This window comes from Equus przewalskii, chromosome 1 (assembly GCF_037783145.1).
Source record: "Equus przewalskii isolate Varuska chromosome 1, EquPr2, whole genome shotgun sequence".
NCBI classification, from domain to species: Eukaryota; Metazoa; Chordata; class Mammalia; order Perissodactyla; family Equidae; genus Equus; species Equus przewalskii.
In genome coordinates, this window is record NC_091831.1 from 119,199,069 (window position 1) to 119,266,456 (window position 67,388).

General features: G+C 54.2%; 4 protein-coding genes across 12 annotated transcripts in view; all 4 read right to left on the reverse strand.

Annotated features, from left to right (window-relative positions):
- Positions 1 to 2,302: 2,302 nt before the first annotated feature.
- On the reverse strand, positions 2,303 to 9,717 carry CPLX3 (complexin 3). 4 transcript variants are annotated; one of them, XM_070621167.1, is made up of 5 exons: positions 6,415 to 6,692; positions 6,215 to 6,292; positions 5,418 to 5,522; positions 5,114 to 5,201; positions 2,303 to 3,435 (listed from the first exon to the last, which is right to left on the reverse strand). In XM_070621167.1, exons 1-5 carry the CDS (start codon positions 6,576 to 6,578, stop codon positions 3,211 to 3,213), a joined length of 660 nt encoding a protein of 219 aa, XP_070477268.1. In that variant the 5' UTR covers positions 6,579 to 6,692; the 3' UTR covers positions 2,303 to 3,210. The 4 variants fall into 4 exon arrangements, with proteins under 4 accessions (XP_070477268.1, XP_070477282.1, XP_070477273.1 ...); XM_070621181.1 differs by lacking the exons at positions 5,418 to 5,522; positions 6,215 to 6,292 and adding an exon at positions 9,597 to 9,717 and having other exon boundaries at positions 6,415 to 6,591; XM_070621172.1 differs by lacking the exon at positions 6,215 to 6,292 and having other exon boundaries at positions 6,415 to 7,516.
- Positions 7,476 to 19,191, reverse strand: LMAN1L (lectin, mannose binding 1 like). Of its 4 annotated transcripts, none has more exons than XM_008522220.2 (13): positions 18,826 to 19,191; positions 16,313 to 16,467; positions 16,092 to 16,199; positions 15,942 to 16,000; positions 14,303 to 14,402; positions 13,805 to 13,925; positions 12,918 to 12,973; positions 12,222 to 12,354; positions 11,761 to 11,912; positions 10,566 to 10,633; positions 9,597 to 9,732; positions 8,833 to 8,960; positions 7,476 to 7,778 (listed from the first exon to the last, which is right to left on the reverse strand). In XM_008522220.2, the coding sequence occupies exons 1-13, from the start codon at positions 19,001 to 19,003 to the stop codon at positions 7,646 to 7,648; spliced, it is 1,527 nt and encodes a 508-aa protein (XP_008520442.1). In that variant the 5' UTR covers positions 19,004 to 19,191; the 3' UTR covers positions 7,476 to 7,645. The 4 variants fall into 4 exon arrangements, with proteins under 4 accessions (XP_008520442.1, XP_008520446.1, XP_008520445.1 ...); XM_008522224.2 differs by having other exon boundaries at positions 7,476 to 7,775; positions 9,609 to 9,732; positions 18,826 to 19,143; XM_008522223.2 differs by having other exon boundaries at positions 9,609 to 9,732; positions 18,826 to 19,143.
- A 5,763-nt stretch (positions 19,192 to 24,954) lies between these two features.
- On the reverse strand, positions 24,955 to 43,371 carry CSK (C-terminal Src kinase). 2 transcript variants are annotated; one of them, XM_008522218.2, is made up of 13 exons: positions 42,757 to 43,371; positions 30,000 to 30,079; positions 29,546 to 29,659; positions 29,311 to 29,423; positions 28,735 to 28,954; positions 27,745 to 27,838; positions 27,481 to 27,546; positions 27,302 to 27,401; positions 27,119 to 27,209; positions 26,561 to 26,634; positions 26,279 to 26,474; positions 26,087 to 26,173; positions 24,955 to 25,823 (listed from the first exon to the last, which is right to left on the reverse strand). In XM_008522218.2, exons 2-13 carry the CDS (start codon positions 30,012 to 30,014, stop codon positions 25,641 to 25,643), a joined length of 1,353 nt encoding a protein of 450 aa, XP_008520440.1. In that variant the 5' UTR covers positions 30,015 to 30,079; positions 42,757 to 43,371; the 3' UTR covers positions 24,955 to 25,640. The 2 variants fall into 2 exon arrangements, with proteins under 2 accessions (XP_008520440.1, XP_008520441.1); XM_008522219.2 differs by having other exon boundaries at positions 30,000 to 30,099; positions 42,757 to 43,158.
- A 23,917-nt stretch (positions 43,372 to 67,288) lies between these two features.
- Positions 67,289 to 67,388, reverse strand: part of CYP1A2 (cytochrome P450 family 1 subfamily A member 2) — a 6,866-nt gene continuing 6,766 nt past the window's right edge. For both annotated transcript variants that reach the window (XM_008522215.2, XM_070621199.1), the window contains exon 7: positions 67,289 to 67,388. This exon is cut by the window's right edge and continues 565 nt beyond it. The gene's annotated coding sequence lies outside the window, so the exon portion shown is untranslated.

Consider the following 67,388-nt stretch of genomic DNA (forward strand, 5'->3'; position numbering starts at 1 on the left):
GAGGGGCGTCGGCTGCAGTATCTGAGGAGGGACCATCTGGCCATTGGGGAAAGGGGAGATCCTCTGACCTCCAAACCCCTCACTGTCCCCAGGTCCTCCCAAGGACCAACTGGCCTCCAGAAAGTCACTTGTTCTCTCTGTACCCTAGTCCCTCTGGGAACTAGGCCTCAGCTGTCTGGATGGGTGGAAGGCAGGAGAAGGGACTGGAGCCAGGCAGAGGCCAGGGCTTGCTACCAATCTCCCTGAATTCCCCTGTATTGCAGGGGTGAGGAGGAGCAGGCCAGCTGTCTTTGCCATATCTCTCTTCCTGAAAGGGGGGGTGGTGGTGGAGGGGCTATCCCCTCACCTTTCAATATTTCCTGTATCCTTAGACAGCCGCCAAGGGTCAGAAAGAAGAAAGAAGGGGGAAGGAAGAACAGGAGGGAGGGAGAAGGCCTGGAGAGGTAAATTCCTCACTCTAAACTGTGGTGCCCTGTGGTGGGACTTTAATCACCATGAAAATGGAAGTTTTGGTGGCAAGTGGCTTTCCCTATGGCCCTCACATCACATCAGGTGGGTGGACCGACAGGGAGCAAGTGATTGTCTAAATAAGCGGGAGTAGAAAGAGGATGGGAAGAGAGCAGTGAGCTATGGTGGACATGCACAGGTCCTGAGGGCTCGGGGCTGGGGGCAGGCACAGAGGAGGCTCCAGCTTGGCCAGGTTGGCCCCTAGCTGAGGGCCTGGTGGAGGACAGGTATGAACTAGGAATGAGGCTGAGGGCTGGGGGACACAGATGAGAAGGATGTGGACTGACAGAGAAGCCCGGAGAGCAGGGAAAGGAAGGGGGGAGGCAGGGCGAGGCCAGCAGAGCCTGGGGACCCCTCAGCCTACCCTCTTGGCCGTCTCTGCCTGAGCCTAGGTGCTGTTCCTTCTGTCTACACCTCCCCTCCTCGATTCCAGGGATGTGCAGACAAGTCAGGGCTTCTTGGTGTTCCCAGGCTGTGAGGAGGGAACCAGTGTGGGGGTTCAGTCCCCTCCCACTCCCTGACCCCAGGCCCCAACCAGCCCGTTTTGTGAGGGGTCAGTGAATGCTAACCCCTAGCTTCCCCACAGCCCGCCTCCCTGCCTCTTTCACTCTGGGTCCTGCAAACCACTGAGGGGAAAGGGGCCTGTCCAATCCCATTAGGCAGAAGGCCCCTGGAGGGTGGAGTGCTGACGTGGGCCTTGCTGCTGATGCTGCTGAGGAAGCCCATGGCCCCCCCTACCCAGCCTGGGGCCCCCATATGGGTCTTCTCCAGCTCCAGGAAGGTCAGGAGGGGTTTTTGTCCAGCGATCACCCAGGGGGGCAGCCTAGGAGCAGCTCAGAGGCCTGGGCACCTTCCCCGGGGATGCTCAGGAGACAAGGCCCAGCTCGACAGCCTGAGCAGCACTGCCCCCATCCTGGGTCTGCGTCCCTCCCTGCCCTCACCCTCCTAATTCCTTGTCCTCACTTTTTCCTCTCTCCTCCTCCTGTCCCTTCCCATATTATCTACTGCACACGTTGTATGTTCCTTGTCCTTATTTTACAAAGGAGGCCTAGTGGAAACTCTGCCCCTTGAAACCAGACCCTCACATGGCAGTTTTGCCTGTACATCTTGGCTAGCTTCCCCGAGGCTAGTGCCAAGGGGGTTCAGGCTCTGCCTGTAGCACCTTGTTCCTGCTCAGGCCCCTGGGGTGGCCTGCTTGTGGAGCCTCCTGGTTGGTTTCCTGGACCCTTTACAGGTGAGCAGGGTGAGATTTGGGCTCTCCATTTTTTTAAGAATGAGTTACCATTTATTGATATGGTCTATTATGTGCCAAGGGATTTACAAATGGTCACCCTTTGAAACATGTAGTATTATTATTTTGGGTAAAGGGGATCTTCATTTTATAGGGGGGTAACAGGCTGAGAGAGGGAAAAGAACCTGCTCAAAGTCACATAGCAGTGCCAGGGCTGGAACGCAGTTGTCTTGTCTCCTGTAACACCTTTCATCTCACAGGTGCCAGAGACAGTTGTGGTTGAGCCGTGACCCTTCCTGTGGTCTCAGGTAATGGCCCAGAGGCCCACCTTCCCCAGGTGCATCCCTATCCAGCTGGCTGCCACATTTTCCTCAAAGCCCAGATCTATTTTGTCTGGCCCCAGGCTGGACCTTGCCTCACTTAGGGCCCTGAGAGGGTAGAGTTTGACATCTTACAAGGGCTGGCGCTCCTATGAAGCTGTGGGTGAGGAGGTAAGGGACACCCCTCCAAAGGTAAGGGAACCCCAAGACTCCTGGAGGTCAGTAAGAAGTAGGAGGATAGGCATGCCATTTGGAATTTTTATTTTTCACTGAGCCAAGAGAGGAGATCCAGCTATGGAATCCAGAGAGTTCTACAGGGACAGAACACAAATTGCCTGGGCCTGGGCCCAGAGGAGGCCTGGAGCTTCCCGGGCTAATGTTCAGTGCCAGCTTCATCCTTGGTACTCAGGCCCTCCCACAGCATCGCTCAGCTCCAGGAGCCAGAGCCCACAGTACAATGGCAGCTGCTTGAGGCTATGGCTGCAGCTGCTGCCCTGCTGAAGGAAGGGTGTAGGATTGGCTCTGAGGGCCAGGGAGGCCAAGCTAGAAAGTGTTAGAAATCACCCAGTCCACCCCTATTTTACAGATGATGAAATGAGGCCCAGAAAGAGCAGTGGCGTTCAAAGAGAACACATGTGGAGACTCGAACTCAGGCCTCCTGCTTGCTGAGGGCGTCTGTCCAAAGCCTCCTCCCAGCATCTCTGAGGGCTGGTGTCTGGAGGCGTGAGGCACACAGGGCAGCTGGCCTGGGTGTGTGTGTCTTTGTGTGCCAGGATGCATCTGTGGTGTATGCCTCTGCACATCCCAGGGTTCCCATGTGCCTCTGTGTGTCTCTCTGTGGGTGCTCCTATGTGCAAGAACTTGGGGCTATGGCCAGAGAGCACGGGCCTATTCCTACAATCTTGGGAGGCCTCCCCAGGCTGAGTCGGGGTCCTGAGGGTAGGGTGAGAAATGAGGACTTCGCTCCCAGTGGAGAGGGAGAGACTAGGAAAGTAGGCTTGGGCCATGGATGAGAAGGATCCTAAGGCTAGTGTGGAGCAGGGAAAACAAAGCCAAGATGGGGTATAGGTCCCTGGAAGTTGAGACATGCTCTTAGCCCTCATGTGGGCCCAGCCCTCTGATCACCCCAGTGGGCAACTCCAGGGAAAGTCGTCACATGATGTGGCACTTCTCAGCTGATTGCTTTAGGTCCCCCAATGTGGCCTGGGCCTTGTCCTTGAGTGAGCCAAGGTCCAAGCCAGGGAGGCTGGCCAGCTGCCCGAGGACCGAGGCCTTCTCCTCCTCCTCCTCTGTGTCCTCCTCAATCATCTTGGCCAGCTCCCGGGGCAGTTCCACGTCTCCACCTGCCATCTGGATCTGGCTCTCATCTGTCTCATTCTGGAGGGAAGAGAGGAGGGGGTTGGAGGTCTGTGAGGACCCAGAGTTGAGGGGGCAGGGAGGAGGCCTAGACGGGGTTCCCATATTCCAGGATCAAGCTTCTGACACTTGGGCATGGAGACCTTGCCCTATTATACCTCCTTACTTCACTCTGAGATACTGAAGGTAAGATACTAGCATAGAGAGCACAGAGGAAATGAAAATACCTAGGAGTCAAACTGCTCCAGTGAGCTAAGCCATATGGTGACTACCATTAACTATACGAAAGGACTCACCGATAGTAGTGATGGGTACCATTTATCAAATACCTACTATATGGCTGACATTGAGCTAAGTGCTTTTAATTCTCACAATAACTCTTGAGGCAGGTATTGTTATTTCCATTTTACAAATAAGGAAATTGAGGCTCAGCCAATTTAAGTGAGTAACTTGCTCGAGGTCACACAACTAGGCAGTGAAGGAGCTAGATTTAAACCTGCCTCACGGATTCCAATCTCTGCTCTCGTTGCATGGCACCTGCTGATTGTCACTGCACTTCTCTGTCCCTTTGGGGACGCTGGGGCTTTCCACTTTATGTCCTACTCACTTACAGCCATGTCTTCCCTCATCTACTGGACTCAGAGTTGCCTGATGGCAGGAGTTATGCCTCTCGTACCCTTTGTGCAAGCTTTGGAGCAACGACTCCATCCCTAGCTGGGTTTAACTCAGCAACTTTCCAGAAAGGTAGGCTTTCTGGACTGGTTTTCCTTTTGAGAGATTTCCAGAAGACTGGTGCCCTGTGGGGAGTCAGAAGCAGCCAGGGGCTCAGTAAACATTTGTTGAATGAATGAATGTGATGTCCATGTATCTGATCTTCCAATTCAAGTGGAAGATCAAGGTCAGGAGTGCTATAGCCCTGTACTTCCATTTCCCCTCAGTCTCACACAGTTCTGGACACTGGGAGTGGCTTATGCCTCAGTTCCCTCCTTAGCCAACACTTACATGCCCCTCTGGTGCTGCAGTGCCTAGGGGAGACAACCTCCTGGCTGCTTGGCCAACCAAGGGGTTCTTTGCTCTCTGCAGACAGACTCCATACCTTGGAAGGCAGCCAGGGGGCCTGGAGCAAGCGCAGGCTCAGCATTCACAGGCTTGAGCTCTGACCCCAGCTCCATCATTCTCTGGCTGTATGACCTTAGTCAAGTCTCTTAATCTCTCTGAGCTTCGGTTTCCTTATTTGTAGATGTGGGTGATAGCTACCTGGCAGTTACTGAGAGGTTAGGTAGGGGCATGAAGATCAACAGAGGTTCCACCTTCTCTCCTCCACCCTGCTCTCCCCGAGGGTTCAGAAGCCCCAGGAGCACTCAACCCTGCGGTAAAATCTACTGCCTTCCATCTCTTCATCTGCCCCGGGCTGCCTCGGGGGTTGGGGGAGTGGGGTGTGGAGGAGAGAAGGGCCCTGGACTGGCTCCAGAAACACAAACCTATCAGTCTCTGGCGGACTGGGCTTCCCCTCAGCGCCAAGCCCTGGCCCTTGGCTGGAGCCAATTAACCATGAATGAGTGAATGAATGAACGAGTGAGAGAACGAAGGATGTAACCAAGCACTCCATGAGTCTTACAGGCTGAGAGTTGCGGTGCCCAGAGTCAGGCAAAGGAGTCCGGAGCCCGAATGTGCCTCGCAGCCCCGCTTGTAAGCTTACCTTGGGGAGCCGGTATTTGTCTCGGAAGTGGCTCCGCAGCGTGGCCCGCTCGGCCTTCCTCTGTGTGAACTGCGCGTCCCTCTCCATCCTGCGGGGGCACCGGGGGCGGAGTCATAGCGAAGGCTGAGAGAACGGGCGGGCAGGGTCTGCGAGGAAGGGGCGGGAGGGGTCTCCGCGTCCTGGAGGGCAACCGCATCTCTCCCGCCCGCGGGCCTGTGTGTTGGGAGGGTGCTCGGACCAGACCGGCCACGATCAGTCTTTGCTGTCTGGCCCCGCATCACAGCGCCCTTTGTCGTCTGCGCACCCGCCGCTGGACGGAGCTCTCCGGGCGGGGACGTCAGTATGTCTTTCTCTGCAGGCCCTGATATATGTCCCTCGCGGCCTCCGACTCGGTCTGTCTTTTCCCTCCCTGACAGATTGTGTCATGTGGAGCAAAGTATTAAGGACAGACTTAGGTTCGCATCCTGGCTCCACTACCACTTTTGGTTGTCTTTGGGTAAGTCGCTTACCTTCCTCTTTTGTAAAATGCTGATAAGATTTTGCAACTCAAAAAACTGTTGGCAGGATTAAGTGAAATAATAATAGCTAACATTTAATGATTTATCACGTGCCAGGCGCTATGCTAAGCAGTTTATATGCACTAAGTAATTTAATCCTCATAAATTTATGAGGCATGTTTTATGATCACCATCCCCATTTTACAAAAGAGGAAACTGAGGCACAGAAAGGTTAAGTAACTTGCCTAAAGTCACCCAGTTAAAAAGAAGAAAAGCCTGGCTCTGGATCCCAAGCAGCCTAGCTGTGGAGTCCAGCCCTGAACTCCCCTCTGGCTGGCTCTCTGCCCCAGCACTCCTGGCATATGACAAGCCTCAGTATCTATGACTCCTCCCCTCTCAGGGACAGTCTCTGTGACTCTGAGCCCCTCTTAGCTACAGCACTTTTCTCAGAAACTCAAGCTCGGAGGAGCTCCAGTTGGAAGACACAGACGGCTGGGACCAGATCGGATTAAGGGATTACTTGTTTCGTCAGAAATGCACGTGCCCGCACCGTCCTAGGACCCTTTCGCCCCTGTCCCCATTCCCTCTGGGCTCGAATGCGAACCTGGGGCAGGGTCTTGTTTTTGAGATGGGGTGGCTCTGGGGGCAGCCTAGGAGGCACATTTCACATCTCTTACCGCGTCTGGAAAAGTAGGGGAGGAGGGCTCGGGGTCTGAGACTGCCCTAGGGGTGGGCCAGGTGACTGTTGGGTGGGGGCGGGGTGTAGGGGGAGGGTCATTGGAGCCGGGAAGGGATCCCACTCACTTTTCTTCCACCAGTTGCTTCTGATACTCCTCATACTCCTCTCGGCTCATGCCCTGCGCTTCGGCCGCCGACTTGTCCCCGTCCCCCTTGTCTTCGCCGCCCCCCAGGCTCCCGGTGAGGTTCTTCAGCTGGCCGCCCACCATGGTCTTCACCATGAATGCCATGGTCTTCTCTGGCCTGGGCACCACGCACCGGGTTCTACGCACCAGGCGCCAGGCTCGTCCGAGCCTACTTCAGCACTAGGGCTCGCGGACAGCTCCCGCCGCCGGCCCCCGCCCGGCCCGCCCCTACTTCCCCAAACCCCTCCTCTCGGGGGGCGGGGGGCCTGCACGCGGCCGAGGAGGCTGGACCACGTGCCGGCCCCACACTCCCGCCTACCCCACGTGCCTCCTTCAACCCCAAGCTCAGCCGGGCACTGCTGACAATGGATTAGGGCCTTTGGGGGTGGGGTCGCTCCCCTGGGAAAGGGGTTTCGCTGATTCGTGCCCTGAACCTTTCTTCCTACTCTCCGCCCACTTCCTCCTTTCCCAGGTCGCTGATAGGATTTCAGCTGGGAGATCGGAGTAAAAGCAAGGGACAAAGATCCAGCCCTGGGCCCCACCCCATCCTTCTCCCCAACCTGCTTCCCCAGCAGCTGCCCAAAGAGCTTGAGGCTGGGGAAGGGAGGGGGGACCAGAGAGCGGGAATCCCAATCATGGCTCCATGGGTTGCCTCTTAGAGTTCTTGGTCACGTGCCTGCCCTGCTGACCCCTGGAACTGAGCGGGGAGGAGGGGAGGGCGGGACAGAGTTGCTCAAGGTGATGCTGGCTGAGCTAGGAAGGGCACCTGGAGACACCACTTCTTGTTCTGGGTGAATTGGAGGGACAGAATTATACTGTTGTGACTCTCTCCCTCCATAGTCCAGGACTCAAGGCCTGTGGGGTGTCTGGTCTTTTGGCATTAAAGCCAGCTCTTGGCCTCCTTGTGTACTTGGAGCCCACTCTCAGCTACCTGTCCAGAAAAGGGGGAAGTCTTCAGAGAGATTAAGGTGCAGCTGGAAGGTAAATGAGCATAGCACAGCATGGGGAGAGGGAAGTCATCTTTAATAAGGTGGAAGCTCTGCAGAAGCTAAGGTATGGGTAGTTGCTGGGCACCTAGAGGGAGAGGATACTGGCCAAGCCCTCCGCCCAGCTAGACACTGTTTACTTCCCAGTGATGAGAAGTGGACATTCCTTCAGGGCTTTGAGGTGGGTCATGCATGCATGCCGGGAGAGAGGGGCTGCCTCCTTAGAACCCCCAGGGCCCTAGGGATGGGTGGTGCCAGACTCAGAGGAAGGCTGCCTGTGGACAAATAGTCTGGACGGTTCTGGTCCTGCTCCTGCCTGCTGCCAGGGAGAGGAGAAGAAGGTTACTTGGACTTCTCCCTACTGGGCTCTTGAAACCAGGCTCCCACGCTCATCTCCCTATGCTCACGGACCACAGCCTCCCTGCTATGGGACCTTTATGGCTTCCTTGGCCTCCCCATCAGGACCACACTTTCCCCCTGGCATTCAAGGTCTGTCCAGGTGGCTCTAGCCACCATTACACTCCTATGTAATACATAGCCCTGTCATCATTTCCACCTTGTACCTTGCTGCTCTCTTCACCTGGAGGCTGTCCTCTCCTACTCTGCTTTTTAAAGCTCAGCACATTTCACTCCTCCTCTGGGACCACCCCACCCACAATGATTCTTCTTGTCTTGGAATTTCACCAACAAGGACTGTCAGTCCCATTTCTGAGCCCCTTAGCACACCCTATATCTCTAAATGTTTCATTCATTCAACAAATACCCACCAAGCAGAAATAGTGACCTCTCCCCAACCTTTTTAATTCTCTTTGCCCAGATTCACAAACTGGTCCCATCCTTTGCTCTGACAGTACTGAACTTAGCACTTTTTTCTCCAAAATATTATGCTTTTTTTCATGCTTCCATGCCTTTTCTCATGCTGTTCCCTCTGCATCAATGCCTTTTACTTATCTTGCAAGGCTGGAAAAACCCCTGGTCGGACTTGATGACCCACATCAAATGGCCCTTCCAGGTTTATTCCGTCATCTCCCCAAGCTGGGTTAAGTGCTTTTTACTGTACTCTTATTGCCCCTGAGCTTCCTGCCATCATGGCACTGACCGCATAGCATGTGACTATCAATTACGTGTCAGTTTCTCACACTACAGAATGAGCTCTGTGAGCACAGGACCCAGATGGGACCAGCGGCTGAGCAGGTGGTCAGTAGAGGCTATTGGAAAAATGGATCCTGGCCTGGGCACTGCTCCTTGCCAGTTGGTGGGCCAGGCAGGTTCCCCCTGGGCCTTAGTGGCGCCTCTTTCCAATAAGATGGCTATGGCGTAGAACCAAGAGATGCCGGGTAGGTGTGGGAAGTCCTGCCCATGAGAAGGCCCACCTGAAGTGCACATAGTAGAAGAATCCTACAGTCTGGATGAGGAGGAAGAACAGGAAGATGCCTGGCCGCAGGCATGAGGAGGCCCCTGGGAGCCAGCCAGGTGGGTGAGGGTCCTTGGCTCCTGCTTTCTGAAAGAGGACATTGTAAGGCCCTGGACCAGTCTCTTACACAGGAGGGAGGGGACCTGGAATCCAGGCCATGTGTGGGCTCTGTTTCCCTCTCCCAGGCTTGGGGTACCCTGGCTCTCATCTGGGGCACTTGGAGATGGGCAGAGGACAAAGCTGCCCTCCCCCCACCCCAGCTCCTACAGCTCCATCTGTGGGAACAGCTGGGAAGGCCTGGGGCCTGGGATAGTCAGAAGGCCAAAGGGTCTAGAGATGAGAGAGAGAAGTAGAGAGCAAAAGACAGGGTGATGGTGAGGGCAAGGGAAAGAGCAAGATGAGGCAGGGGCACAGGAAGCATGGGCTTCACCCTGGAGCTCTAAAGGATCTTGGGCATGGCCCACTCCCATTTCCCTTCTGGTCATTGAGGATATCGGACCAGGTGGTCTCCAGGGCCCTGCTGGCACTGACAGTCTGTGGGACTCTCTAGAGAGCAGGGAGGGCAGAGAGAAGGTGACATCTGTCTCTGTGTGCGCGTGTGCATACACACAGAGACACAGACATAGGTGTGCCAACTAGGGGTCCCGGGAGCAGAGGGTAAAGGCAGAAGTGCTGGAAGAAGGAGGCTAAACCCAGACTTCAGGGATGGAGCCCCCACGGTACCTTCCCCCTCACCACTGGGCCCCGAAGGTCCTTCTGCAGGAGGCTCAGGATCTGGGCCAACTCTAAGAAATGATGCTTGGTGCCTACAGGCAGGTAGAAGACCTGGGCTCTTGAGACCACGTGGGCAGCTGCATCCCTGGTGGGGGATAGAAACCAAGGGAGTTGACTCTATCCCTTCTGGTTGCACCCAGACCTCCTAACCATTTCTCATAATCCTCAGAGGCAGCACCTTCTTGGGGGCTAGTCTTCTTACCCCAAACCTTTTTCCTGGATCCTCAGTCTCCTTTAGCTCAGAGAAGGGTCTCCCTAAAGCTGTCCCAACCCCAGGTTCCCTGCTCTGCCTTCCATTCCCAGCTCCCAGGGGATTTTACTCCTCTCCCTCTTCCCATCTCCCCACCCCAAGCATCTAGTGAGCAGGGGATCCAGCATCGAGCATCCAGCCTGAAGCCTCCCTCTTTCATGGCATCAAAGTGACCCCCCTGCTGCCAGGGCTCTACAGGTAGCTCCCAAGACCTGGCCTAGAATGGGATGCTGGGAGGTTGGAGCGGGGCAAAATGTAGTCAGGGACTGCCTCCTCCAACTTGGCCTGATCTTGATTATGCTTCCTCCAGGAATCCCATCAGAACATCTCCTCCTTCCAGGAGCTGTCACTGAAGGAAAGCTCAGATTTACTGACCCTCCCTGGGGCGGAAATGCCTGAAGGGGGCCTCAGGCGGGGCCTCTCCCAGGGACAGTTGCTTTTAAACTAGGACTTTCAAAACTTTAAACTGGATTTCAATTAAATTCAGTCAACTCGACAAACCTAATTCTGCCCCCAGCCCCTCTGTGTGCGCCAGGCTTTGTGCTGGGTGTTCAGGAAATGATGAAAGGAATACAGGGCTGATGGAGGAGCTTCAGGCAGAGAAGCAAGTTGGTGGATGGGAACTTCTCGTCCCTGTCTCGCAGGACCCCTCCTCTCCCTGGGCTTACCTCATCTCTTGCAGGTCCTGGAGCAGAGTCTGCTGTCCATGGAGCAGGGTGCTGATTTTGGCAGAGTCCTGCAGAAGTGCCAGCCTCTTCCCCAGGGCCCAGGGCACAGCCCCTCTCTCCTCAGAGTTCACCTTCCCCGGGGACACTGCAGCCCTTTTACTTCCAGAGGCCTTACCAGATTACCTGGGCCCTCCTCATTTTGGACACATTGAGGACACATTGTCCATGTGGGCATCTGGATTCTCCCTCCTCTCAAACCCCTCTCCCTGAGGGTGTTGGTCTCCCCCCACCCCCACAACAGTGGCTACTCCTGGGCTTTCTCAAAGTCCCTCCCCTTCCCAGAAGTGGTTCTGCCCCTGAAGGAGGAAGAGGCCCAGTCCAGTCCCCTCTTCCCACTTCCCCCAAGGCACAGTCCAAGCTGGGGCCAATGCTGGTCAACTCCCAGTGCTTGGGCCCTTGTCTGGCTGAGTGACCTGAAAGAGGTGGCCACCCCTCTGTGGGGTGGGTGGAATCTGACAGGAGGGGTCCTGGGCCTGGAAGCAGCATCAGAGAGCTTGGAGTGCGGTGCCCCTCCCCTCTGCTCCACCCCAGCAGTCCAGCTCTAACTGCTCTGGCCTAAGGATGCAAGACTCAGTCCCAAGCTGCCAGAACCCAGCAAAGCCCACAGGAGCTGCTGGCCTCCTCTGCCTAGCATCTAACATCTTGACTGAGTTCAGCTCTCAGGCCCTAGGCTGGGGATGACATGGGGCATGATTCCTGGGGGAGGAGCCAGGATGGCAGGAGATTCTGGTGCATCTGAGCATTAAGCAAGCCGTATGTGAATCAAATCACATGTGGAGCTACATGCAAATTAGCATCCAGTCTATTTCTGTCACTTGTCTGCAGACCCACATACAAATACCTGGCATCTCCTCTCCCCAGCCCCAGCCATGTGGCTCCTTGGGCATTTCCTTGTGCAGAGCTGCCCTCCTGCATGCTCCCCCACCTGGCAGGTTCTACCCCATCCTGTCACGTGCAGCATTTTACCCCTATCCACCTTTCCCTCCAGACCTTGGGGGACACTAGTTCTCACAAATAGTGCTTGCTCCTCTTTCTGGACAAAGGGAGCCCACTGGTGCCATGGGACCCAGTGCCTAGGGAGGACAGCTTCTCCAGGCCTGCAGGTGGACCATTGGGTGCCTGAGGGGTCACTCACCCAGGCTCCCTCAGGTCTGGCCTGGCCTGGGGGCCCCAGCTGCTTCTTCCATTGCCTCTCAGCCTGGGCCAACTGCTCAGAGAGACCCTGGAGAGCCTGCAGGATCTGGCTGTGTCTGCCCAGCGTCTCCTCCAGGGCAAAGATCCTTTCCCCTGGGAATTGGAGCAGAGCTGGGACAGGCAGCCAGCTGGGGTGGGGCAATAGATTCTATCATTTGGGAGCTTCTTTGAGAGGGGGGGTTCAGAAAGGCGTGGCTTTTGCTTCCAATACTCTCTCCGGGAAGGTGCGTCTGGGTGGTGGGGCAGGGACAGGACAGAGCACCCAGGCCCCAGGGCCTGTTTAGATATGCCTCCTCAGGCTTCCATCTTCCCACTGGTTAAAGGACTCCTGGTTCAAAGGGAAGAGTATCCTGTGACACCTAAATGGGTCCCTGCCCCACCTGGTGTTCCCTGGGTCCCTACCCTCTTCCTGGGCTTCAGACTTCAGCTTTGGAACCATGTCCTCCTTGGTGCCCAGGGCCAACCTTGCCTGCAGACCTTCCAGCTGCCTTGCCAGGCGGAGCTGCTCCATCTCCGGGAAGGCCTCGGGGGGAGGCTAGAGGAGAAGGACAAAAACTCAGTCTGAAACCCGTAGGAGACCCGGGGGCGAGGGGAGCCTCCCCACAGGGCGCCCGGGAGCTCAGTTCCCTGCCCTGAACAAACATTCATGCCAGCAAGGGAAGAGTCCGCCAGCTGGCTGTCCCTCGGTTCAGCTGCCAGGCCCTGCAGTCTCAGCTCCCTAGCCCTGCTCCACTGCCCATCCCCACACACTTCCCTCCCGCTGCGGCCCAGACCCCGCAGCTCTCACAGGCCTCAGGTCTCCACTCCTCCACACAGCTCCTTCAAGCTCATCTCCTCCAGGCTGGTTAGGACCCCTCCTCTGTGCTCCCACAGCTCCCGCCAGCCTGGGAGGTCCTTGAGGACAGGGCCTGACTCTGGGTCACCTCTGGCCCCCAGCACTGCCCAGTACAAGGTTGGCCTGAGCAGAGCTCAGAGATCAGGTAGAGACAAGGCTGGAATGACAGCTCTAACAGCACCATGACGTGAGCAGAAGCATCTGGGGAGGGAAGGGTCCCAGGGCCGCCCCTCCCCACAGGGCAGGCCCTGCACTGGCATCACCTCTGGACCTGGCTCACTCAGACTGAAGGTCAGGAAGGACAGGACATCATGGTCATCTGGAAAGGGGGGTAGAGAAAGGAAGGTAAGACCCCCCCACCCAGCAGCCCACTTAACTCAGCCCTCACCCCTCAGGCTCTTGTATTCCAGGCAGGCAAGAGATCTGGGGGACTTTGGGCAGCTCTGACCCTTGTCTTGCTCACTTCACAGGAAAGAGGTGAGGGTCAGACAAGCAGATGGGTGGGCTGTGAGGGCTGAACTCCACACACAGCCAGAGGTGGGACCCCAGTGAGTGGGAAAACTGGACAGCCTTGGGCTAGAGCCCTGGCAGCAGACTGAGCGTGACACCCTCAGGCCCCAAGAGCACAGCTGCTGCTGGCAGAGGCAACCATGCAGTGGCCACCTCCTCAGCATGGCTTTGACCATGCCACTCTTCTCCTCAGAAACCTTCTATGGCTCCCCAGTGCCCAGGGTCTAAAGACCAAAGTCCTGGTATTCAAGGACTCCCACCCTCTGGTTGCACCCTGCTTCCCAGCCGTGGGTCCTTCCATGGACTCTCCGTTACATCACATCCCTTCGCTCCGCTTCCCTAAATGTCCCTCTTGGCTCTCCCTCCTCCGCTTGCCCCACAGCTTCCAGCTAGGGGCACTTATGGGGCCAACACTGGAATAAAAGCTTCTCCTGTTTTATCCTATTTGAGAATTTCAACATTTCTTGGGGGCAGACATGACCTTCCAGATGGTAACGGAGCCTAGAGAGGGCTTGTGACTTGCCCAGGTCACATGGTGAGGAAGTAGCTGGCCTCACACCCTGTGCTCCCTTGGAAGGTATGCTCAGGATGGCTTGCTAGGGACTGCTCCTCTGCTGTTACCGGTCCAGAAGGCCCTCACCTGCCAGGGTGCTGGTGGCTGCTGAGACCCCAAAGAAACCTCCAGGGGCCAAAAGCAGGGGCCCCACATCGATGCACACCTCGTCTGGGTCTCTGGGAGTGAGGCCGCTGTTCACGGACACCTGAGGGGCATGGAGGGAAAGAGCCCCTTGAGGGTGGAGCCCACTCCATCTCCCCTGACCCCAATTCTGACTCACTGGCTCCCTGGCCCTAAAGGAGGGAAGGCAGCCACAGGGCTTGGTGTGAGGATGGCATGGAGGGGCTTGCACACCTGGTCTCACGCTAACCCTCACAAGGATGTGCTCAGGCAAGTTAGGATTCTGTGTAGGGAGGAGGATCCTGTGTGGGTGTTGCCTGTATTGTACCAGGGACCCTGTGTAGTGTCTCTGGCATGAGTCTCTTGGGATCATGGGCACTCACACAGCAACTCTGTAGCTCTAAGCCCTATAATCTGCCCTCCCCACCCAGAGGACCTGCAGAAGCAGGAGGGGTGACTCACACGCAGCCTCTGCCCCCAGTAGGTGATCCGTGCTCTGAAGGGGTATGGCCGGTTCCTGAAGTCCCGGTGGCAGGAGCCCAGCACCCGGCTGGCTCCATCCCTGTGGGCACTTGGAATCCAGCTGGGCCACACAGGACCCAAGGCCTGGCCAGTGGGGGAGGCCCCAGAGGTTGTTCTGCCCAGGCGTGCAGTGCCACTCCCCCTCACTGGTACAGGACGCGTCCCTGTTGTCTAGCTTGAGTCTCCCTTGCTGTGGTCTGCTCCCTTAGCAGAAGAGAGAGGAGCAGGACAGCAAGCCCTGCCTGGCAGAGTACTGGCACTTGGAGTTTATAGAAGAGGCCAAGGGCCTCCTGTGGCTCTTCCCCAGGGGTCAGAACATGGACCAAGAGTGGGGTTTCCGCCCCTCAATCCCCCAGGCCACACCTCCTCTGGCTGCCCTCCCTCCCCCGCTTCCCTTAAACTCCAAGTGCCCCTGCGCCTCTGGGTGGGGCTTGTCTTTCCTCTCCCTTCTGCCAGGCTTGGACTGCAGCAGGACAGACTCAGGACAGACAACACGAGAAACGTCCTAGCAGCCAAGAACAACATGACCAGCCTGCCTCCCCGACAGGAGCAGCGCAGCAGGCTCTGGGGAGTTAGGAGGAAGGCGTTGAGCTGAGAGGTCCTGAGTTTCTCTGGGCACAGGGGGACACAGACACTGCTCACACCACAGCACCTGTCCCTGCCACCTTCAGCCAAGAGGGAGCCAGCACAGAACAGGGAGAAGCCAGCTCAGAGCAACCACCTGCCTTTGCACTCCTGGCTGTGTGACCTTGGGCGAGTTCCCTCCCCTTTCCAAACCCCAGCTTCCCCATCTTTAAAATGAGGATAATAATTGAAGTTGTCCCATAATGTCCTTATGAGGGTGAGCTAAGAAAATGAATGTGAAGTGCTTGGCACCATGCCTGGTGTACAGTAAGCTCTGCTCCATAAACATTAGCAATTATTCTAATTGTTATGAGCTAAGGGGTGTTTGCGGAGAGACACTGACTAACCGGCCCAGCTACTGAGGAGGCAGCCAGGCCGGAGGGCTGGGAAGCCATGTCATCTGGGAGAAAGGTAGCGCACTGGCAGGCAGGCAGCCTGCACAGGCAGAGGGCGTGGAGCCTCCACAAGGAAGTCTGGCCTCAAATCTCAGTTCTGCACACGGCTGTGTGACTCGGGCCAGTCACTTCACCTCTCTGCACCTCAATGTCCTCACCTGTAACTAGGGACTAATAATCCCCACTTCTCAAGAGTGTTGGGGATCAGATGAGATGATGTGAGTGAAAACACTCAGCCCAGGCCCCACCTTGTGTCATTTCACTACCCCCATGACCTGGGGACATTGGTTGAATGAATTGAGGACTCAGTGGGGCAGTTCCCAGGGAGAACAAGTAAACTCTAGTCTCAGCCAGGAGGATGCACAGCTGTGACCAAGTGGGAGGGAGTTCCAGGGTGGCAGCCATTAGCTCGATGAAAATCCAGCAAGGAGGGCACAGCCCTAGGAGGGGTGGGCTCTCTGTCACAGGCTGGGACAGGGGCACGAGTGGGCAGTGTGGGTAACTGTTGAGCCCCTTGCAGCCCAGGAATCAGGTTGGGGTCAATCCAAACAGGCCCTTACCCAAGCGGCTCGTAGAGGGTGTGCCCATCACTGGCCAGCACACGGATGGCAGGGCTGCTCTGCATGGGAGGTGACAAGCAGCCTGAGCCATGTGCACAGGGAGGAGGGTGAGGGTGTGGGCGGGAGGGCAGGCACGAGACCACTACTCACCTGGGTATCCTCAGCCGAGGAATCGAAGAGGATCCCGATGCCGTCCCAGGAGGCCAGCCCCCCCAGGACAGAGCTTACTTGGCCCCTGTCCTGGGTATACCACACAGCCTGCGGGTCCCCAGCTGCTCAACTCAGCGGTCCCTGCAGGACCCTGGAACCCCAGGCTCACTGCCTGCCTCCCTGACTCACCCCTCTCCCGGGCTCTGGTGGGGGCCACTCACCATGCCCTGAGCTCCCCAGCGCCCTGGCCCGGTCACCCTCATGTGCATCTCTACCTCCCAGGCAGAGAAGAGGACTGGGGCCCTGCTCCACACGGCGCCACTCCGGTTCCGCATGGATGGCGCCAGCCGCACTTCCTCCAGGCCTGGGATGGCATCTGTGGACCAGGGCAGCTCAAGGCCCAGGCCCCACCATCCCCTGGCCCCCCCATCATTCTCTCTCATTGGCCTGGGCTGGGGTCCCAGAGGAGGAAGGCGGTAACCTCCAGGCCAGCCATGAAATCACGGGTGCAGGAATCCACTGAAGAAGCGGGAACTGGAGCCCAGTACAGCTGGAGGGGCCTTTGCCAGGGGAGGGCAACTAACACCAGACCCACTTGGAGCACTTTATCTGCATTCCCACTTAAGCCTCACCACAAGTCTGTGTGGCCTGTTTTTATAAGACCCCATTTTACAGATGGGGAACCCGAGGCTCAGAAAAGTCAAGGAACTAAGTGCGTTGGAACTCAGGTCCATCTGACTCCAAAGTACAAGCTTTTTCCACCATGAGAGAGATTTGTGTTCAACCCTTCCTTCTCTCAGATGAGGAAGCAGGCCCTAGGAGGGAAGGACATGCCTGAGACCTCAGGACACAGGGGGGCACATTGAGAGAAGGACTATGTGGAGGGTCAGCACTCTGGGCTGTGGAAGCACGGAGGACACTGCAAGGTGGACAAATGAGGCTGAGGGCTGCCTGGGGGTGCCCAAGGGGGCGTTCCAAGGAGAGGAAAGCATGAAAGCAAAGGTGGGACCTGGACCACAGGACTGTTAGGAAAAGGCAAAGGAGGGAGTGTGTGTGGGAGAATTATCGCTGGTGGCAGTGAGGGGGGAGAAAGGAGAAATATTTGGTGGGAGAGAAGAAAGGGGAGAGAAACTGAGGCAGGCTTGGCAGGAACCAGGGAAAGGGAGATCAGAGGCCCCATTCCAGCTGGCTCCCCACCCCTCTGGCCTGCCAGCCTGGAACCTGGCTCAGGGCCCAGGCTCTGCCAGGACTTTCCGGAGACTGCTAATCCACCCTGTTTGCTTGGCAAAGGCCAGGGCTGGGGGTGGGGAGGCTCAGAGGCTACAAGGCCAGAAGTCTTTGTGGCCTTGGAAGCCACCAAGGACTTGCCTCTGAAGTGACTTTCAGGAGGCAAGGATTGCCCACTGTCTGCTACACTTATGCATGCACCTTATGTGGATTGTTCATGGCACCTCGCCCCAGACTGTGGGCTCCCTGGGCCTGACTCAGCCCTCTGTCTCTGGGCTGGGCACAGAGGGGCACGGGGGAGGGGGGCGGGAATCCAATAAAAGGATAAGTTAATGAAAAGACAAAGAGCACATCACTGGGTGATCTTGGAGAATGTGCCTCTGCTCCCTTAGATGGTTTGTGACACCCCAGACGTGGCAAGGCCCAGAGCAGTGAGGACGGTACCAGCCCTGCCATCCTGGCCCTGAGGCAGGGCCTGGCTTGGTGCTGTGAGAGACAGTGCCCTCCTTTGCCTCTGTGAAGGAAGACTGGGCCAAAGACCCTGCTGACGGGGTCTCCCATCTTAAAGGGATATTTGTTCTATTCTCACTTAGGAATCATGCCGTTTCGCAGAACTTACATCTCACAGACATCAGAAATACACGACTGATCTGTTTTCTCTCTTTGTTTTGCCTGTTAGGAGGCTCTGAACCAGATCTATGGCCCAACTCTGAAGGGTGGGCAGACCTTGTAGCATATGTTTTGGCAACAAGCCACATTCCTAGACTGATTTCATGCCCCAGCTGTAACCCTAAGTCTTATTCTTCTGGTTCACTCTTAATTTAAGCTCCTCTCTATTGCATAGGTCCTTGTAAGTCCTCAAAAATCCTTTTGTGAACAAGACTAAGTAAAAGACAGACTCTTTCTAGTTCTGGCTTTAGAAAGTCCAGAACACAACCTGTGCTCTCATGCCTGCTTCCACCCAACACACACACAGGGCAGGGCTGGCGCCCTCTTTGGCAAAACAGCTGGCTGTGAGGATGGTTCCCTGCAGGCAGCCCCCCAGTGCTCATGGACAGCCAAAGGCCTGACAGCACGGAGCCAGGAGAGCGGAGGTTTGTGCTGGTCCAAGTTGCCTCGAGTCCATCTGTCTGGGACTCAGCATGTGAGCATGTGTGTGTGTATCTGTATGTGTGTGTGTGTTCACAGGTTCAAGAGGCAGAGGAGGAGAGGGGGCCCAAGGAGAGAGAAAAGGAGAAGAGAGAAGTCCTAGGGCGGAGAAGGAGAGGGGCAGAGAGGAGAAACTGAGGCTGGTGGCTGGGGATGGGGTTGTGGTGGTAGAGCAAGAGACAAGCCTGGGAGGGGTCCTGGGGCCCCTGGCACTGCCTGCCCCAGGCCTGGCCCCATCTTAGGCAGAGGCTAGTACTGGTAGGCCTGCTCCCACCAAGTCACAGCCACCCAGTGCTGATCAGCCCCTCCGGCACTCTGAGGAGATCTGGGCATGGCTGGTCCCCACCCCATCCCTCACCTCCATGATGGCTCCAGAAGGGTATTCCAGCCCCAGGCAAAGCCAGCCGTGGTCCTTTGAAGCTGAGCTTGTATTCAAACCTTCGCTGAGGAGGACGACCCCCCTCAGGGCTGTAGGGGTCCAGGAGCAGAAAGAGGAGAAGGCAGAGCAAGGGTTTAGGGCCACTGACCACCGGCATGGTGAAGGGATCTGGCAGCCGGGCCCCAGGGTAGATTGGTAGCTGAGAGGCCAGGGATGGGCTCCTGGGACTGGGCCAAGTGGGGAGGAGCTGGGGATTGGCCAGGAGCTGGGTTTTGGCACTGTCCTCTCCCTCCCTTCCTCCCCAACACAGACATCCTGTTCTTTCCAGGCCTGACCTCAGGCCCCGCCCCGCTTACCACCAGCCTGATGGGGGCAGCCAGACCCCTTGCCAACCTGACTCAGCTGGGGCCATCTTTCTACCTTCCTCGGCTCCAGCAGCTGAGGGGCCTTGGGGACTCCTGGGATAGGCCTACCCTTCAGCAGCTGACCTTTCTTCCCTGCTCTGGGGGATGGGCCTCCACATCCTGCCTCCTTCCCGAAGATGGATGTCCCCACCCTCCCCTGTCCTGCTCTCTGCTGTGGTGCTCAGCTCTCTCCCATGTTCCCAAATTCTCATGCCTCCAGGATACCTGGTTTCCCCAAGAAATAGATCATATGAAAAAAAAGAAAGAGAGCCTTAAGACACAGAGCAGATGAATGCAACATGTGGGCCTTGTTTGGAGCCTAATTTTTTTTTTTTTTTTGGAAGATTAGCCCTGAGCTAACATCCACCACCAATCCTCCTCTTTTTGCTGAGGAAGACTGTCCTTGAGCTAACATTTGTGCCAGTCTTCCTCTATTTTGTACGTGGGATGTTGCCACAGCATGGCTTGATGAGCAGTGTGTAGGTCCACGCCTGAGATCCAAACCTGTGAACTTAACCACTACACCACCAGTCCAGCCCCTGTGGTTATGTTTTTTTAAAAGTCTTTTGTCTTCTGGAGAAATGTACTAAAGCTTTTGGATGAATTGCTATAATGTCTAGGATCTGCTTCCAAATATCTCAGAGCTTGGGGGGAATGGGGTGTGGATGGCACAGAACTGGCTTTGTGCTGATAACTGTCAAAGTTCGACAGTGAGGACATGGGAGTTTGTTATATTCTGCTCTTTACTTTTGTATGTTTGATATTTTCCATAAAAAAAAGTTTTTAAAAAGTAAGAAATCCTTTATTTCAAATATTTTTATCCAAATAAATGTTGGTTTTCCAGAGTGGCTTGTTTGCCGAGAATTCTGGATAGCTGAAGTTTTACTGTACTTTTGGGTCCCCAGTAGGATTAAGCTACCGAAGCCCCACAAATTAATTAAAATCAAGGCTGTAAATGGGAAATTTTCAGATACGCTGAAAGAAAAACTTTTGGGGTCCGCCCTGTGGCCGAATGGTTAAGTTGGTGCGCTCCGCTTCGGTGGCCCAGGGTTTCACCGGTTCAGATCCTGGGCGTGGACATGGCACCTCATCAAGCCACACTGAGGTGGTGTCCCACATGGCACAACCAGAAGGACGTACAACCAGAATATACAACTATGTACTAGGGGGCTTTGGGGAGAAGAAGAAGAAGAAGAAGAAGAAGAAGAAGAAGAAGAAGAAGAAAAAAGAAGATTGGCAACAGATGTCAGCTCAGGTGCCAATCTTTAAGAAAAAAAAAAGAAAAACTTCATTTCTCAACACTAAGTCCCCAGCCACCTCCACCCGCTCTCCCCATCACCTTCATGGCCCAGCTATGGAAAGGTGGGCCCACTCCAGCCCTACTGCCCCGTCTCCCCCTCAGTCCTTCCAGCTCCTGCCCCACCGCCCCACGAATACCACCCCACTGAGGCCTGCCAATGGCCCCTGTTCTCTGTGCCTGGTGGACACTTCTCTGCCCGGTCTCTGCAACGTGAAATGCTGTGGACATTTCACATCCTCTCTTCCCCTCCCCTGCCCCATGCTCTGAGGCCCCTCAAGGCTCACCTGCCTCTCCCCTGCCCCCAGGCTGCCCGTTAGCTGTGTCTCTGCCACTGCTCTTCCTCCTGGCTTCTGACACGGGGGCTCCTTACGGCTGTTCTCCACGTGCTCCTTGGCCAAGCTTGTCCATGCCCTTGGCTTCAAGCACCCTTGCTGTGCCCCTGATCCCCAAATCTCTACTTTCAGCCTGGCTTCTCCCGGAGCTGCGGGCTCAATTGAATATCCAACTCTGCAGGGGACATCTCTCCTTGGATGTCACAAAGGCCCCCAGACAACATGTCCAAATTGAACTCCTCTTTCCAACCCCTGGCCCATTCTCCTTCAGAGCTGGGGTCTCATGGATGGTGCCCCCACCTTATCAAGCCAGAGACTGGAATCTCCCAGATGCCCTCCTCTGCCTCACCTCCTCAGCAGCCATCAGCAAGCCCTTCAGTTTGCTCTTGCCACCCTCATATTGTGTGACCTGACTCTTTGATCTCTCCAGGCCTCAGTTTCCTTACCTGTAAAATGTAGATGATAATAGCGTATGTCTCCAAGAGTCATTTGGAGGGTTACCGAGATAATACATCTATTGTACTTAAAACAGGGCCTAAAGACAGTGAGCGCTCAGCTCAGGAAAACGTCAACTGTGCTCACTTCCTCTCCTCCCACCAGCTTCCCCAGCCCAGGCCACCATCAATCACCTTCTGCCTGGCTGACTGCAGCCTCCCCACCACATCCCCTTGTCTCCACTCTGGACACTCCCTCTCTCCGGCCAGACTGCCACCAGAAAGATCTTTCTAAAATGCACAGCTGACCATGTCACTCTTCCGTCCTAAACCCTTCAATTGCTCCTGATCATCTCTGCATAAAGTTAAGCTCCTCATGGGGCCTGCAAAGCCAGGTGGAGCCTGGGCCCTGCTTTCCCTTCAGCTTTACTTGATCCCAAACCGCACCCCTTGGCACCTTAGCCCTGGCTGCACAGAAGCGCCTTGGCAGGCTGTCGCACCTCACCACCTCTGCCTGGGCAGTGCCCTTCCTTTGCCAGGACTGCCCTTGCTCCCTGTCCCTGCCTGGGCTCCAAGTGTCTGAGAAGCCACCTCTGGCCTCCTTCCCCTGCCCCCCGCTTGGTGCTGGTGGTGGGTGCTGCCCGCCAGATTCCTTGGCACCAAGTTGAGTCCCGAGTGGGATCCCCATCACTCTATGAGTTCCTTCAGGGTGAGAACTGTTTTGCGCATCTATGATATGCCAGTGGCCGGCACAGAGCAGAAGGGAAGTATGAGAGAAAAGAGGGAGAAAATAAAAACCCCGAAACTAAGTAAGAAACAGGAAGTGATGCAGGAATCGAGGGTGGGGACACGCATGCGACCAGGCAGAAAGGTGCAACATCTGCTCCCTGGGCCTGCATTCCTGCAAGTCCCCATCAACTGGACGCTGCCCCTTCACTCTCCTTTGTCCCACCTGTCCAATTCTCTGTTATGTCGCCTGCCTGGCCCCTCTTGTGACCCCATGGCCAGGGGCACCATTTGCCGGTTTCTGAACCCCAACTGGCTTGGACAGCTAGTGAGAGCCGGTGGTCAAAATCTCCCCAACTCCTGCATTCAGTGAAGTCAGGTCGGTACCTTGAAATGGGCTATGGCGAGAGACTACATCACAGGTATCAGCAAACTATGAATCGGAGCCCCCGGCCTCACCCCTGCCCCAGATGTGGCTGTTAAACATTCACCAGCGCGCCTCGGCCTGACTCTCTCCTCTGCAGTTTCGCCGTGGGCAGTCCCTCGCCCATCACCGGCCCATTCCCACTCATGCTCTGGACTCCAGCCACCTTCCCTGCTCCAAGGAACGCTCTACCTTCCATCACTACCACTCTCGCCCCTCCATTCTTCCTGCCCTCCTCCCGGTACGCAGACTTGAAGGTAAGTGTCCTTCCCTTTGGCAAATTTGTTCAAGCCTCTGCCATCTTAAAAATCCTCTCTCATTCTCTTTCCTCTCCATTACAGCTAAATTTCTCCAGATCGTCAACCTTCCTGAATTGCTCGCACCCTCCTCTAGCCATTGTAATCTGGAATCTGCCCTCACACAACTCAGGTCTTGCTAAAGTCACCAGCGACCTCCTCATGGCTAACAACAAGGGGCTGGCTCAGTCTCCCTCTCTGTTTTCCGGGAAGCGGGACCTGCTGGTTCTTCCTTCTTGGCCTGTCCCTCCGCCTCCAAAGCAAGGACTCCTACTTCCTCCTCTGCACCTTGCGTGGCCAGCCTTTTCTTCTTCACCTTTGAATGTTGAGCCCCCGAGGCTTGGTCCTGGGCCCTCTTCTCTTCTGCATGTCCTCTCAAAGTGACTTCCTCTTTGCCATGGCCTCATGGACAAGCCACTTGCTGATAACTCTGAAATTTCCCTCTCCAGCCTCTGGGTTCCAATAACTTACTCAACACCTCTCGGCAGTTTCAAAGGCACATTTAAAACTCAAGATGTCCCTAACAGAACTCATGATGTCTCCTCCTAAACATGGGTTTCTTGGTTCCCGCCCTCCCACACCCTTCCTGGTAATCAGGAGTTGTATGGCTCCACTCTCTCCTTCACCTTCATCCGAAATCCATTACCAAGTTTGGTCAGTTTCACCTCTTACATCTCTCTAGAGTCTGTCCACTCCTATCATTGTCTCTCACATGGATGAGTCCTTACTGTGCTCCCCTCAGATCCTCTCCACCAGCAGCCAGGATGCTCATTTCAAAAACATGTGTCTGACATGTCACCCTCCTGCTCAGAACCTGTTGCTGGCTTCCGATGGCTCTGTGTGATGAAAGCCAGACCTTGCCACAGCCTCACCTCTCCAAGCCCATTTCACACCTCTCAGCCTTGCGCTCACTGTACATCTTCACTGGCCTTCTCGGAGATCCTGGAACCAGTTGCCCTCCCACGAGTCTCAGCATCTCTTCCTGGAATACTGCTACCCGCCCCCGCCATACCTCCTGTTCGTCCTTCTGATCTCAGCGTACATACTGCCTCTCCCAAGAAGCCCTCCCTGATCTACAGACAAGATCCGATTCCCATATTATACATGTTTCTTCCACAGCACTTATCAGTTTGTAATTGTCTGACTGTCTTCCTAACTGTGAACTCCACAGGGTCTGTTTTGCTCACTGCTGAACTCCAGTCCTAGCACACAGCAGGTATTCAAATATTTGTTACTGAATGGTCTGGTTTTAGGAAAATGAGTCTGGCAGTGTGCAGAGAGGATGGACTGGGGGAGGTGAGGAAGCTGCTCCTCTGGGCCAGGGGATGATGGCAGCTGGAGCGCAGTGGACTGAGGAGGAGCAGACATGAGGCACATTGCAAAGTCAGAACTCTGGATTTCACGTCCTGCTGGCTGGGACAGGAAGGATCAGAGCCTCAACATGACAAGGGGGTCCCCCAGCTGCCTGTCTCATTGAACAAAGTGAGCCATCCTCAACCCTCAGAGGTTCAGCACAGACCACTGCTCCTGGGGATCCTGACTGAGGGGAGTGAAAATGCCATGGCTGGTCCTCATTCTCCACCTGTGCCTCCCAGGGTGAGGTGGGGAAGGCCCTCTCCTTTACATCCTCAGGTACAGGCTGGGCCCTTGGGTGTGGGGCTGGGGTAGTGCTGTTACATCTTAGGCGAAACTGTAAGAACCACCAGCAGCGCAGAGTCACCCCTTCCCCCTCACCCTCCAGGGTCAGCATCTTCTCTGAGGCATGAGGCGTTTATCTTGCCTTCTATCAGGGGACCCCACCTCCATCTAGTCAGGCCTGGCCTCCTCCTGTCCTTGGCTTCAGCCCTCCTTGTGCTGATGGCTTGAACAACACAGCAGGAGAGGCAGCCGGGATCCCCAGGCATTTCCCTTGGACGGGGCCCAAGCCCAAGATGGCCCAGAACCAAGCCTGCGCTGCAGCAGGATGGGGGGGCGGGTGGGTGGCAAGAGCTCCCCCACGGCAGACACAGGACACTCGCTCGTGCAGCTGACACAAAGCGGCGGCTACATCTCCCAGCCGTGCTCCCCACCCCACTCCACTCACAGGGCAAGCACAGCCCCACTCACAGAGACAGGGGGATGGACAAGATGGCACGGGGATGGGGGGCCGGGTAGGACAGGCAGGCTCGGCGGAGGAAGCACCGAGGCTGGGCAGCGGTGTCCTCATGGAGTGGTTTATTACGATTCCATCTCACAAGGCAGGTGGGCGGGCGGCAGCGGCACATGAACTCCAAGCCCCTGACAGACGTCTGCCGCGGGCGCATGCAAACAGTGCAACACGGTCAAGCGCAAACACGGGCGACCGAGGCGACACGGGACACGGGACACGGAATGGGGAACAAGGCTGGGGCAATGGGTCCCTAGAGAGGGGCCTGGTTTCCCCAACCCTTTTGGGCAGGACAGGAAAAATAAGATTCGTACTTCTTGTAAAATGCCCATTTCCTGGGTACTTTCTTTCTCCTTATCTTGAAAAATAATAAAAAATAAACACACGGAAAAAAATCTCAAAAAAGGAAAGGAATAAAACTCTAAGAAGGCGAGAGACGGGAGGCCAGGAAAGCCTGAGCATGGGAGGGGGCATCTGCCTCCCGCCCCTCACCCTTCCTTCTCGGCCCTTTGTTGGGGCTCCTGAAGCCACACAAGTGGGTCCATGAGAGAAGGTGCCAGGTCTAGGCGGGGTCCCTGGGGGGCCAGAGGGGGTGCAGGCTGGGACAGAGGAAAGAGGCCCACCAGCCTGCTGGGCTCAGTTCAGGTTTGAGCCTAGTGAGCGGGGGCCCCAGGTCCACAATCTTTCCAGGTTCAGTCCCCACATGCCCAAGACCTGGGCGGAGGCCGGCGGTCACAGGTGTAGCTCGTGGGCTTTGATGTGCTCGAGCTGCTCCCGGAGCTGCAGGAAGGAGGGCCGTGTGGCGGCGTCCAGGTGCCAGCAGTTCTTCATGACATCGTAGACTGCAGGCGGGCAGCCGTCGGGGGCGTCCATCTTGTAGCCCTTCTCCACCCGAGGGACAACGTCCTTCAGGGGCTGTGGGCAGGTGAGTGGTACAGAGTCGGTGCAGGACCTAACTCTGGAGGGGACCCCTCTCTCAGCTTCAGGGATCCCCTTCAGCTCTGCCTCAGACCCAGGCCCAGGAAGTGGTCTGGAGGCTCCGGGGGGTAGGTCTGCGGCTTCTAGGCCTCAGATTGGAGAGAGAGGGCCAATGAGACCCCCTCCCCTACCACCCCCTCCTTTGCTCCAAGCCCTACCCTCAGCCCCAGTCATGCCCTGGTCCGAGGGTCCACACTCACAATTCTTGGATAAGGCACTCGCCCAAAGGAGTAGATTTCCCAGAGAAGAATTCCAAAACTCCACACGTCAGACTTGGTGGAGAATTTCTGCCATGTGGAAGGGAGCAGTGTCAGATCCTGGGAATTTGGGGGTAGGGGTGACCCAGGGCCCCCATCCACCACTGCTCAGGCCCTGGGAGAGGCCTGCCCCACCTTCTCTCTCAGAGCCTCTGGGGCTGTCCACTTGACTGGCAGCTTGCCCGTGTCCTGGGTGCTGGAGGCCTCCTTGGTGAGGCCAAAGTCGCTGACCTTGGCCACATTGTCCTCGGACACCAGCACATTGCGGGCGGCCAGGTCCCGGTGCACGAAGTTGTTGCCCTCCAGGTATTCCATAGCCTCGCAGACGTCTCTGGAGGTGAGCCAGCCACATGTCCCCTCAGACGGGGCTCCCATAGCTGGGCAGGGCCTCCCGCCCCCAGGGGCTGCTTCACTCACAGTGAGAACTTGAGGAGACAGTCTCCGCCTAGCACCGACCGACCGCGTGACCGCAGATAGTCCACCAGGCTCCCCTGGGGCAGGACAGACAGACCAGCCCCACAGGTCAGACTTGCCCTCCAGCCTCCAGGAACAGGCCTGGAGCTGGTAAATGGTGACACCCAAGGGAGGTGTGAGGAGAGGGAAGGAGCAGGGGCGGGATGAGGACACCACTTCTGCATGAATATTAGTGTCTACATGCTGGACACTGTGCTCAGCAATTGTCATGTACTGTCTCTCTTAAGTCCTCACAAATCTCTGAGGTAAACTTTATCATTATCATCATTTCACAGATGAGGAAACTGCGACTTAGTGAGGTGACACAACTTGTTCAAGGTCATAGTGAATAAATGACAAGCCAGGACAAAAGCTAAGCCCTGGTGACTTTGCAGCTCAGATGGGGGGAGGTGACTGAGGGAGTAGGGGCCCACGGGTGCAATGGGTGGTTTGGGGCAGTTGGAAGCTGGAGCCCCAGTGTTCAGCTCTAGGATGGGGGCTGCATCGGGGGCAGGTGCACACCTTGGCCATGTACTCAGTGACGATGTAGAGCCCGCCTTTCTCCTCCACGATCACGCCTAGAAGCTGTACCAGGTTGCTATGCCGAAGTTGCCTGGGGCAGGACGGTGGAGGTTAGGGCCTGCCAAGCCTCCCTATTACCTCCTGGCCCAGGGCGACCTCTCCACTCCCCCTACCCCTACTCACGTCATGACCGAGGCTTCAGCCAGGAAGGCCTGGGCCGTGGCATCGTTCTTAATGCACTTGACAGCAACTTTATTCCCTCGGTAATCGCCCAGCATCACATCTGGGGGAAGAGGTGGGGTTGTTCCCTGGACTCCCCACAGCCCCTTGGCCCTTCCAGGGGTCCAGCCCTTCCCACTCACCTCCAAACTCCCCCTTCCCAATGGTCTGCAGCAGCTTCAGATCCTTCATGTTCAGCGCCCAGCCGCCTGGTGGGGGGGGTGGTTCTGTGAGGGGTGTTGAGGCCAGAGCAGGGTTTACAGCAGGGGTGACAGAGGCAGACTGGACTATAACATGTGTGGGGGTCCCTGGAGGACTCCAGAGCCTCTGGGATGGGGGGAGTGGCAGGAAGCCTGGGAGGGAGGAGGCAGGTAAGCAAGTAAGGACTGGGGTGGGGTGGCACTCACTGCGGAAGAACTCATCCTGGGCTGCCACTGTGCCCTCCATGACCTTTGGCTTGATGAGGCGAGTACAGAGTCCATCTGCATCTGAGGTGTAGTGCTACAGAGGGCAGCACAGGCACTCAGAGCCAGCCCCTAGGGCCCCACCAGCAGCTTGCATGCACTGCCCAGGTCTGACCACCAGAGGGAAGCAGAGGCTGGTCCTGCCCAGCTGGGAGTTGCTTTGAGTGGGGAGGGCTCCCTATTTCCGGCAGGGCAGGGGTTAGGGAGGCCCCAGACTCGGACATGCAGCCCATTTCCCATGCCACCCCACACCTAAGTACTGGACAGACACCCCAGTGTTGCTACCACTCTGGGCCTCACCAGCATCCCGAGGCAGAGGGCAAACCCTCGCTCAGTCCAGACACCAGCCTCTAGCCAGGTATGCCCAGGACCCTGCCCTGCCATAGGCCAAGCCAGGCTAGCAGGGGGAAGGAGCTGAGAGTGAGTGCAGGGGGCATCTGGATGGCTGCCTGGCGCAACTGGACACCAGGTGTGGCCTGGCCAGGGCTGGCAGGGCTGGCCTCAGGAGCTGCAGGGACACGTGGGCATCCGTGCAGGTGCAGGAGCCCAGGGGACCCTGGTCTTTTAGGTGTAGCTCATGAGGACATGCTTATATACACATACCTGAGCATGTGGTTCTGTGAGTGGCTGGAAGGAAGCTAGTTCTGAAGTCAGACAGACTCAGATTCAAGTCCTGGCCCCTTCAATTTATAGCTGTGCGACTTGAGGTAGGTCCCTTAACTGCTCTGAACCTTCATTTTCTGACTTAGGAAATGGGGATGGTGGCACCCTCCCTGTAGTGGCATCATGGGGTGAGTGACCAACTCTGGCACATAGGAGGTGCTCCATCAAGGGGGAGGAAATGCAGGCTCACAGAGGTTGCATGACACGCCCATGGTCACCAGCTGGAAGTGGCGGGACTGGAGCCGAATGCAGGCTTGCATGGGTGCTCACCTCCACCAGCTGCATGAGGTTCTCAAAGTACACCTCCTCGTCGATGCTGAGCTTGCTGGCATGGTACATGATGCGGTAGTGCTCCACCTTGCCGTCGCAGCTCACACACAGCGTGTAGTCCCCGGGGTAGTTGGTGCTCTCCCGCACCAGGAACAAGCCTGTCTCCGGAGGGCACAGGAGCCGCTCTGCCTGCTCCCGCGTGATCTTGCCATGGAACCAGCTGGGGGGTGGCCAGGCCAGGGGTCATGGTAGCCCGAGGGTCTGACCCCAGCGCACCTGACAGGCTCCACTTTCTGCAGGTCCTCCTCTGAAGGCCCTTCCCACTGGCTCATTCTGGCACCCGGGCCCTCGTCTTCTGCTTCTGCTCCTTCTTTCTTTAGTCCTCCCAGCCCCGTCCTCCCCTTTGAGGTCTAGCACCCTGGCCCTTCCCCTCATCTCCAGAAGCCCTCACGGACATTCCTGCTCCTTCCTCTCACCCTCCTGTTTTCCTCTGACTCTCTTCTTGGGGAACAAGCGCTTCTCGTCCTCCTTCCTTCCCAGACTGGGAGATCCTGACCCTGCCACAGTGGTACTCACGGCATAAGGCTGAGTTTGGTGCCCGCCTTCACGCCCTCCCGCTTCTGGACATAGTTGGCTGGGATGATGCCCTCACGGCCCACCTTGTTCTTGGCTTTGTACCAGTTGGGGTCCTGGGGAGAGGGCAGTCCAGACATGCTCTCAGGCCCACCCTCCCCTGCAGGGGAGCCAGGACCCAGAGGGAATGCCCAGAGGTGGCAGGGGGTGGCAGTGGGCAGGTGAGGTCCCTGATTACCTTGGTGACGGCCACAATGGTGAGCACATCTCCTTTGCAGAAGGGAAGGTCTTGCTCAGCAGTGCCATGGAAGTTGTACTTGGCAATACATTCTGTACCGGATGGCCAAGCGGCCTGCAGGGCAGGTGACAGGTGGGCAGGTGCAGCCCAGGGCCCCTCCCCACCCACCTGCCTGCACACCCTCGAGGCCACAGCCTCTCGGCTGCCCTCCATGAGCCTGGCTGAGGTGCCCCTCCCCCTGAGAACTCTGGGTCCCTTCTAGCTGGGATTGCCCCACTGCCTCCAGACCTGTGTTCCCATCTTGAGGGCCTCGTGTCCAACAGTGCACCCTGGAATTCTACTTTGTTGAAAGCCAGGGCTGGGAAAAACGGGAGCCAATTGATCTAAGCCCTCTTTCTTTCTCTCCCTCAACACTCCCCTCCGGGTGGTGCGCATACTCACACCCCTGCGGTACCTGTATTGCTGACATCTTCTCAGAAGATCCGGCGTCCCCGTGTCACAGGAAGGCCAACCTGTTGCTTGGTACCATGAGAGCTGCAGGGACAAGGGGAAGACTGAGGAGGGGGTGAGAAGACGGCACCCCTCAGGCCTCTGAGAGCCCACTTCTTCCACAGAGAAATGTCAACAGGTGTCAAAAGCTCCCAGAGCTGGGACACCGGGCAAGGGCCGTCTCTCTAATCTCGCTCGGCAGGCTGAGGGCACCGCACAGGGGAGGAGGCAGGAACACGAGGCCGAGGATCCCCAGGGACAGAGGGGCCACCAACCTTAAGCCCACAGGGGGCCTTACAGCCCAACAGAATGGCCAACAGAGGCAAAGGAGGCTCGGGGGAGTGAGCAGACCAGTGCCACCTGCCCCGCCAGCCCTAAGCCTGGGTGCTAACTGGTCTGTTGGGGCAAGGAACCTGGGGCAGGTGCTCTGACTTGGGAAAGTACTTGTCCTCTGTGGGCCTCTCAGTTCCCGCGCCTATAAAAACTTGCCCAGGCAGCATCTCTAGAGCCAAATGTACACCAACCCCACAACCTGGTCATCCCACTTCTAGGCATAAACCAGGAGAAAATAGGACAGGTGTCCTCCGAGATAGGCATGAGCACTCACAGCAGCACAAGTTGTAATAAACCTCAAACTTGGAACTGCTCAGATGCCCATCAAGAGTCAGATGGATCCCCTGTGGTTTGTTCACAGAAGGAACACTGTAGGGCAGCAAACATGAATGAACTACAGCTATGAAACAACACTGATGACTTTCTACACGTAACGTTCACCAAGAAGCCAGACACAGAAGAGCACATGGCCTAGGATTCCACGTGTAAAAAGTTCAAAATCTGGAAACCATGGTGCAGGATGGCGACTACCTTGGGAGGCGACAGTGACCACAAGGGGCGGAAGGGGCCTCTGATATCTGGCTCCTCTGGGCCCAGTGAGGGGTGAGTCCACTCTGTGACCACTCATTGAGCTCCATCCTTGTGATCGGTGCACTTTTCAGTGCATATATTTACTTCAACAAAGCTAACTCCTCAAACAAATCTACCCAGGCCAACCCATCCTGCACACACACTGCCCACAGCTGCCCCCAACTGTCATCTTCCCAAACACACCCTGAGCCCCTTATCCCTGTCTCAGGAAGCAGAGGGGCTGGGGCTACTGTCCCCTTTTTACAGATGAGGAAACTGAATCTATAGACAGGGCCAGTGACTCCTCAACGGTCATCGAATGTTAGGGAAACACCTCCATGCACCTCCCAGGTTCCCAGGCTCATCTGACAGGCTGACGGTCACAAACATTACCACCCACCCCAGGCCAGGCGAAGACTTTTGAGCACAAGAGCTTAGAGGTGTGAGGTGAGCAAGGACTGCAGAGCTTAGGTGGGCTTCCTGGAGGAGAGAGCGCTGGAGCTGAGCCCTGATGACTGAGAGCTTAGATACACAGAGGGCGGCCTGGAGAAGGGACCTGAGCAAAGATGTCAGGGTATAGACAGGCACAGCCGTGAGAAACTGGCCTGGCTGGAAGCCCATGGACAGACCCTGCCCATCAAGGGCTCTGGGACCCCGAGCTTCCAGAGTCCACCCCGAGCACCCTGTCAGCCTGCTCTAAGGGGACGGTTTCGAGCGGGCCTGGTATAAATCTTGCAGGGCAGCAGGAATCAAATGCCAAAGTGAGGAACCAGAGTTTGCTTCTGAGGGGTGGGGCTCGGGGGCCTCAGAAGGGGAGCGTGGTCTTGCAGACCAGATGAGCTGGGCAGAGTGGAGCCGGGGAGAAGCGCTGCTCCAGGTCTCACTCCAGGTGCTGGAGTCGGGTAGTCCTGGCTCTGTCGAGTGCAGCTCAGGAGAATGACTCAACCCTTCTGAGCCTCAGATCCCTCACCCTGAAAGGTGGGGATAGGGGTCCCCTGCAAGCAGGCTGTGGAGGGAGTGGAATGAGACCCAGACTTGGAAGTCTCTGGCACAGGCCTGGCATGCACTCCTTCCTCCTCCTGGACAAAAGAGCTTCCCTTTCTCCCAGAACACACAGTACCTCCCGTCCCCAGGGGGCAGCCCATCAACCTCTACCCTCTAGACAGGGAGACTGGAGTTAAAGGAGGATGAGCCTGGACACCGCCCCCCCAACACATTCACATGACTGAGCCACCACAAGTACAGGAACCACCCCCTGGGCTCCTGAGGACCACAGGCTGTGGGGAGCTGTGATCTTTCTTACTCCTATTTTATAGAAGCAGAAACTGAGGCTCACGAGGTCGAATAATTTTCCTGAAGCTACACAGCTAGCTAGGGGTGACAGCCTAGAACTTGATTTGGGGTCCCACTGGGCTTGGCTGGGTCCCCAACCTTCAGGTCCTTAGGAACAGGGGCTCTGCTAGTTCTCCACATCCCCCACCCCCCAAACTCACCAGCCCCAGGAGGGTGCGGAGGCTGTGGTACCTTTAGTCACCCTCCCAGCTGTCAGTGTGCAAACACTCCTTTCCAGGCTTGCAGCTGCTACTGCTGCCACCTCCCCACTGATGTGATGATGATAATAAATAACAACAGGCCCTGTTTTCTGAGCACTTATTCTGTGCCAGGCCCTGTCCTTGGCATGTATGGCTCATCAAATCTCTGAGAATTCTGAGAGAGAGAGGCTATTATTAACCCCATTTTACAGATGAGGACCACAGGCAAGGCCAAGAGGTAAGGTGGCCTGGCCTGAGATTACACCTTGAGCGAGCATCCTGCCCCGCTGAGCCATTAGGTCTCCCTACCCCCACCCCCCGCCTTCCCCCAGTGCCTCTGGGCCTTCGATGTCTGTACTATACCCCCAGGAGCTGCAAGCATGTTAGGACCTCACTGGCCTAGAAGAGAGAGTGCAAGGGAGGAGAGAGAAGCAAGTAGTGCTCAGAGGAAGGGGTAAGCTCCGGCAGGAGTGGTCCGGGTGGGCTTCCTCGAGGGTCTGGGCTTTAACAACCAAGAAAGATGTGGAAAGGAGAGGGAGGAGATAACCTCTCCCCTTTGCTCTACCAGCTGTGACTTTGGGACCCAGTTTCTCCATCTGTACAATGGGTTGGTGATAACCCCGCAGCTCCTAGGGCTACTCTGAGGACTGGAGCTGCCACCTCTCAGCACCAGGAACAAGGTCCAGCTGGACGCAAAAACCCTTCCTGCAGGAGCTGTGGACCATCTCTTGACAGCTCCTTCCTGAAGCTATGAGCCCAGGATGGCTCAGCAGTCTCCCAGCCAGTGCCTAGGCTGGGGTCCCCTCCTTAAGGCTCTGAGGGTCCAGCCAAGCCACTCTACTCCAGTTCAGAGGCCAAGAGTGAGAGTGGTTGTCCTTCAATCTGGCTTGGGTCAGGCAGAGAGGGGCCTGGTTTCAGGGCACTTCGTGGAGGCAGTGCAGGAATACTGTCCTGGGAGTCAGGGACTCTGAGTCCTGCTCCTGGCTCTGCCACTTTGCTATGTGACCTTGGGAAAGTTACTTGAACTTTCTGGGACTTGCTGGCTCACCTGCTCTTCCCAGGGCACCTGTACCCTGCCCACCTCCCTGCCTTCACATTCCCTCGCCACTCCCTCCGCCTTCTCTACCCAAGGAACTTCCACTCCGCCTTCGGGGGCAGCTGAGACAATGCCTAAAAAAATATAGGAGGACAGTCTCTGCCGTACTGTCTGTGGTAGCAAGAGACTGGGAGACAACATTCACGTCGATTTACAAGGGACAAAGTGAATAAACGACCAGATATCGCTAAAGAGAACAACACAGCTCCAGCTGTGACGGGGTCAGAACACTCCCTGGGAGAGAGTAAGTAGAAATGGTGAAAAGCCAGCCAGTGAAGGGAAAGTTGCTGGGGGGATAGGACAGTGACACAGCTTCCAAGTACCACCCCACGGATTAATGAGAAAGATGACAGAGCACCTTCACAACAGGGAGGTCTGGCAGACTCCTCATTAACCAAATGATCAAATTCAGCATCACTGATAAAGAGAGAAGCGACATGAGTGCCTCCTGCTCCCAGGCACTGAGGAGGGCACAGCATCTCTGTGGTATTCCTGCAGAGCTGCTGCTCTGACTCCACCAGGAAGGGGCAGTCACACAGCCCAAACAACTGGCCTGGACTCTTAGAGTCAGCGTCACAAAAGACAAAACAAACGAAGGCTGGGGAATGTTCTAGATTAAATAAGACACTAAAGAAACATGACAACAACAAAATTATAATGATGTGAGTTGAGGGAGGTGTTAACTAACCTTACTGTGGTAACTGCTTTGCAACATACATGTGTTATCAAATCATCACACTGTACACCTAAACTTACATAATGTTCTATGTCAATCATATCTCAATAAAGCTGGAAAAAAAAGAAAGAAACACAACAACAAGATTCAATGAGTGATCCTGAATCGGATTCTGAATCAGAGGGAAAAAATAGCTATAAAAACCATTTGGGGACAATTGGGAAAATGAAAATGTTAGATAATATGGAACTAATGTTAATTTTCTTAAGTGTAATCATGGTACTATTATGTAAGAGATGCATGCTACAGTACTTAGGAGTACTTAGATGTGATGCCCACAACTAACACTCAGATAAATCAGCAAAAAATAAGCACATATGTCTATGTATATAAAGGAAGAGGTAAAGCAAATATGACAAAATGTTAAGAAATGGTGATTCTGGGTAAAGGATATGTGGGTATTCATTATACTATTATTTCAGCTTTTTGGTAGGTTTGAAATACTCAAAAGAAAAGACTGTGAAAGAGAGTGAGGTGCAGGCCACCATCCGTGGTATATCACAAGCTCTGTTTTTCAAGGGGACATATGATTCATCCCTAAACTCAGATATCCACATATCATCTTTGAAAGATGGAGGAAACTGATAACAGAGGTCACCTCTGGGATGGGAAGGGGAAGAATCAAGTTCAAGGGAAACTTTTCACTGTATATTTGCTGTTTTGTCCTTTTTGATTTTTTTTTTAACCACATACATCTATTACCTTCCCCCTAAAAATCTGATTGAAAACAAGTAACTTTTTGAAAGCTACCTCTGCCAGGAGCCTTCCATGGTCCACCAGCGGTGGAGGCTGCTCCGGGCCTCCACAGCCGCTCACACATCTCCGTGCTCCAGGGAGGACCCCACCGATCCTGGCCTGGGAGCTCTGCAGGGGGAAAGCCAGCATGGGCTGGACCCAGAGTGGCAGCTCAGTAAATGAGTGCTGAATGAATGAATGAACCAACAAACGAAAGGGTGAAGCAGGCTGGCCACACCACACCGAGGTCCCGTAACCAGAGGGATAGCCGCTATCACCCCACCCCCACAGGTCTAGGGAACAAGGGGTTTTGGAACTTTGTGAAGTCAATGCTTCACTCTGACTTCCTGTCCCAAACCCTGCTCTCAGCAGTCCTTGTGCTGGGGTCCTGAGAACAGGCTGGGCACTGTGCCCAAGCACTGAGGTCAGTGGAAGCAGCCTCAGGCAGGCCTTTCTTGAGAGTCCAGGCCGGCAGGGAGAGGGGAGCCCAGAAACTCCCAGGCTGCCCTTTTCCTGCCCTGGGGGCAGCTGTAGACCCCCACAGCCAAGCACGTGCTGAGGACCAGGGTAGGTCAAGGGGCCCCTGTCCTGCCCCCCTCACCAAAACTCCACTGCCCAGTGGGGCGTGGGAGCCTTCAGTAACTGTTTACACCCAGCTAAAAATACCCACTGAAAAGGGAAGTGCACATGAGACCTGGGGGAACTCGGGGCCATGGCCCCCAGAGACTCTGGTCCTGCCACAGGACCCAGCTAGAGCCTCTGGGGGCAGGGGCAGCCAGTGGAGGCAACAGGTAGGTCCACCTTGCCTTCTCATTCTTTGAGCCAGTGTTTCAGGAGCCTTCCTGTGCACCATGCTTGGGGGGCCAGCATGGGCAGGAGGAAGAAAGGGCCCAGGAGTCCTGCCCTTGGGGTCCTAAGAACTCCACTCATCGGTCTCTGTGGCCAGCCTGGGGACCCCAACAAAATGCAGCCCTGCTCCTCTCCTCTTGGCTACCAGATGGTCAATCATGACCAGGTGAGCTCAGTGACTCAACAGGAGAGACAGGGGCAACCCACAAAGGCTTCCAGGAAGAAGGGGAAGGGAGCTGGAACTGGGAGGATTTTAGGTGGAAGTAACTGGGAGAGGGTGTGCTAGATCAGGCCAGGACTAAGAGTCCAAACAGTCGTAAGGAGGGAGTTAACTAAGGCTGAAGAAGGCTCAGGGTGGGGGTCCATGGAAACTTTGAACCCAGCCCGGAAGTTTCTGATAGGTCACAAGACAGATAGAAGCACAGGACAGATAGACAGATATGGTCACCACCAGCAGTTGGGCTGGTTTGGCAGCAGTAAAATCAGCCCCACCTCTGGGTCTGTCAAGGGCACCCAGGCTGCTCACACTGTGACGCCCCTGGCCACATACCAGGCAGTGGGGCTGGAGGGCAGCCACTGACCCAGGAGGTGGTCCAGAGCCCTCAGCACCTCCACTGCACAGATGTCTCAAGGTCGGCAGCAGAATTAGGCACAAGACCCTTGGAGACGCCTAAACCTCCCTGGAGGTCGGGATCAATGGTTCTCCACTTTGGCTCCAGTGTATGGTGCCACTCCCCACTCCCAGGGCTCCCTCAGCCTTCAGCCCCCTTGCCCTAAGGAGAGGAGCGAGTTTAATGGCTGAAAAATGTTAAAAAACAAATGACAGCAACTCACTGGATTCCTTCCTGCCCTCAGTGGCTCAGTGGGACTGGAAATCCCACCTCATGGTTGGGAAGGGTGAGGGCTGGAGTGAGAGGAGGCTAGTGGGGAGCCTCCTCCCCCAGGCACCGCTGCCGCTTGAGGCTGAAAACTCCTGGCCCAGAAAGGTTTCTAATTACCGCTCAGGAGCCTAATTACCTGGGCAGCGGGGACTCTGGGCCTCCCCAGGGCCCTAACCCAGGCCTCTGTTCTCCCACCCCCCTCAGCAGAGGCTGTGCTTTTGCATCCTCATTTGCCTGTATCTACATCTAGCCTCTCAGCACTGACTTCCAAAGAACCCTAAGGAATCATGGAGTGTCCTTGTCCCCTCAGTCCTAGCCAGGTCATAGGTGGGGAGACTGAGCCCCAGAGGCCCATGAGCTGTCTAGAACTTTGGCCCCCAGATTCCTAGTCTTCCTGTCTCAGAACTGGGACCCACAGCTATGGGGGCCCAACACAAAGGACATAGAGCCTTGCTACCCACCCACGGTTTTCAATGCCCTCCCCCAGGCGGACAGACGGTAAAAATGAAAGCCGGGGAGAGAGTCTCCAACCCAACCTTGCGTTAGTTATTTAATCCTCAAAAACCCCATGAGGTTTTACTATTGTTCTCCGTTCGACAGACAAGGAATCCGGCTCTGAAGAGGGTCACCCAGCTTTCAAGGGGTACAGCAGGGGTTTGGGCTCAGATTTGTCTGAATTTGGTAAGGAGAAAAATCCTCTATCCTTCCTTGGGCAGGACCGATGATATCCTGAAAATGGACAGATAGTGAGGGAGGGTGGCTGAGAGGGCTGTCCAGAGCTTGGCCCTCCTGCTCTCAGGAGCATAGCTTACATCTGAGCCACCTCCTTGCTCATCTGCCATACCCTGCCTTGCACAGAAAAGCCAAGAGTCTTTCCAGGGCCACACAGCAACCAGAGAAGCCAGCAGCCCGAGAGAGGGTAGAAGTTCCAAGCAAGGACCTCTGTTTCCACCCAGCCTCTTCCTCAAATGCTGCTTGGTTTTCTTGGCCCTTCCCCTCCAGGAAGCCTTCCTGGCTGCTGCAGCCTACGCAGATCCCCAGCTTCTGAGCTCCCACCAGCCCTGCCAGGAAGTCAGAGCCACAGGCCTCCCCCAGTTGACTCCTCTCTGAGTCTGGTCTCCTCTACCGGCCAGCAGGGGAGCTCTCAGGGTCCCCTCTTCATTCTTCCCTCCAGTCTCCCTGCAGCGTGGACAACACAGGCTGCAGATGCCCAGGCTGGGTGAGAACCAGGTGCTGGGCTGGGCAGGGCTGTGCAGCAGCAGCCAGGGTAGGCAGGCATCAGATGACACCCAGGTCTTCACCCACCCACAAGGCTTCCAACTGTTTGCAGAGCGGGACAGGCAGCCTCTCTGCTGCTTGTTCTGTGCCTCCGGGCCTAGACCACAGAAGGGGCGGGCGGGAGAGTGGGGGTGGGGGGAGGCCAAGGGAAGCTGCGGTTGGAGGCCCAGCCCCACTGAGGCGTACACAGCTAGTGTGTGATGAGAGCTACTCTCATCGCAGTACCTTAAAACCAGGAAGAGAAACTGAGCAGGCAGAAAGGGTGAGCTGGGCTTCGTGGGGCCCTCAGGCCCCCTGGGGGCCTGCCAAGGGGAGCTTCTGGACAGTCGCTGGACAAACCACTTCTCCCTTCTGGGCCTCAGTTTCCCCCTGGGAAAAAGGAGATTCTCTCCTTGGTCCTGCCAGTCTGTCCTTGATTGGTGCAGGCTGTATCCTGTCCAAGAAGAGACCCTCAACTGGTGGAGGACCCCTGATCCCCCAGTGGGCTTTGGCCTCTCCCAGGATGCAGGGGCTCAGCCCCCCGAAGTTAGCCTCGCCCTGCTCATTTCTCCCCTCAGCCATGCAGGGAGCACACTAGCTCTTCCTTCACCAGCTCTTTATTTTTAGGTCTGAATTTGACTTTAATCATTACTTAGCGGATTCTATTTCCAGCCCTCAGATGAAGGGACCCAGAGGCGAGGAGGAAGGGAGACAGTGCTCCCTGCCTGGTACGAGGGCGGCCTGCTCCTCCACCCATCCTGTCCCCAACCAAGGATGCGGGGGACTGAGAAACACCCAAAGGGCTTGCCCCAGCCAGGCCAGTATCTTGGAGAGGACCCCACCCTGTGACCTCATCTCAACCCAAGCTGTGGGACAGGAGGGTAGTTGTAATGCCCACTTCCCCTGCCCTAAGACCAAGGAGGAGGGAGACACCCCACAGGCAAGAGTCCGGCAGCAGAGTCCAAGGTCACATGCCTGGGGGACCTCTGCACTGAATGGGCCACCTGGGGGAGGACTTCCTGCCTAGGTTAGTCCCGGATGGTCCTAGGGTCATCTGGGGCTATGGTCTCATAGGCCGTGGGAGTGCCAAGCTGAGACTGATTTCCTCCTACTGTGCAGGGGGTGGCCCCAAGAGGGCATTCCCAGTTCTCTGGTCTCCAGAGAAGCAGAATAAGAGGAAGCAAGTTATGTCACAGCAGTACACACTCAGGTTAGACGTGGGGAACACCTGCCAAAGAGGAGGACACTCACACACAAGACTTTCCCAGTGATTTGTCGACATCTCTGTTCCCTTCCAACTCCCAGCGGGGAGGCTCTAGAATCCCTGCCCCTTCAGCTTTCTTCCCTGCCTTGGCCACTGGGAAAGGGTGGGAGATGAGGCTGGCATGGCTGTCCTTGGGTTGGGGCTCAGGATGCCTGGGTTCATTGCCCAAGTCTCAGTTTTTTCAGGGAAAGTACGCCTCTATCTTCACTGGGGAAATTCGGGGCTGGCCTAGGAAGTACCCAGAGCTGGGGGACAGGAGGCAGCTGAGCTCTTAGAGATGAAGCCTTGTCCACTCAACTCTGACGCTTGGAAAAAACGAGGAGGATGTGTAGGGTCAGGCCCCAGAAATCAACCAGTAGCCCATCTTCCCAGGGTCAGGTTCATGCCCTGGGCCACCCAATCCCATGGTGACAAGGAGGAGGGAGGGCAGGGAGGTAGGACAGAGCACTGGCTAGAGGAGTCCAGAACTGCAGGGACAGAGGGTTTCATAAGGGCTCCTGGGGCAGAGACCAGGCCCGGCTGGGTGAGCCATCAGCCAACCTGGCCGAGGTGTCTTCGCCACATGTTGAGGCAGCCTTTGGTGGGTACTCCATCACCAATGCCAGCCCCTCCTCACACAGTGCCTACTGGAGGCCAGGGGCTGTGCCCAGCACCTTCTAGGACCTGGGTTAGTTAGTTCACACTGTGCATACACTCCTCTGAAGCAGGATCACCGTCCCTATTGTGCATATAAAGGAACTCTGGCTCAGAGAATGACTTGTCCAAAGTCCCTCCACTCTGGCCTAAATGGCATGGCTGGACCTGGAACCCCAGTTGGCTGGGTGCCAAGTTGCCCACTCTCCCCAGTACTCCTGGCTGCTTTGGGGGCCTGTAGTAACAACCACCACAACAGTGACAGATGGGAAACGACAGTGTACATGCTTAGTAAGAGGGTTGGGGTTAGGCTCCTGTGGCAGAACTATTTGGAATATTCTCTAGCTTTTTAGAGGCAAAGCAACACAGACCATATAGCAACATGAGAAAATGCCCATAGACACAGTATTGGATGAAAAAAGGTGTCATGCACACACACTCACATGACAACAGCGACGAGGGAAAAAAATCAGAAAGACTGGCAGGGAACTCTGAGATCCCAACAGTCACGGCACTGGTGAAGAAAGAGTGGTGATTTTTGTTTTGTTTTCTAAATTTTCTGAAGTGCTGTTTTGTTACTTTCTAAATTAAGAAAACTAATACATACGTAGTGTTCTCACAATGAGCTCAGATTCGCTTCCCTGGGACCCGCCCACCCCCCAGCTCTGGCACTGGCTTCTGAGACATCTTCTACCATCTGATGGCCTTTCCCACTCGGTACAGCCCTCAGACACGTGAAGGTCTTTCCCTACGTTCTCTTCCCCAGACCAAACACCTCTGCTCTTTGGGGACTATATGTCAAGGCTTCGAAATTCCTCAAAAGGTGGAGCCCAGAACTGTAACCAGGCCGTCCTGCCCAATCAGACCACCTGGGGGTTTGTTGGGGTAGCCACGCCACACTGTGGATCCTGGGCCTCAGCACCTGCCTCTACTCTGGGCTGGTCTGTGGTGGCTCAACCTCTTGGGGACCAGTGCCTCCTGCAGTGGGGCTAGAGACCATCTTCCAGTCTTTTCTTGCCCCTGACCCAATGTAGAGAAAAGAGGAGCCCCTTCTGGGAGGGAGACAGGCACCAAGCTCACCAAATAAAAAATACATCCCAGCACATGTGCTAGCCTGAAGCCTGAGCCCTGTCTACAAAGGCCTGGGGACCCGGGCCGCACTGTACAGCTCACAGTTGGTATAAAAGTGCCCAACCATGTCAGGCCTCAGCGGCAGGCCCTCAGGCTGAAAAGGAAGTTAGGGCTGGGGGTAGGGCTGGGTGAGGGGAGCCTCCCAGGTCCACCACATCTGGGTTCCCCCCGCTGTGCATGTCAGGGCAACTGGAAAAAACTCTACATCAAGGGCAGAGGCCTGAGCAGGACAAAACTCCCAGGAGCACCCAACAGGCCCCAGACACAGCTTGGCATCCTCCAGGGAACCCACATCCTTCCAGAAGCAAGAGGATCCTGCCACACTCCCAATTGCCCTTCTGCTGCCTTCACCCTGTTCTGGATGGGGCCCCACCAACAGACACTGGGACCCCCAGGGTGTGGGGAGCTTGGAACAGACTCTCTGGGTGTCCTCACTCTGACAATGCTCCTATGTCAAGGCTATAGGGTGCTCCCTGTGGAAACAGGGCTCTCACCTTCCCCATCCAGATCCCATTCATGTTTTGAACTTGGTTGCTCCTCTACCAGCTGGGCCAAGGTGTGGGAAGGCTGGGTCAGGACTGATCACCAGGCTGTTTCAGCTCAGTGCCAGGGTCACACGACACAGGCAACCCCACATCCCCTGCCAGTGGGACCCAGCCTCAGGCAACAGGGGGAAATCCCACAGGCACTGCCCATGCTGCCTGAGCCTAGAAACAGGCAGAGCTGGGGCCGGAAGCCCTCTTTCTTCTCTCCAGCCCTCTGCAGGGGAGCACATGCTCATCCCACAAGGTCCCTTGGGCCAGGCTGGGGCCCTGTGCCCCTGGTGGGTGAAGGTGCCTGCCTAGTTTCCCTCCACCCACCCCAGTCCAGCTCTGCAGAGCAGGGGATGAAAAGAGAGATGGCCTAACTCTGCCAGAGGCCTGGAGTAGCAACTTCCCTCTTTGAGCCTCAGTTCCCTGGTCCACTAAAATGAGAGAGGAGGTGAACCCCTAGTTAAGCTCCAAGGATCTGGAGATGGACACGCCCCTTCCTGACACCTGGCCTGGGCCCTGAGGAGCCTGGGCGAATGGGCTGACCAGGCTGCCATGAGTTGGGGGTATGGTCCTTATACCCAGTGTCACCTCCACCCAGAACAGAGACCTTGCCCAGTTTCCCCACCCAAGGGTCAGAGGTCCCTTGGCTTAGGCCTAGTCTTCTGGGACGTCCAGGGTGACAGGCTCAACTTCTGGTAGGCTCAAGGGAGGTGGCTGGGCCCTGGGCTTCCTGGAGCTGGCAGGGCCTCGGTGGGAGAACCAAGGAAGGGTCAGAACCAGGCAGGCCAGGGAACCTGCGGGGAGGCCCTGGGCAGGGAATGGAAAACTGTCCCTTTTCCAGGGCCCTGGCCCATGCTGACCGCCTCCCTCCCAGCTCCAGCCAGACCCTACACGGGGAGGGGGCACGGTGAGGACAGACTCGTAGTGGCCTGAGACAAGTCTGTGGGGCTCGCAGGGCAGTACCTCCCTCGTGCGCTCCCCTCCCAGTCGGGCTGACAGCGACTCCCGGGAGAATTCGAACGCGGGAAGGAGGGGGCAAGGGAGTGGGGGATGGGAGTGGAAGCGACGGCAGCTGCAACAGAGGCAACAGCAGCGGGACCTGCGACCTCCACCCTCCTCGCCGGCGGGAAGCACTAGGACGCCCACCTCCTCCAGGCCTGCCAGGCACTCACCTCTCTCGGGGCACAGCGGTCCGGGCCACCTCGCTGCGGGCAGCATCAGCGGCCTGCGGGACAGTCCATGCAGCCAGGGGGGAGGGGCGCAAAGGTCCCCAGGGGGTGCGGTACAAAGAGGTAAGGGTGCGAAGAGAGGGGAAGGAGGGACGGCCACACAGAGGCAAGGGGATGGCCGCGCGGCCCGGGTCGGGGAGGAAAGAAAGGCGGGAGAAGGGGGGCGGGAGGGAGTCGGGGGGAGGACAATGTAGCCGGCGCGGCCCGGCAGAGTTCCGCTTCCCAACGCCGCCACCGAGGTTCGATTTGGGACCGTCGCGCCGGCCGCCGGGGGCAGCCCCGGACGCTGCGTCGGGGGCCGCGGGGGCTCCCCGCGCTCCACGCCCCGGAGGCTCCGGCGGCCACAGGCTGGCTGGGGCGGGAGGGACGGCCGGCCAGGGGACGCCCCGACGGCGGCGGCCCGGGCGCTCGCCCGCTCGGACCCCACCCCGGCAGGACTCCCGGGTAGAGTGCGAGGCGGGGCGGGAGCGGGAGGGCGGCGGCGGTCTTGGCGGCGGCGGTCTCGGCGGCGGCGGCGGCCAAGCTCGGCTCGCCCCGGGCTCCGCTGGGAGGAAGCTCGCAGGCCTGGCGAGAGGAAGCGCGGCCCGGATCCTCCGCCCGCGGCAGCGCGCCTGCGCGAGGGGGCCTGCCCGGCGCGCGGCTGGGCGTGGGCCGGCGGGGCGGCGCCCCCTGCCGGGCGCCGGGGGCATGGCGGGGGGTGTGTCCGCGCCCACGCCCTGCCCCCCACCTGCCTGCCAGCGTTGAAGGCTCCCGGAGGTCCCTCCTAGAGGGCCAACCAACCCGCCTTCGAGCAACCTCCGAGGCTTCTCCGGGCGCAGCTTCTCCGAGGTAGAAGCGTTTGAGGCCCGGCTTGGGCTCCTCTCCTCGGATCTGTTTGGGAGAGTGGGCCTCGCTCGCAGCAGTGAGCATTCCTTCACAAACACTTCCTGGCGCTGACAGCGGGACAGGCCCTCTTTGGAGTCTACTAGTAGGACCCCTTCATTACTGTAAGGAGTTCTCAGGAGGAGAACTGACAGGCCAACAGACAAGCGCAAAAAAATAGTTGATAAGAGTGGAGAGGTGGGGTACAAGGTCCGCAGGAAGCAGAAAAGAGGTGAAGGCTAATGGGGAGACTTCACAGAGCTGGGACCCTAGGCAGAGGGAACAGCATGGACAAAGGTAGGGAGAGGTGAGAGCACTTGATGGCTCTGGGAACTGTAAATAGCCCAGTGTGGCCACAGTTTGCAGTATGGGTCCAGGAGAGTGGTGGGAGATAGGGTCCCTGAAGGCCACAGGGACAAGAGAGCTCCCAGGAGCCTTGTAGGACTTTCCTGGACTTTGTTTTCAGCCTGGAGGCAATAAGGAAGTTGCCAGTAGCTGTGTGACCTTGGGAAAGTTACTTAACCTCTCTGTGCTGTAGTTTCCCCATTTGGTAAAATGTGTGTGGGGGGGAAATAGCACCAACTTCTTAAGGTTTTGTGGGGAGGAAATGAGTTAATACGTTTGAAGTGCTTAATGTGCAGTGGCTGGCACACGGTCAGCCCTCAGTTAAGTATTGCCTACTATTATGCGTTAGTGTTAACAGAGTGCCGAGAGGTGATCTGCTCTGAGCTCCGTGAGCACATAGCGGTGGTGGTGGTGGGGGCGGGTGGCACAGAGTTGGGGCAGGCAGTGATGGGGGAGAGCCCAGAGACTCCACTGTAGATAGGAGGTGTCAGGGCACTTCCCAGGGACTGGGCCCTGAAAGAAAGGTCAGGGTTGGGTGGGCAGAGAGGACGGGCATTCTCCGGTGGGGGAAATGAGTTGAAACTTCAAGGTAAAGTCTTGAAATTCAAAACAAGTGAGGGGCCGAGAGAGTGAGCGGACAGTAAGGGGCCCTGTGGGAGAGTGAGCTGGGAGACAGTGTGGCTGCAGAATTGAAATGAGCCTCAAATGCCAGGAGCAGGAGTTGGGTGTGCCCTGCCGGACAAACCACAAGTTGGCCCTCTGACCCAGTGCACCCTGGGCCAGCTTCCCAGGGAAGGGGCAGCCCTCCAAGGAAGAAGGCAGTGGCCACATCCCTGCCCTTTGAGGAGATATTCAGTAAGTCTCAGCGATGTCTGTGGTGTAATGGAAAAAAGCATGGATTCAGTGTTCAAATCTCAAAGTGAAATCTCAACTGGGCCACTTACTAGCTGTGTGACCTTGGGATAATTACTTAAGGTCTCTGAGCTCAGTTTCCTCTTCTGTAAGATCAGGCTCAAAATACACCTCCCTTGTGAGAGATGATGCAGATTCAGCAAGATAACGGCCTGGGGTGAGGGGGGCGGGGAAGGTGCTCAGCTCGGTTGGTTTCCCTTTCTTTCCTCTGAGGTCAAGATGGAACGATAAAGCGGGCCGGATGGGGCCATCTCTCAGCCTAAAGGAAAGCACTTCAGCAGCTCTGCAGAGGCTTCTGGAAGGGAGAAGTTGGCATCTTCCCTCCTCTGACTGAATCAGGTGGCAAAATGGGAAAGGATTGTGGGGATTTGAGGAAAATACTCTAATGCCTGTCCCAGTTTTGTCACCAGCCTATCTTCCTTTACCCCAAACACATTTGACTTTTTCCCCTGGGTTTGCTGTGGCCTAGAGAGTGAACTTTGGAGTCAAATAGACTTGCATTTGAATCCTGGCTCCACCTCTTCACAGCGCAGTGAAACACATTTTTTAACTTCCCTGAACCCCAGGCACAGAGGACAAATTGATCAAGGGCCCTGCCCCATAGAGCCATCTTTTAGTGGAAGAGTAGTTAGCTTGCAACCTCACCCTTCGTTCACTCCCTCATTCGCGCGCTCACAAAAACTGACTGAACACCTGTTAAGTGTAGGCACCATTCAGGACGCTGGAGATGAAGATGTGAGCAAGACCGCCACAGTTCTTGCCCAATAGGGTAAATAAATAAGCAGGGCAATTAGACACTGGGATATGAAGGCAACGAACGTTTGTTGGAGGAGAGAGGACTGGGGGAGACCAGCACCCAGGGCTCAGTGTCTTCAGGGTCAGCCAGAAGGCCAAGGTGACAAGACCAGCAAGTGGGCGAGAATGGTATGAGAGTACAAGGCCAGATCCTGTGGGGCATTGTGGGCAGGGATTTTATTACACGAGTTCAGACTGTATTGTATGAGCAAGGGGGAGCCGTGGGAGGATTTTAAACAGGGGGGGGTGACATGATTGAGGGAAGGTCAAGAGACCGCTGAGGAGGCTTTGCTTTGTCTGGCCAGTCATGATGGGCATGGGCCCTGGTGGACAGAGGAGAGCCATGTGACAGCTCTCGGTGAGGGGCTGTTTGTGGGGAGTGAGGCCACTGGAGAAGGCAGGCCTGATCCTCAGGTGCGGCTGGAGCAGCTGGGAAACAGTGATGCTCTTTGCTGAGGTAGGGAGGACCTGGGAGAGGGACAGGGGGTAACGCTCAAGAGCTGGACTTTGGACAACCTGAGTTTAAGATCCCTGTGAGACGTGGAGACAGCAAGTCAGTGTTTGGAGCCACATTTTACAGACAAGCCCAATGAGGCTCCAACATCAAGAACTTTTCCAGAGTCCACCCCCAGGACTGAGGTTGAGGTCTGAGGACCTCCAAAGCCTGGAGCATCACACAGCCTCTCCCCTCAACAGATTTCGCGGTAGGAAATTATCAGAAAGGGGGCCTTGGGTTTCAGGATTGGGGAGTAAATTTAGGAGGAGCCCCCTCTCGGCCAGGTAGGCTCAAGCACTAGGTTTCCCAGGCTGGGCTACTTGTCCCCAGTATGGTGAGCCCACCCTGGAGGAATGGAGAAAAGAGGAGAGAGGGGAGACCCCTGGATATGGGGAATGGAGCTCAGACTTCTGGCTGCATTTTGATGATACAGGCCAACTGGGCGAGCTCGATGCAAAGTGGAGTTGGTCAGTGGTAGCCAGAAGTCCAGAGCTTAAGCACCTTTATGGGTCCTCTGGGGAGAGGAGGGGCTCTCTCCCTCTACCCTGCCTTCTCCCCTCCCCCAGCCCCTTTGCTCTGAGATCACAGTTTAGAGAAGCTGGTGTGAAATAGTTTGAAACTCAGATCTTCTGGGCGGTCCCCCAGGGCAGAAAACAGGAAGCCAAGATTAAAGGCAGATTTCCAGCAAAGTCCCCTTCTACTTCCGGCAGAGCAGGTGCTCAGGCTGAGCTCACTGTGAGCAGCTTCCTCTGCTGACAGCACCTCTGGGTGCCCCATGCCAGCCTTCCTCCTTTGGGAGCTGTTCTTTGACCTTGTCATCACCATCCCCACCAGGGAGCTCCTGCCAGGGCCTTGGGGAATGAGCCTCCTCCAGAAAGAGGCCATGGAAGGTGGAAGGAGCGGTCACTGGGAAAGAGGCCTAGTGGTGGCACTGACAGGAAACAGCACCTGGGGAAACCTGGTGCAGTGAGACCAAGCGGAAAGGGTACGGGCTTTGGGGTCCCTCGGGCTTGGTGTGAATGCCATTTCCTTGCTCACTGACTTGCAGTGTCTCACTGACCTGTGGGGGTAGGTTGAGGGGTGGAAGCAGTGGAAAGAGAGCCTAAGGGAAGGTGGCCAGGGACCAGTGCTGGTGGCTGAGAGTCTCAGGGAAGGCCAGAAACCAGGAGAAAGCAAGTGGCCACGGTGGCCCCTGCCATCTCAATGCCAGGGGCCGCTTGGCTGGATGGCCACACTGACATCCATAGCTGCTAAAGACTCAGGGAACCAGGGGCCAGGATGGGCCTCCCCTGTGACCTCTTCCCTTCCTGACTGGCCGGACAGCAGGCTTCTTTTGGCTCCGTCAAGTCAAGAAGCTGCACCTGCCTCATGCAGAGGCCAAGCCCCAGCCTTCCAGAGAAGCCCTGGAGCTCTGCTCAAGGGGCCTGAGCTCCGCCCCACAAGGCTGTCCTCGGAGTCAGCATCACCTGCCTGAAGCCAGAGGCAGAACACACTGAAAACCTCCCTCCTCAGACTGGCTGAGTTCATCAGGGGACAAGGCATCGGCTTGGGGCTTGGGAGACCCAGATTCCAGGGACAGACCTGGCTTCTGACTTCGGGCAAGTCCTCCCTGTCCAGGCTTCAGTTTGCCCACCTGTGTACCAAAGGGTTGCATTTGGTGCTCTGACTCCTTGTGCACAAGAGGAGGCCCTAGGGATGGGGGTGGGTGGGTGGCTGCCAACTTCCTCCAACTTCTGTCCCCCTGGGACCAGGGAGCTACTGAGCACCTGCTGTGTGCTGGGTACTTCATGACTATTACGATGATGATAGCTAATATTTACTGAGCATGTACTATGCCCAAGCATTTTTTATGTCAGGTTAAGATCTGTTCTCTTCACTGCACCAGTTTGCTCCAAGGGGATTTCCTAGGAAGTTAGTCTTTGTTTTTGATGTCACGGTGGCAGAAGTCTTGGTGGTGGTGGTTTGGTGGCTTTCTGGCTTTAGTGGTGTTTGTGGTGGTGGTGACCCAATCAAGAGGCCATTGGGGGCTGGAGGACCCCACTCTGCACCTCCCCTGCCACACCATAGGTGTTAACTGGCTGGTCCCCTGACCTTGAAGGTCATAGGTTCTGGGCTCTCCGATTTGGAATCTTCCTGGAGTGGGCAGAGCCAGAATCAAGTCCAAGACATGAATTGGTCAAGGGACCTGGGATCCCTGCAAACTGTCGTGGTGCCTCCCTCATGGCACATATTTCTCTCCTCCTCAGTGCCGGTCTTCTTGGAATGTTCTGTCTAGTGGGGGCACAGATGTTAAACAAGGTGATGAAAGTTACCGGGAGGGATGTGCACGTATGATGTGGGTGCAGAGCAGAGGAGCTCTCCTCACCTGAGCGCTCAGACCCTGCAGGAAGAGAGATGCCTGGGAGGTCAGCAGAGGGGACCCAGGAGCAGAGGGCCTGGAGCCGTGAGGGGTTGCGCTTTGGGAGAAGGGGCAAGAGGCCAGAATGGGGTGAGGTGCAGCTCCTGGGGGCAGAGCCCTGGAGCAGAGGCCGAGTGGCCAGAGCCTGCAGGGCCTCCTGTGGATGGCGGGAATCTCAACATCCTCCTCAGGGAAGAGGGACCCTGCTGTTTGAGGGTTTTACCACAGTCTCAGCCATGCATTTGTAAAAGATCACCCCTGCTTCTCGGTGCGAATTGACTGGCTTTTTGCTCCCAAGAAACTGCAATGACCTTTCCCAAATTGCAAGGCTAGACCATTCCCCTCTGCTGTGCCCCTCAACGGGCCCACTTCTCAGCACTGTAGCACTGATTGCCCACTTTGTGCGGGCTGCCTGATCTGCTCTTGGAGGCTGAAACCTGGTGCCCAGATGTTGGTTGAATGAATGAGTGACATGGATTTAAATTCATAATAATAATAATAGGTAATACTAATATAGGGCTTACAAGGTGCCAGACACTGTCCTAAGCATTTTGCATGTCTTAAGTGTCATTTAATCCTCACAATATATTCGACATCATTCTTGTCTCCATTTGCAGATAAGGAATCTGAAGAGGGCTTCCAGTGAAGGAACTCAGTTGCCAGATCCTGGGTCAGGGAAAAAGGACCCGCGATGCCATCACATCATTCTCACAGAATTTTTTTTACAGGCTCACCACTGCTCAGCTATGTGACCTTAAGTAAAAGTCACTTAACCTTTTGAAGCCTCAATTTCCTCATCTCTAAAATGGGGATGAGAGGCCCACCTCACAAGGTACTCCCTGTGCTAAACTGAGATGATGTAAATTTCCTCGTTAGCACAGTGCTTTGGCGCAGGGCACTCTTGCTCACTGGCAGTGAGATGAATATTTTTCTCTGACTCTGGAAACAGGCTGTGTAGTGCCGGGCCTCGCCTGCTGTCCTCCCAGCGTTTAGTCTGCTCCCTGAGGCTTTGTCTGTTCCTGAGCCTACAGTTTCACAGAGGCTGATGAACTGAAGCTCTTCTTCGTCCATTCACCAGATATCGAGGGTGTGTTTCCTGGACTACTTTCCAGGCCCCAGGGCCCCTGAGAGGGGACAGGGCTAGAGCTTCTTTGGTTCTCACCCGGAGTCCTGGGCTCACAAAATGTCTTACAGGTTGGCGCTTCCCCCTCAGTGCTGCCCAGAGACCCTCGCCTGCCAGGTGTCATCTTTAAGCCAGACCACCCCCACCCAGAAGTCTCCAGGTTCTGCTTTGTGGATTGGAGGCCCCAGTTGGTGCTGTTCTGGCTTCTGCATGGGAACGGTTTGGGGGAACGCAAGAAAAGGGGTCCTGGGGTTCTCCAAGGTGCAAAGGATGGAAACTTGGCCCGGGGCAGGCAAGGAGAGGGCGCAGGGGGTTGGCCTGGCTTAGGCTGCAAAGGGAGAGCAGCTGGGTGCTGGTGAGCTGCCTCAGGCCAAGCTTTTGTAAATCACATGCAAATCCTCTGGCCCAGGTATCCGTACCTGTGACTGGTAAGTGTCAACACCTGTCCCTGTGGGACATCAGGGGAGCTTTCCAAAGACCCCTCCCTTGGTTGGGAGTGGGGCGGAGCTGGGTAGGGACAGGACCTTCCCCTACACAGGAGGAGTTTCTGGAAGCCACCTGGGAGTTAGGGATGGAGCCTCGAGGGCCCTTCCTCAGTGGGCTCCAGGGGACCAGGAGGGAAGTGGCCCTGGCCCCCCCCCACCCCCCGCCGTTTTGGTTGTTAGGCCCCTCAGAGTTTAGTTCCGGAGAGTAGGTATCTGGGCAGGGCGAGCTCTCTGAGGACAGGGACTAGCTCCTTTTCTTTGTCTCTCCACAGGGTGGCACAGAGCCTGTAACTGTAAAGCCATGTTGATTGAATAAGTGAGTGACTGAATTCTCCTTGGGGTCTCCAGCCACAGGTCTCAGGGCTCCCATTCCAAGGAGAAGGTCTTTACCTGCCTCCCTGTTTTCTTCCCCCCGCAGCCCATCTTCTTAGACCTCTCTCCTTAACCTCTGGGTCTCCAGGGGCGCTATCCTGACATAGAGATAGGCCCCTGGAGGTCTAGGTCACCTCTCCCTCCAGGCAGAGCCAGTTCTGGTTGGAGAGGTGGCCCTCCTATCCCCTGAAGTCTCCCCTCCCACTCCTGGGGCCGTGAAACTCCAGCTCCTCAGCCAGCCCTCACCCCAGCTGTGAGCAGGGCAGCCTCAGAGAGAAGGCCAGCCTGCGTCTGGGAACCTGAGTCCTAGGTGTTCGATTCGACAGGGACCTGGCATTGGTTGAACGAGCGAAGGATTGAAGATAGGGTGACAGGACCAAAGGCTGGGAGGAGCGGGTTGCTTCCCTGAGCTTGGGGTGCAGAGGGAACAAGAAGCTTCCAGTTGGCTAGGGCGAGGGTGCGTGATGGAGGGAAGCAGTACCACAAACACCAGGGACCCTTGGAGACGGTTTTCAGTGGCAGCTGGGAGCTGAGAGGCCAGGGACAGCACCCTCTTCAAACTGCACCCGAGCCTGATCTTAGCTGTCTCCTTGCTGCTTTCTTCCTTGGGTGACTGTCTTTTCTGCCACTTTTGTGAGCAGTACGTTTATTTTTCGCTTATGTTAACCAGAGGTCGGTTTCTGTTGTTTGAGTCTTAGAACCCTGCCCGGTGCCCCTGACCCCACCCTCATCATGGCAGAGGGAGGATGAGGTAAGGTCCTGCGTGGGAAGTGCCAGATTCATAGCGGCGATTAGACAAAGGCCATTGTCTTCCCCTTGCACTCCCCACAGTGACTTGCTTCTGCCCTTATCTAGAATAGAGTTGGTCTCTGACGGTGCTGGCCCGTGGGCTCATCAGGTCTGAGGGGGAACAGCGCCTCCTGGTGGCCAGAGTGCAGATCCCAAGGGGAAGGGGAGGCGATGGGGCTGGAGGCAGGGCAGAGTCACAGGCTCCGACCAGCAGCCCCAGGACCACGTCCGGAGAGCAGGAGCATGTCTGCTCTGGAAAAGGTTGGCTGCTGGGAGCTGAGAGAGGACTCAGAGTGAACAAGAGCCAAAGCCAGAGCTGACCCTCTCCAAGTGGGAGTGTCTCAGGGCAGGCTCTGGGCAGGGCTGGCCCAGGCAGATGAGGATGGGGAACTGAGGGAGCTGGAAGGGGAGCAGATACGGCCACTTCCAGAAAGCATGGGTGTATTGGTCATTCCTTCCCAGAGAGGCAGAAACCAGCCCTGCCGAAACCACTTCCAGTGGCCCCCATCTGGCTCTGGAAGGGCTCTTCCACATGGGGTGTTGGTGGGGGACAGCCAGATCAGCACCTGGCTACCCCATTCCCCAGAGTCCCCCAACTTGGGCTGCTCTCTGATTCCAAGGTCACCACCACTCTGGTCTCCTGGGTGCCTGGACTGGCCTCAGTGTTGCTGACATCTCTGGGATTCTCCTAAATAACAAGAGCAGGACAAGGACAAGAAGGAAGGCACGCTTTGTTGAACACCTACTGTGTGCTGGCTGTTTGTACATTTGATCTCATTTGGTCTTTATCCTTCAAGGAAAACAGTAGCATCTAGATCTTGTCTGCATGGTAAGGGAGGCCCACAGAACATGATTCGAGGGACCGCCCAAAGCCTGGGCTCTCCGACAGCAGTTCCAGAGGTCCCAGGCCCCAGGTCCTAGGTTTGTTGGCAGTGAGCTGGGGAAGATGTTGACATCCTGCCTGCCAGTCCTCCACTGAGGCACAGAGGAGCTGCTGGTGCGGGGCAGGAGAGTCTGTGTAGAATGGTCCTGGAACCCAAGGTGGGAGGCAGAGCTGGGGCACTGGCAGAGGCAGGGCTGGGAAGCAAAGGTGTAGGGGGCAGACTGGGGTCACATTTCCAGCTTCACAGTCCGTCCTGAACCTTCTCAGCAGGCCTGGCTTGGGCCCAGGTGTCCTGCATTGGTGCAAGGAATTCTGCATGAGCTCCAAGAGCCACCAGCCAGGCTGAGGTCAAGTCTGACTCTGCAAATGACTAGCAGTGTCATCCTGGGTGAGTAACCTCCCCCTCTGCACCCCTGTCCCCATCTGCCTGGTGGGCATGAGCACACTGGCCTCACAGAGTGTCATGAGCACTAAGTGGGGCAAAACTCCAGCAGAGAGCAAGTGCCTAGGGAACGCAGGCTGATTCTCAGGCATAATCAAGGGGGCAGTTGGACTCCAGACATCTCCAAGATCCTAGGATTTAATTCCTTTGACTACAAGACCCCTGAGAAGAGGTAGGTGGGGGTGCAGGTCCTTGTAGAACTGGCTGCTCCCATCTCTGTGCCTGTCGGTGTACCTGTAACCCTCATTTACCCACCTGTTGCTCCAGGCAAGTGAGCAGTGTGAGTCCCAGGAGGTCAGGAAGGGTCTACACCACCAGTGTTCCCCGTACCCCCAGCACAGGAAGATGATGAGTCAGCCTTGAGGGTAGTGAGTTCCCTGTCCCTGGAATTAAGAGAATAGAAGTTAAACTCTTGGCAGGGAGTTGGACAAAGAATTTCTACTTCGGGTAAGTCTATAATGGCCAGACCAGGGAATGATGGAGGGAGTGTCCTCTGGTCATTCTTAGTGGTTTCCCCAGAATTTCTGAGTAGGAAGAATTTGAGACTTGTCTTGAAGCTGCATTTGCAAAATAAACCTGCTTTTCCTTAGATTGTCTATGTGGAATGGGAATCCCAGGGCTGCCGGTGACCGTCGGTGGCTGCGGGAAGCATGTGCTTCTCGATCGGCCACGAGGGGGCGCCCGAGACTGCATTCTAGCGATCCAGCTCCAAAGAGGGTCTGGGCAGATCCTGGCCTGAGGTCTGAGAACATGTCTGGGGACAGGAAGAGGGACTCAGAATTGGATAGCTGTGTGTGTGGGGCAGGGAGGAAGGGCCATTCTGCTCCCCACAGATCACAGGCCTGACATTTTTTGGTGGCGGGTGATGGGCACAAGGTGGAAAGTTTTCCTTTAAACAATGAGTCCAGTTATTGGAAAAAGTGATGAATTTCAAGATTACAGATGTAGCGAATGTCTAGGAAGACTTCTAACTTGGCATTTAGGGACAGATTCCCCTTCCTGTGCGACAGGGAGAATGTGAGAGTATGGCTGCTGGGAGGAAGGGGCCTAGTGCCCAAGAGGAAAGGACTCCCACCCCCACCCTCACCCCCACAGTTTGATGCCCAGGTGGGAAGCAGGAAGGAGGGGAGACTTCAGGCATGGGGGGAGCTGGTGGGCTATGCTTCCTGGAGTCTCTGTCATCATCCCCTGGGTGGGCAGCCCATGGTGCTGGTTTTCCAGTGTCCTGGGCTGGCACACTCCTCCAGGGAAACAGACCTTGCAGAGCAGGGAGACGGGAAGGGGGTGCTGGTATGTGGGAGAGCAGGCCCTTGTGGACTGTGGGAAAGGTGTGAGGTCTGCCAGTCTCCGTCAGAGTGGGGCCTGGGGCCTCTCTGGGTGAGGAGATGGGGCTGCGGAAGTAGCTTAGGGAGAAGGCAGCCCCTTGTCAGACTCATCAAGTGCACCTGAGGGTGCAGGGCAGCGAGGGCCATGACCTCCTTGGGCTCCCAGTTGGGGGTGCAGGGCAGTGGCCAGTGGGTTCAGCCAGACCCCAGGATGGCAAAAAGGAGATCCTGCCCAGTCCCACCTACTGCCTGCCTGCCCAGCTGTGCGGGAGCCGGCAGCCCCGGGGTGGGGGCGGGGGCAGCTGGGAGGGGGCCTGGCTAGGCAGCATGAAGCCTGGGTTTTTAGCCTTGCCCATACACCATCTTCCTAGGTGCCTGTCTAGAGCTCAGTTTCCCCATCTGTGCCCTGAGGTTCACTTATTCATTGCACATTTATCTAGTGTTGAATTGAGGGCAGGGTCTTTACCACCCCACACCCATGGCTTTGAGTCTTTCCTCTGCCATTTACTTGTTGGGCAATTTATGTGATGTCTCTGGCCTCAGTTTCCTCATCTGTAAAAAGGGGTAGTGTGCGCCCCATAGGACTGTTGTGAGGATTAAATTATTATTATTATACAATGAGGAAGATGGGAACTGGTTGCTCTCCTCAGGGAGCACTCAGTATAGACATACCGAGGACGCTGCACACTTGAGCTAGCAGATACACCAGGACACACGGACTCGCATTCGCTGAGGTTTATACACAAAAGAAGCAGCATTTTAAGAGAAACACATTTCAAAGGCTGGAGCAAAGAAGAGGAGGGTCTGGCTCTAGGCCTGAGGTGACCATGGTAAGTTGGCGCTCAGCTGTCTGCGGGCTGTGGGCAGTGCTCATGGCATGTGTGTCCCCACTCGCACATGCATGCAGCCTCTGAGTGTTTCCCTTACTCAGTCCTTGAGATGGCTGGGGGAAGGAGGCAGAGCCAAAGGAGTAACCAACTTCTTCTCCCCTTCATCTCCACTCCTGCAAAAGGCCCCCAAATGCACAGCCGGAATAACACCTACTTCGTGGACTCAGAGGATTTAAGTGGCAATTCTGACTCATCCAATTTCCTGGGGAAGCTGTCTCTTCTCTCTGAGCCTCTGTCACTCCATCTCTAAAATGGGGTTATTTCACGGGTGAGGCTATGCCTTCCATGAGAGGGGTGGTAATTTGTCCATGGGCTCACAGTAAGCCCTTTCCTGCCTCAGGACCTTTGCAGATTTTGGTCCCTCTGCCCAGAGCTCTTTTTTCTCTGCTCTTGCTATTTACTTCTACCTCCTCTGAGAAGCCTGCCTTGATCAACTCTTCTAAAGTCCTTGTCCCTGTTTGTCTCTTTGTAGCATCCACGTTTCTTCTTCATAGCGCTCGTTGCAGTTTGTAATTGGGTATTTATTTGTATATCTACTTTTTTAGTGTCTGTCTCTTCACTAGACCATAAGCTCCATGGGAGCAGGAGATAACCAGGCTAATCTTATTCCCTGCTTATCTCCACCAGCCAGCATGGCACCTAGTACGCAGTAGATGTTCAATCAATGTAACATAAATTCCTTTTTTGAAATAGGAAATCTATACACATGGTACAAAATCCAAAGTTACAAAAGGGTGAAATCTCTCTCAAACCCATGTCCTCTAGACATCTATTACCTTCTCTGGAGAAGAAACTCACTTTTTCTTATACATTCTTGTAGAATATTCTCTGCATATGTTAGTATACTATGGTAAAAAAACTAGATATGGAGAATCTTTCATATCATGCATATTATTTTATATGACTCTATCATAATTTATTTAGCCATTTCCAGATTGTTGGAATTAATAGAATGCTGCAACAAAAATCTTTGAATATATTATTGTCATTTGTATAAGCCTAACTGAAGGATAAATCTCTAGAAGTAGAATTGCTGGGTCGAAGGGTATGTACTTTTAAATTTTTGACAAATATTGCTAAGTTCATTTTTAGAGATTTACTTTTTAACTAAAATTCACTTTCACCAATAATAAATATGAGTGCCTGTTTTTTAACACCCTCACCAACATAGTGTGTTATCAGACATTTCATCTTTGCCAATGTGATTGGTGAAAAATTGCATATCATTTTAAGTTATATTTCTCTTATTATAAGTGAGGTCAAGCATCTCTTTTTTTTAAAAAAAAAGATTTTATTTTCCCTTTTTCTCCCAAAGCCCCCCGGTACATAGTTGTATATTTTTAGTTGTGAGTCCTTCTAGCTGCGGCATGTGGGACGCCGCCTCAGCATGACCTGATGAGGGTGCCACGTCCACACCCAGGATCCGAACTGGCGAAACCCTGGGCCTTGGAAGCAGAGTGCGCGAACCTAACCACTCAGCCACGGGGCCAGCCCCCTAAGCGTCTCTATGTTTTAAAATTCATTTGTATTTTCCTCTTCTGTTAACAGTTCATGTTCTTTGTCCATTTTTAATTGGATTGGGTTTTTTTGTTGGAACTCCTTGCATACTGAGGAAATTAACCTTTTCTCTGTGGGTCATGCAGGGTTCCAGCAGGAAACAGATGACATGCTCCAATCAGTTTAATTTAAGGAAGGTTTAATACAGGAATGTTTACAAGAGTGTAGGCAGGGAGTAGGGGGAGTTCAGTAGGGGGAGTTCAGTAGGGGGAGTAGTTCAGTAGGGGGAGTTCAGTAGGGGGAGTTCAGTAGGGGGAGTAGTTCAGTAGGGGGAGTAGTTCAGTAGGGGGAGTTCAGTAGGGGGAGTAGTTCAGTAGGGGGAGTAGTTCAGTAGGGGGAGTAGTTCAGTAGGGGGAGTTCAGTAGGGGGAGTAGTTCAGTAGGGGGAGTAGTTCAGTAGGGGGAGTAGTTCAGTAGGGGGAGTTCAGTAGGGGGAGTAGTTCAGTAGTGGGAGTTCAGTAGGGGGAGTAGTTCAGTAGGGGGAGTAGTTCAGTAGGGGGAGGAGTTCAGTAGGAGGAGTAGTTCAGTAGGGGGAGTAGTTCAGTAGGGGGAGTAGTTCAGTAGGGGGAGTTCAGTAGGGGGAGTTCAGTAGGGGGAGTAGTTCAGTAGGGGGAGTAGTTCAGTAGGGGGAGTAGTTCAGTAGGGGGAGTTGAGGGTAGTTCGGTTGCCTCAAGGATGCTGCTGGAAGGAGCGGTTACTAGAGCCCCAGGGGGAGAGCTTGCTGGGGAGGGATGCCTGAGGGGACACGTCTCCCATCTCCCTTAGAGCTTCCATATCATGACCCAGCTAGAAACCAGAGGGCAAGGGAGCCTGCAGACGAGGCCCCTACAGGTCAGCTTTGCGTGGCAGAGAACAGGGTGAGAAGGGTAGAGAGGGGATCTGGAGGGGCGAAATGGGAGACATCCAGCACACATTCATCATATGTCTTTTGACTTTGTTTACTATTCTTTTAAATGCAGAAATGATTTCTTTTTATGTAGTAGAATCAATCTTTTCTTTTATAGCTTTTGGACTTGTGCCAAATTTAGAAAGGGTTTTTCCACTCTCAGATTATTTTAAAAAGATCAATTCCATGTCTTCTTCTGGCCTTTTGTGGTTTTATTACCAACATTATATATATTTTCAAAAACCATTTATTTATTTTTGGTGAGGAAGATGGTCCCTGAGCTAACATCTGTGCCCGTCTTCCTCTGTTTTGTATGAGGGTTGCCACCATAGCATGGCTTGATCAGTGTGTGGGTCCGCGCCCGGGATGTGAACCTGTGAACCCTGGGCTGCCAAAGCAGAGAATGTGAACTTAACCACTACGCCACCAGGCTGGCCCCTAAATTTTTGATCCATCTGAAATAATTTTGGTGTTAGGAGGGAGGGAGGTATCCAATTTTTTTCAACATTATTTATTCAATAATATATCTTTTCTCCACTGATTTGAAATGTTTTCTTTTAATAAAAACTTGTATGAATGAATGAGTGAATTTGTAGCATTGCTGGAAACAAAAATTCACTGCTACATCCTCTGCTACACAGAATTAGACCTCATTGTTACCCCTGGACCCTGCCTAGGAGTCACCTCCAACACCATGCTACACCACTAGTGTCCTCTGGAACTCCAAAGTGGAGGTGGTATGGGGTTCACAAGAAGATGCAGTTCCTGGAGTGGCCCAGTCAAGAGTGCCAGTAGGGAGTGGGAGTAGGGGTGGGCATGCGTATCAGATGCTAGTCCTGGGGACGGTGTATAAGGCTGCCGATGTGGGGCCACCCACTCTCTATGGGTGCATGTGCATGGGCAGGTGTGGGCCTGGGGTGGTCAGGTGTATACCTGTGCGTGAGTTCGCCAGGTGTGTATTCAGGTGGATCAGCACGCCAGCCAGGTATGTGCATGCTTGTAGCCAGGCATGTGTTTGCAGGTGTGCCTGCCATCTCTGGTGCCCTCAGGGCTGAGAGAGCTGCTGCTCAGTGCCTGAGAGTCCTTGCCGTGAGAATCAAGAATCGAGGAATCTCAGTCCCCAGGTTAGTGCTTTCTCTGAGGTGGGGGTGGATGTGGGGAGGTGGCTGGTGGGGCAATCAGGCAGGTTTGCAAAGCCATTCCTGTTCTTTCTGTTCACTGGCTGTGGTCACCCCTGAGAACCTGGAGACCTGGACCTGGTGACACCACCTCCCTAGACAGGAAGAGCAGAGACCCTGCCCAGAGCTTTGGGAGGCCATGGTGTGGAAAACTAGTAGCTGGGCAAGATTCAGGCAGACTTCAGCCTCCACCTGGGCATCAGCCAGGCTGTGCTCTGGGCTCCAGCACCCACCCCACACCCAGGCCAGGAGGGCCCAGCTGCAGGGAGGGTCTCATCCAGTCTACTCCCCACATACGCGGCTTCTCGGTGGGAAAACTGAGGCTCAGACTGGGTGTATCTTGTCCAGAGCCTCTGGTCAGCAGCCCACCTGGCGTGAGTCCTCTGGGACGTCCTGCTGGGTGTGGACAGGCATAGTGGAAGAGCCCCCCTCTGGCTGGCTCCCTCCCCTGCCTCAGAGAGCCTCTAGTCTGATGGCGGAGGCACTGGACCCTGAGTGGCGGTGATTGTGCGTGAGAGAGAGAAATTTGGGGGGTGTAGGTGAAGGTGCTGCTACACAAATGAAACCTTGAGGATTGCAAGGACTTTGTGGGGAGAGCAAGAGCATCCTTGGCTCCCCAGCAGTGTGCCCTATGCTCTCTGGAGGGATTTCTGGGGCCCTGACCTCACCCTGATCTGCAGTGTAGGAGTTTTGGCTGAGCCCCGAGCTCAATCCTCCTGTCTCTCCTCTTTCCCGCTCAGTCCCTGGGCCGCTCACCATCCCCGGAATGGCTTCCTGCACTCAGTCACTTACCCAGTTGGTCAACACTCCTGGAGACTGCTCTCCCCAGGCCACACGCTGGCGACACAGAGATGTATGAGAACAAGGCCCTGGACACTTGCAGGAGGACCCACCTCAGCCCCTGGGGAGGGTTCTGGGATGCCTCTGAAAGAGGATATGGGGGAAGCCAGTCCAGGTGGTAGAGTCAGAAGGCACCAAAAGGAGAGGCCTGGAGTGCGCAGAGACCCTCCCCTTGAGCAGCATGGGGGGGTCTCCAGACTGCCCTGGGGCAGGAGTCAGGGGGGCGGTGGCCTGTCCTACTGGGAGGTGTTTCCTTCCGGCAGCTCCTTCTCACGCAATAGGCCGGAAGGGGTTGGGGGCCCATTGTTCCCTGGCATGCCAGCATCCCCAGCCCTCCCCAGCTTCTGGGTAGGGGGAGCAGTGGAAGGAAGTGGGCTGAGCCCAAGCCCTGGCAAGACCCCAGTAAGAAAGCACAGGGTCCTAGGAACGCCGGCTCACACATGTGTGCCTGGTGTGCACACAGCTGCACATGCCACACACATGTCATGCCAGCATTCCTGGTGTGTGATGTGTACGTGTGCATGTGTGTGTGTTGAACACTGACCTAATACCTGGCACTCTATACTCTATCTCGTTAAGCCTCTCACTAACCCGGTCGGGTAAGACTCTCCTCCCCAGCTTCAAGGTGAGAAAATCTAGGCTCACAAAGGTTGCCCAACTGGCCCAGGGCTGCTGGGTGAGCTGGGATTTGGATTTCTCTCTCCAGCCAGCCTCCTGCCTTATCCCCTTTCCCTTTCCCAAGCCCTGCTGGGGATTAGATGCTTATTAATTGTGGGCCCAGGATGCAGTGGGTGAAGAGGTGAAGGGGTGGCCTGGGGAAGCATATTGAGTATCACCACATTATCCTCCTAAAACCAGAGTAATCTGTTGGCACAAAGGGCCCACAGGAAAAGCACAGGTGCCTCAGTAAAGAGCAGAGGCTGCCTCCTTATTAGTGCAAGGCCAGGGCAGGCTCCTCACCCAAAAGTGCCCCCTCCACTGCAGAGCCTACGAGCCCCCCACTGCAGCTGCATATCTTTGAATTACAGCCCCCACTGCAAGGAGATCCTGCATCAGGGTAAAGGGTAATCAGAGTGCAGGGTCTTGGGCAGCTAATTTTGAGGGAGGGGATCACTGAGGGATGAGGAGCTCAGCTAGGTGTGATGACCTCTGGCGGCAGCCCCCTCTCAGGAAGAACAGGAGCCAGTGACAGGGATAAGGTGGAAGGCTGACTCGTGGTTTGACTCTTTGAACCTCATGAACTTTGGACTGGAAAAATCCAGCCTCTGCTTGGTTCCCCCCACCCAGACGGTGCACTCACCACCATTCTTTCAGACAGTCTGCTCCCTCCTCAGATTCCTTTGTCAATTGGACAATCCTTTCTTGAGGAGCAAGTTGCATGAGACTTATCTGGGCAGACCTAGGGGGTCCCCAATGTCTTGGTTCACTTGCACAGGGACCAAGGAGATCCTCTGAGGGGGTCACCCTGAAGGAAAAAGGAGCCAGGGAGGACCAACTGGCTCAGTGTCACAGCCCCCTTCTGAGAAGAGGTGAGCTGGTTTAAAGTAAAAATAGTGGTAGTTCTTTCTCTCATTTGTCAGGAAGCCCAGGCTTTTGGAATCTCCGGAAGGACTGAGGGGGAGGGCAAGATGGCTTCACGCTGCAGTATGGAGAAGGGTGGGCAGGGCAGAAAGTGACAAATGGAGGCCTAGTGTCGCTCTGCTGGCTTTCCTCTGTGCCAGAATCTCTCTTAGGCCTGGTATGCAGGGCCAACCTGCCAAGGTGGCCAGTGTGCTGTGACTATTTGGACCAGAGGTGGACACCGCTCCAGGGGGACCCAACCACTGACTGACCCATGACCTCTGACCTATATGGCCTGGCTCAGTCAAACTTCTCTCTCAAGAACCTGGATCAAGTTACACAAGTAAAGGAAAGATCTGGTTCGTGGTGGATGGTTGAGACAAAAGGAGTTGAGGGTCTGAACTGGACAGGCTGGGAGACAGCAAAGTCTCTTCATTTTCCCCGTGAGGCACAGGTGGGATTCCAAGCCCAGGGCTTTTCCCACCATTTCCTCTTTACCAACACACCCCTCCCCAGAGCACTGCAGCTCTGAGTTTGCCAGGCCCTCACAGGATTTTGCCTACAGCCTTAAGTGAGACTGGAGGAGCATTGTCAGTGGCCCGATCTTCAGGTTTACAGTGCTGGGGAAGACCTCAGGGGTGGCTGAAGACGGGGATTTGAGGCCCCGAGAGGGGGAGGGACTTGCCCAAGGTCACCCAAACCTGGAACCTGAGGTCAGGCCTCCTAACCCTCCAGCCAAGTGCTCTTTCCAACTCTCCACACGGTTCAGTAATCATGTTGCATTTCCAAACTGCCCTGTTCTATCCAGACAGTCCCAGCTAAGAGGGTGAGGCACAGGCCGGGCAAGAGACTCTGCACGCACGTCAGAGTCATGTAGGCGATGCAGCCCTGAGTCCCTCCCTCACCGATTCCCAACTCATGCTTTCTGAGACTTGGGTTCCTTATCTCTAAAGGGGGTATAACGGTGCCCACCTCCTACAGCTGTGAGAACAGGCTGGGATGGTGTGTATCCAGGGCCTGCCCAGGAAGGAGCAGGAGAGAACTGTTTCGGTCTGCCTCCAGCCTGCTTGGGGGTCAGGAATGGCGAGTGGGGGGTGAGGGGCAAAGTCTCGATGTCCAATTCCTCTTACTTTGGCTCTGCCAGAGGGAAGCCACAGGCCAGCCTGAGTGAGTTAAAGATTGGCCAGGTGTGCGTGAGAAGCTCAGGCCAACTCCTGACCACTGGGAGCTAGACGGGGCAGTGACCGTTGGGTGGCCACTGGGCCTGAAACTCCCCAGGAGGCTGGGTCTTGCTGAATATTGGATTGACAAAGTATGGCAATATCTGTTTGTTGCTTGTTAGGGGTCTTTATATGTGCTGCTGGGTGCATCAGTGGAGTCTTCCACTAGTTAGGGGCTCTGAAGGATAGGAGCATGTCCCCCTCAGACTGGCGCTCCCAGAGCAAGGCCATGTCTCTTTCCTTAGACAAGGCCCTGTTTCCTGAGATTCCCAGCGCTGGGCTGCAGTTCCCTCCTCAGACTGGGACGTTCAGAGCAGGCTCATTTCTCCCCTAAGAATGGAGCCCCCAGGTAGGCTGCCTCCAACGGACAGGTGAATTGAGTTTTCTCTCAGATGGAGGTTCCTTGAGGAGTTTGCTTTTGGTTTGAGGACAGGCATGGATACAGACAGACGAAGCTGGGTGAGGTGCTTCCTCCTTTCAGGATTTTAGCACAGACTCCAGCGGATTTTCCTTGTTAAATTTATTATTTTCTTCAAAGCCACAGAAAGGAGTCTGTTTTCTTCAGATAAATAACCAGAAGTGGAATTGCTGGGTCATATGATAGTTCTATTTTTAATTTTTTGAGGAACCTCCATATTGTTTTCCATAGTGGTTGCACCAATTTCTATTCCCACCAGCAATGCACGTGTTCCCTTTTCTCCACATCCTCTCCAACACTTGTTATCTCTTGTCTTTTTGATGACAGCCGTTCTAACAGGTGTGAGGTGATAGCTCATTGTGGTTTTGCTTTGCATTTCCCTGACAATTACTGGTGTTGAGCATCTTTTCATGTGTCCATTGGCCATCTGGATGTCTTCTTTGGGAAAATGTCTATTCAGATCTTCTGCCCATTTTTAAATCAAATTGTTTGTTTTTTGCTGTTGAGTTGTATGAGTTCTTTATAGATTTTGGATATTAGCCCCTTATCAGATATATCATTTGCAAATATTTTCTCCCATTTGGTAGGTTGCCTTTTCATTTTACTGATCGTTCTGTTTGCTGTGCAGAAGCTTTTTAGTTTGATGTAATCCCGCTTGTTTATTTTTGCTTTTGTTGCCTGTGCTTTTGATTCAAATCCAAAAACTCATTGCCAAGACCAGTGTCAAGGAGACTTCCCTCTATGTTTTATTCCAGGAGTTTTACAGTTTCAGGTCTTAGATTCAAGTCTTTAATCCATTTTGAGTTAATTTTTGTGTATAGTGTAAGATAGCGGTCCAGTTTCATTCTTTTGCACATAGCTATCCAGTTTTCCCAACACCATTTATTGAAGAGACTGTTCTTTCCCCATTGAGTATTCTCGCCTCCTTTGTCATAATTAACTTACCATATATGCATGGGTTTATTTCTGGGCTGTCTATTCTGTTCCATTGATCTATGTGTCTGTTTTTATGTCAGTACCATGCTGTTTTGAGTACTATAGCTTTGTCGTATAGTTTGAAATCATGCCTCCAGCTTTTTTCTTCTTTCTCAAGATTGCTTTGGCTATTTGGGGTCTTTTGTGATTCCATACAAATTTTAGGATTATTTGATCTATTTCTGTTAAAAATACTGCTGGAATTTTGATAGGGATTGCATTGAATCTTTAGATTGCTTTGAGTAACATGGACATTTTAACAGTATTAATTCTTCCAACCCATGAGCATGGAATACCTTTCCATTTATTCATGTCTTCTTCAGTTTCTTTCATCACTGTCTTACAGTTTTTAGTGTACAGATCTTTCACCTCCTTGGTTAAATTATTCCTAGGTATTTTATTCTTTTTGAAGCAATTGTAAATAGGGTTGTTTTCTTAATTTCTCTTTCTGCTAGGTCATTATTAGTTTATAGAAATGCAACAGATTTTTGTGTATTGATTTTGTATCCTGCAACTTTATTGAATTCATTTATTAGTTCTAACAGTTTTTTGGTGGAGTCTTTGGGTTTTTCTCTATATAATATCATGTTATCTGTACATAGTGAGAGTTTTACTTCTTGCTTTCCAATTTTCTCTGTTGCTCTGCTTAATTGCTCTGGCTAAGATTTCCAATAGTTTGTTGAATAAAAGTGACGAGAGTGGGCATCCTTGTGTTGTTCCTGATCTTAGAGGAAAAGCTTTCAGCTTTTCACCGTTAAGTATAAAGTTAGCTGTGGGCTTGTCATACATGGCCTTTATTATGTCGAGGTACATCCCCTCTATACCCACTTTGTTGAGAGTTTTTTTTATCATAAATGGATGTTGAATTTTGTCAAATGCTTTTTCTGTATCATTGAGATGATCATACGGTTTTTATCCCTTCATTTTGTTAATGTGATTTATCATGTTGATTGATTTGTGGATGTTGAAACATCCTTGGATCCCTGGAATAAATTTTACTTGATCATGGTGTATGATCCTTTTAGTGTACTGTTTAATTTGGTTTAATAATTTTTTTTGAGGATTTTTGCATCTATGTTCATCAGGGATATTGGCCTGTAATTTTTTTCTTGTGGTGACCTTGTCTGGTTTTGGTATCAGGATAATGCTGACCTCATAAAATGAGTTTGGTAGTGTTCCTTCCTTATCCATGTTTTGGAAGAGTTGAGAAGGATTGTTATCAATTCTTCTTTAAATGTTTGGTAGAATTCACCAGTGAAGCTGTCTATTTCTGGACTTTTGTTTGTTGGTAGGTTTTTGATTACTGATTCAATCTCTTTGTAATCTACTAGTAATCAGTTGTTCTTCATGACTCATTCTTAGAAGGTTGTATATTTCTAGGACTTTATCCATTTCTTCTAGATTGTCCAATTTGTTGGCATATAATTGTTCATAGTCTCCTATGATTCTTTGTATTTCTGTGGTATCAGTTGTAATGTCTCCTCTTTCATTTCTGATTTTATTTGAATTCTCTTTTTTTGTTGGTGAGTTTATCTAAAGGTTTGTCAATTTCGTTTTTCTCTTCAGAGAACCAGCTCTTAGTTTTATTGATCTTTTCTATTTTCTTTTTAATCTCTATTTCATTTATTTCCACTCTAATCTTTCTTATTTCCTTCCTTTTACTAACTTTGGGCTTCATTGGTTTTTATTTTTCTAGTTCCTTGAGGTATAAAGTTAGGTTGTTTATTTGAGATTTTTCTTGTTTCTTGAGACAAACATTTATTGCTATGAACTTCCCTTGTAGAACTGCTTTTGCTGCATCCCATAAGTTTTGGTATGTTGTATTTCCATTTTCATTTGTGTCAAAGTATTTTTTGATTTCTCTTTTGATTTCTTCTTTGACTCATTGATTGTTCAGTAGCATGTTGTTTAATCTCCATATATTTGTGAATTTTGCAGTTTTCTTCTTGTAATTGATTTCTAGTTTCATACCGTTGTGGCTGGAAAAGATATTTGATATAATTTCAATCTTCTTATATTTATTAAGACTTATTTTGTGGCCTGACGTGATCTATCCTGGAGAATGTTCTGTGTGCCCCTGAAAAGAATTTGTATTCTGTTGCTTTTGGATGGAATTTTTGGTATCCATATATTAAGTCCTTCTGGTTTAATGTGTCATTTAAGACCAATGTTTCCTTATTAATTGCCTGTCTAGATGATCCATCCATTGATGAAAGTGGGGTATTAAAGTTCCCTACTATTACTGTATTGCTGTCTATTTCTCTCTTTAGGTCTGTTAAAATTTGCTTTTATATTTAGGTGCTTCTATGTCGGGTGCATAAATATTTACAAATGTTATGTCTTCTTGTTGAATTGACACCATTATCATTATGTAATTACCTTCTTTGTCTCTTATTACAGTTTTTGGCTTAAAGTCTATTTTAAGCATAAGTTATAATACAATATTTTAAACCTAATATAAGTATATCAACCCCTGCTTTCTTTTGGTTTCCTTTTGCATGGAATATCTTTTTACATTCCTTCACTTTCAGTCTGTGTGTGTCCTTATATCTGAAGTGAGTCTCTTGTAGGAAGCTTATAGGTGAGTCTTTTTTTTTTTTTTAAATCCATTCAGCCACTCTATGCCTTGATTGGAGAATTTAGTCCATTTACATTTAAGGTAATTATTGATAGGTATGCATTTATTGCCATTATGTTAATTGTTTTGTGGCTGTTTTGTAGTTCTTCTGTTCCTTTTTTCTTATCTTGCTCTCTTCCTTTGTGATTTGATGGTTTTTCTGTAGTGGTGCTGTATTGCTGTCTATTTCTCTCTTTAGGTCTGTTAAAATTTGCTTTATATATTTAGGTGCTTCTATGTCGGGTGCATAAATATTTACAAATGTTATGTCTTCTTGTTGAATTGACACCATTATCATTGGTAATTAGATGCCTTAGATTCCTTTCCCTTTCTCTTTCTCTTTTCTGCATCTATGATAGGCTTTTTTGGTGGTTATTATTAGGCTTACATAGGACAACTTATATTTATAACTTTCTGGGGTTTTTTTTAATAGCTATTCTAGTAGGTGTGAAACGGTATCTTATTGTGGTTTTGATTTGCAGTTCCCTAATAACTAATGATGGTGAGCACCTTTTCATGTACTTGTTCTCCACTTGCACATCCTTTTTAGAGAACTGTCTATTCAAGTCTTTTGCCCATTTTTGAAATGAGTTGTTGGTTTTTTGTTGTTGAGTTTTAGGAGTTCCTTATATATTCTAGATATTAATCTCTCATCAGATATATGAATTGCAAATATTTTCTCCCATTCTGTGGCTTATCTTTTTACTCTTTGATAGTGCCCTTTCATGAGATCTGAGCCTTTTGCAGGTAACTCAAGCACTTCTGGGGAGCTTATCCTCCTCTAGCTGTGGACAAACAAATCATGGCCTTGTGAGAAGTCAGATATCCGACCTTTTGAGGATGGGGCATGAGGGATCCCCATTCTCCCATCTGGGGTTGGTCCACAGGGCTGGGTCCCTTCCTCTTTGTTCCCTTCAAGTGTTCAAAGACTTGGATTATACAGGAAAGGAGAGAAGAGAGCAGTGAAAGATGTACTAATTGATGAATGAGGAAACGGACCTGGGCTTATTCTCAAGACTCAAGAAACCAGGGCTTACTGATACATGCTACAAAATGGATGAAGCTTGAAAACATTATGCTAAGTGAAAAAGTCAGTCACAAAAGACCACTTATTGTATAATTGCGTTTATATGAAATATCCAGATTAAGCAAATCTATAGATACAGAAAATAGATTAGTAGTTGCCTAGGGCTGGTTGGGCAGGGGAGG

What these genes read in the sequence shown, in the direction of transcription:
- CPLX3 (XM_070621167.1), bottom strand. Translation starts at nt 6,578, where the DNA reads ATGGCATTCATGGTGAAGACCATGGTGGGCGGCCAGCTGAAGAACCTC. An exon ending in AAAACAAGACCCTGCCCCAG is followed by an intron (nt 5,523 to 6,214) that starts GTTCGCATTCGA and finishes ACAATCTGTCAG; the next exon opens with GGAGGGAAAAGACAGACCGA. An exon ending in AGAGCTCCGTCCAGCGGCGG is followed by an intron (nt 5,202 to 5,417) that starts GTGCGCAGACGA and finishes GTGCCCCCGCAG; the next exon opens with GATGGAGAGGGACGCGCAGT.
- LMAN1L (XM_008522220.2), bottom strand. Translation starts at nt 19,003, where the DNA reads ATGCCGGTGGTCAGTGGCCCTAAACCCTTGCTCTGCCTTCTCCTCTTT. An exon ending in CCAGACCTGAGGGAGCCTGG is followed by an intron (nt 10,634 to 11,760) that starts GTGAGTGACCCC and finishes GCACTTCTGCAG; the next exon opens with GACTCTGCCAAAATCAGCAC. An exon ending in CAGGACCTGCAAGAGATGAG is followed by an intron (nt 9,733 to 10,565) that starts GTAAGCCCAGGG and finishes ATCCCCCACCAG; the next exon opens with GGATGCAGCTGCCCACGTGG.
- CSK (XM_008522218.2), bottom strand. An exon ending in ACCAAACTCAGCCTTATGCC is followed by an intron (nt 28,955 to 29,310) that starts GTGAGTACCACT and finishes GCCACCCCCCAG; the next exon opens with CTGGTTCCATGGCAAGATCA. An exon ending in CCAGGATGAGTTCTTCCGCA is followed by an intron (nt 27,547 to 27,744) that starts GTGAGTGCCACC and finishes CCCCCCCACCAG; the next exon opens with GCGGCTGGGCGCTGAACATG.